This window comes from Lathyrus oleraceus, chromosome 3, assembly GCF_024323335.1.
Source record: "Lathyrus oleraceus cultivar Zhongwan6 chromosome 3, CAAS_Psat_ZW6_1.0, whole genome shotgun sequence".
Taxonomy (NCBI): Eukaryota; Viridiplantae; Streptophyta; class Magnoliopsida; order Fabales; family Fabaceae; genus Lathyrus; species Lathyrus oleraceus.
In genome coordinates, this window is record NC_066581.1 from 467,126,404 (window position 1) to 467,198,492 (window position 72,089).

The 72,089-nt window shown below is 38.0% G+C and overlaps 3 protein-coding genes across 3 annotated transcripts; 1 reads left to right on the plus strand and 2 right to left on the minus strand.

Moving 5' to 3' along the window:
- The first annotated feature begins 7,948 nt into the window (after positions 1-7,948).
- Positions 7,949-8,997, plus strand: LOC127131679 (uncharacterized). Its single transcript, XM_051060593.1, has 4 exons — positions 7,949-8,405; positions 8,610-8,744; positions 8,802-8,896; positions 8,959-8,997. The coding sequence occupies exons 1-4, from the start codon at positions 7,949-7,951 to the stop codon at positions 8,995-8,997; spliced, it is 726 nt and encodes a 241-aa protein (XP_050916550.1).
- Positions 8,998-21,470: 12,473 nt separating this feature from the next.
- On the minus strand, positions 21,471-21,938 carry LOC127131680 (uncharacterized). Its single transcript, XM_051060594.1, has 2 exons — positions 21,691-21,938; positions 21,471-21,600 (listed from the first exon to the last, which is right to left on the minus strand). Exons 1-2 carry the CDS (start codon positions 21,936-21,938, stop codon positions 21,471-21,473), a joined length of 378 nt encoding a protein of 125 aa, XP_050916551.1.
- A 1,233-nt stretch (positions 21,939-23,171) lies between these two features.
- LOC127128200 (actin-related protein 2) lies at positions 23,172-32,000 on the minus strand. Its single transcript, XM_051057432.1, has 15 exons — positions 31,748-32,000; positions 31,449-31,559; positions 29,992-30,126; positions 29,832-29,903; positions 29,668-29,746; positions 29,232-29,281; positions 27,146-27,249; positions 26,970-27,038; positions 26,825-26,888; positions 26,483-26,551; positions 26,207-26,290; positions 25,174-25,232; positions 24,319-24,385; positions 24,001-24,084; positions 23,172-23,626 (listed from the first exon to the last, which is right to left on the minus strand). Exons 1-15 carry the CDS (start codon positions 31,787-31,789, stop codon positions 23,546-23,548), a joined length of 1,170 nt encoding a protein of 389 aa, XP_050913389.1. The 5' UTR covers positions 31,790-32,000; the 3' UTR covers positions 23,172-23,545.
- Positions 32,001-72,089: the final 40,089 nt, after the last annotated feature.

The following is a 72,089-nucleotide window of genomic DNA, read 5'->3' on the forward strand; positions in this document are numbered from 1 at the left end:
TCATTGGTTAATGGAAAGGATGGGAGAGAATGTGATTGAAGATGAAAAGGGATGGGAGATAAGAGAAACACAAGTTGGTCATGGGAGGAATTTTATCAAATTAAAATCATTCATTCATTTTGGGAGATGAAATGTACATTTCATCAATCCCCTCAATCCAATTATTTTAATTCAACAAAAGTCAAATCAATCTTGACCAAGGCCCAAACACAAAGTCAAACTTCACAAGTCAATAAAAATGGCTCAACATAATTTCTACACAATTAATCAATTAAAAATGCATTTAATATAAATTTAGTTTGGTCAAAACCTAAAATCTCTTCAAAACACTAAATAAATGGCCAAGAGATTTATCCTAGGTCAAACAAGGTCAAAGGATCTTAGACAAAAAAAATCATAATTTTTGAAAAGTCAGAATTATTTTTAAATTATTAAAAATATGCACAAAAACAATTAATTCATCAAAAAATTCAAAATTAATCCAAAAAATAATTTTAATTCATAAAATGAAAGAGGAAAATATTTGAAGATTTTTGGTGAAAGTCCCATATTTTTTGGATTAAAAATGAAATTCATATGAATTAATAAAAATAAATGGATTAAATGAAAAAATCAAAAAATCAAAAGAAAATCAAAAAAACAAGGGCCACCAGATCTCCCTCATTAATTGAGGTGGCAGATTTGGTGGCCAAGCGCGCGTTTCCACCAAACACTACAGTCAATGCGTGCACACGAATGGTAATCACTTTGGACGCGTGAGATTAAAACATACGAACCAGATCAGATGGCCTTAATTGATCCAGCGCACCACCGGAGCCCTAGCTCCGGTCATCTTCTCCGGTGATAACTACCGGTCTGGTTCAGGCTCAAATCCATGGAATATGAAAAATGAATACACTAATTTGAAGGAAAAATGCTCAAGAGAACGAATCTGGCCTCAATTTTCTCCAATTCCAAGTATATAAAAAGATACAGGGATTAGAATTTTGAGGATCATGAACTGAGTTTCTTCGATTTGACCTCAAAGCAAATCAATCTTCTTACCTAGATTGATAGGACTTCAGACAACCAAAAACCACAAAGAATGGTGAATAATTGAGGGAGAATCGAAGAGATGAAGTTTCTGAAAATTCACCTTCAATGGAGCTTCAAACTTGCTCGATCTTGATTCCAATTGTGCTTGGCCTTGCTTCAGAAGCTTGTTGGAAGTGATTATGATCAAGAAAAGGTCTGGACTCTTGGAGTTTCAATCTCAAAACAGATGGAGATTTCAAAATCGATTTTCCAAAGAAAACCTTCAAGATTATCCTTTAATGGAGAGGGTTTGGATTGTAGGTTCAAAGCTTGGGCATCAGGTCCATAATTCTGAGCAATGAGGGTTGTATTTATAGCCAAGGAGATTCATTTCCACATACTTCCAAAAATGGAAAAATTTGAGTAATTCTCTTTGCATGGTTCCATGGACGTGTGATAGGCCCATCAAGTGATGTATTCAGGTCCAAAAATGAATGAGGATCATGCTGAAATCATGGCATGTGGCCATGCAATAGTGTATGAAATGTGGAAGTGAAAATCATCCAAATGGTTCTCATGCGCAAGTCCTTCATTCTTTGGCCAAATGAGGTGATCTTGGACTTTTTGGAAAGGTGAGATCAAGGGGAACAACTTTCATGTTGGACACGTTTTCATTTGAAGTCGGATCATGATGAATTTTGAGGTGGAAATTTGGGAACTCAAACATATTTGAAAATTTTCTAAGTCCCAAGTCAAATGTTCACTTCTTCCACCTTTAATTACTTTTTCTATGGACTTCAAATGAGAAACGTTCCTTCATCAAAGTTGTATATATTTCAAAACTCTTAAATTTGATCACATATTTGACCTCATTTGGATTTTGCATGAAGGAGTTATGCATTTTAGAAGTTGAGGAAAATCACTTGTTTAATGGCAGTGGCCCAAAATGACCTATAATGTTTCCTCTTGGCACATGCATTTGAAAGTTGAATTTCAACATCCTCTAAACTTCAAAGTTGAAGTAGACATCTTGAATTTCATAATTGAATTTTAATGGCTTTCATATCATAATAATTGAGCAAGTTATGTTCTTGGGAAGTTGACCTCCAAACTAGGGTTCAGACAAAATGACATATAATCTTTCACCATAAAAAATAACTTTCCAAGAAACACTAGCCCTTGGATTCATCATGAAAGTTGTTTGGAATGTCATTTTGAGTAAAGTTTCTCTTGGAATCATTTTCATATGACAAAAATTGTAGGATATAGGGTCTAGAGAACCCCAGTTTTGACTAGTTGACTTTCTCTGGTCAACCACCATGAACCAACTTGCTAGCTTGATATTATATTGACTTTTGGGACTCATGGAGGATCATATATGTGTAACATAATGAAATATGAATTATCCCATGAAATATTTGATCAATTGATGAAGAAACTTGTTGAAGAAGTCACACAAGATACCTAGATGAATTAGGGTTTCCAAGGCAGACAAACTTCAAACTCTTGATGATTTCTTGATCAAAGTGATATGTCAAGATCATGGGGATCCATATATGATGCCTAGAACCAATGAAAACCAATTCTTGATTGCACTCCTTGCATTGAGGGTCTTAAACCCTAGATATAAGTTTGATGGAGCATAGATGAGCACACACATTACCTACAAAAGAGTTAAACTATACATTGACATATTTTTGGTATTTTGGTTAGTAAATAAAAAACAAAGTATGATACATCAAATGTGCTTGGTGATCTCTCCCAATGCAAAACCCAATGAATGAGGGGTAAGGAGGATGCCAAGGTGTGATCCCAATGCCAATGCATATGATGAGATGGCATGAGGGGTCTTAAGGTCAAAATTGGGGTCTTACAACTATCACAACAAATCAAGGACCGGTGTTTACTGGTCGAAAAGTCAAGGAGTTTGCTAAGGAAATGGGGTTCAAATTATTGACGTCTACACCTTATTACGCTCAGGCTAACAGTCGGGTCGAAGCAGCGAATAAGGTAGTGGTCGGGTTAATTAAAAAGCATGTGGGGAAGAAGCCAAGGAATTGGCATAAGAAATTGGACCATATTTTATGTGCGTGTTGAACTTCCCCTAAAGAGGCTATAAACACTACGCCTTTTCGGCTAACGTATGGTCATGATGCAGCTTTTCCAGTCGAAGTCTACTTGCAGTCAACAAGGATTCAAAGGCACCATGAAATTCCATCTGAATCTTATTGGAATATGATGTTGGATGAACTAGTTGATTTAGAAGAAGAAAGATTAAATGCCTTTGAGTTATTAAAAAGGCAGAAAAAGAGAGTAGAAAAATTGTACAACAAAAAGGTTATAAAGTTAAGTTATTTTCGACTGGAGATCTAGTGTGGAAAGTGATTTTACCCATGGATCGAAAAGAGAGAACATTTCGAAAATGGTACCCTAAGTGGGAATTCCCTTTTCAAATTATTCAAGTTTTTTAGAATGGCGCATACGAAATCAAAGAGTTGGCTGAAGATTGAAGGCTCTTGAGAGTAAATGGGAAATATTTGAAGAAATATAAGTCTGCACTTCAAGAGATAAAAATAATGAAAGAATAATTCATGCATAACATTCGAAGCCAAAATGGTAAAAATTAAACAGATTGCCAAAATGGCCAAGTCATTACATAAAAATCCACAAAGGGCTTAAGAGTCATTACATTAGAATTAAACTGCGGAAGAGACAAACACTTCAAATAAATGCAACCATATCAAAAGGGGGGAGATTATTTCATCTTCTAGTACTTTGACTTTTGAAGTTGTAAGTGTCGTTCCCAGCCAGATTTGTGACAAGTCAGAGTGCCAATTTCTTCTCCCAGCTTTTGGGCTCTCTCCACGTGATGCATGCCAATTTGAACTTTCTTCGCCAGCACTTCTCCATCCAGCTTTAGGAGTTTCTCTTTGTGCTCCTTAGCTTTGACGATTTTGGTTTGCAACTCTTTAATTTGTTGCTCCCAAGCTTCAATGTTTTTGTCACAGGCTTCGACCTCCTTCTTGGTTTTCTCAGAAGCCTTCTCCAACTCATCACTTTTCACAATGGATTTAGTGGATGCTTCCCATTCTTCTGTTTGGGTTTGTGATTTGCTTTGAATTTTGTTCGAAGCTTCCCTTATTCGAGTAAGGTCAGCAATGACACAATCAATCAGCAGCCCCAAATCCATGACAAGATCTGTGACTTCTGGAGAAACATGTCCACATCGATTTGTTTTAGGAGGTCTTTGATCTCGTAGGAGGCAAAAGTACCATTCTCTAAAAGTTGGATCAGATCAATGTCGAAGGCCTTCTCTTTGAGTTTCTGGAGCACTTCGCTACCAAATTGGCTTGTAGTTTGGCCCCCAGACACTATCGAAATGATGGGACTTTTCTATGATGAACTACCCCTGTCACTGGTAATAGCCTTTAGATATTCTAGTGGTTTGCTTCGTTTAAGCATTTCTAACTCTGCAGAAGATAGCACAGTGGCAGTGGCAGACGAATGGGCTTATGGTGTCTTTGGCAGCATCAGCTTTTGGGTTGGTTTTGGGTTATTCTTCTATTTTTCGATCCTCTTGTACATTCTTTTCCTGATTACCATCATCGTTTCCTTCCTCATCCTCGTCCTCTGGGGGTTCTACGTCAAAGATAAACATGGATTGATCCTCTTCTTCTTCATCATCAGGATTCTAACACCCGGATTTAATTTCCGTATTTATTTATTAGGTGTTTATTTTAATTAATCTTATTTGGTGTGATAATTAATTAAATATGTGTTCTGGTAATTATTTAAATTATTTGAACATATGTGTTATTTGAATAATTGAATTTTATGAGTAGAAATAGCAATTGTCTAGTAATGGGCCTAATTAATTAGAATGGGTGGATAAGTGGGTTAAGCCTATTTTGAGTTAAAAAGATAGTAAGGGTTTTAGAGATTAGAGTTAGTTTTATAAAACAAGAGAAGAAGAGAGAAGAGAAGAGAAGAGAAGAGAACAAGGAGAAGAGGAAACTAGAAGAAGATGGACCTAGAGATTTCAGCTATACTAAGGTAAGGGTGGGATTTCAAGTGGTTATGGGTAAACATAATATATGTAATGTATGTGGGTTAGATATCATGAACTTAGGATTTGGGAATTTTGATTTTTGAGAAACCCTAACATGTGTTTATGTTTTAATCCATGAAACTAATGTTTATGTTATGCTATGATGTTTCTATATTGAATTCCATGAATGGGTATGTGTATAAAACATGATTTGGTGTATAATTGCATCTTTGAGTTTCCCTTGAAAATGGTTGATTTGGGATTTTGGTGAAAATTAGTGGAGCTTAGAATCTTGTTTCTATGATCCTAATAGTTGCTATATGATATATATAGGTTGTATAATTATTTATTTCATGAAAAATGATGGATTAATGTGGTTTTATGATGAAAATTCGTGCTGGACAGCACCATTTTCGCAACTGCAATTTTTCTGGTTTTTGACAACATTTTCGCAACAGCAAATTTTCTGGTTTTTGACAGCATTTTCGCAACAGCAAATTTTCTGGTTTTCACAGCCTTTTGAAAAACTTGTAAATTCAATAACTTTTGAACCGTAACTCCGTTTGAGGTGTTGTTTGGACCGTTACGAAACTAAGAATATTATCTAAACATTATATTCATTTTGATAACAGTAGATTAATATTTTATCAAAAGAATCCTACTATGGATGTATGTTGTATGTGTGGTGAATGTGAATGACATGTTTTTTATTGTTTGGCATGTATTGGATGGTTTTAGATGGACTTTGTGAAGAAACATATTACTTGAAATCATGTATGTGATGATGTGAATTGGTGAATTTGATGAATAACATGAATTGGCTTGTTTGCTTTATGTTAATATGTTGTGATGAGATGATGAATGTTATTTGATGTATTGTTTGGGATTGAAGTCATGTTAGGTGTATGTTGTGCAAATGTTGGATGTGGTATGCTTATGTATGATTAAGGTGTTGCGATCATCTTAATTGCCTGAGTCTTGTTGTTGTTGCACACTTACACTAGCATGAGTCTATGAAAGAGACAATGTTGGGTAATCTCGCGTAGATTATTTGCTTGTCCCAAACCTAATGTTGAATGGGTTTTGAAAGCTTAAGGCCGAATCGAGCTTTAGAGGTGGTTATCTAGTCTATTTGAGAGATGCTCGGCAAGCCGGAAATGATAACGGATGGGATCCAATTGCATATCGCATTGAGTCACACATTGAGTTGCATGTGTCGGTGTGAATTGTTGTTTGTGTGATTATGTGATATGATTGTGTGGATATGATTTTCGTAGATATGCGTATACGTGGATTTTAGGTGATCCATTTTATATGAATTGTTGATGTGTTGTTGATGTGATATGTATGCATATTTGTGGTATATGTGATGAAATGGTGACTTGTATACATTATGGAATCATGTGAAAGTTGTATACATATTTGATGATGATTTTTAAATGATGATGGATGATAATATGTACATGAAATCGATATATTGTGAAATATGACTTTTGTACATCGTTTAGTATTTATAAATGAATACTTGTGGATTATTGAGCCATGTCGTATGATGGTAAACATGTGATTCCTTAATAAGATGATATGATGCATGTTTGTATGAAGCGTGACGAATTCTAATAATATATGTATGTTTGTTATACATTTCATATTATTATGTTCTTCTATAATGATTTGAATTCTCACCCTTCTGTTGGAATGATGTTCTATCGCGACATCGATCTGGTGCTTCACACAAGGATTAGATTCGGAGGCTAGTTCTTGTTGTTTTTTTACTAGGTAGTCTATAGTGCTCTGGTCATGTAACACTTGGGTTGATGGGATTACTTGTATTTGTTTGGATGTTGAGAGATATTGTTGTGCTCTCTTTTATCTTGTTATTTGGATATGTTGGTTTTGATGTTGATTGGCCTTAGAGCCCAAAACGATATTTTGTGGTAGATGATTTAAGGGAATCATCACTATTTACCATTTATGAAGAGAGATGTTATTCTGCTGTGTGAGTTTGCATGTTAGTTATTTGGTTTTGATTTATAATCCGTGTTACTTGTATGTGACCATGGCATGTGTTGTTTTTGGCAGAAGTAAATGCGATGCCCTCGTGTATGCATGCTTTAATTTACTCAGATTATGCAATTGTATGTTGTATTTGAGTAGTAGTAGTTTAGGGGGTGTTACATTAGTGGTATCAGAGCACGGTCGTTCATTCGGCCAGGTTATGAATTTGTTTGATTCCGTTGTATCTGATTTCTGTGTATGACACAATCGATACGGTTTGTTTAACAATCCTTGTTGTTGTGGTTGTTTGGTTGGTGTAGCAGGAAGATGGTTGCTGGAAGGAATGATGATGTGCTTGTGGCGGCATTGACCTTGTTGGCTGGTGCCATTCCGCAAATGAATGTTGGTGATCGGGAGTGTGATGCTGATTAGTTTCGTGCTTTTGGGAAGTTCCAGAGGAATAATCCACCGACTTTTGAAGGAGCTCATGAACCTGATAAAGCTCAAGAGTGTTTGAAGGCAATTGAGAAAATATTTCGAGTTATGAACTGTTCAGATGCGCAGAAGGTGCAGTTTGGCAGTCATATGCTTGAGAAAGAAGCTGAGGATTGGTGGCGCAACACTGTTCAGAGATTTGATGAGGATGGCATTGAAGTGACTTGGGCACTTTTCCGTGATGCTTTTCTGGAGAAGTATTTTCCAGAAGATGTTCGTGGAAAGGAGGAAATTGAATTCCTTGAGTTGAAGTAAGGTAATGGTACCGTATCTGAGTATGCTGTAAAGTTTAAGGAGTTGGTCAAATTTTATCCCCATTACAATACTGCTAATGCTGAGAGATCCAAGTGTCTTAAGTTTATGAATGGCTTGAGACCTGATATCAAGAAGGCAATGGGTTACCAACAGATTACGATATTTTATGAGTTGGTTAACAAGAGTAGGATCTATGATGAGGATAGTCGTGAGAGCGTTGCTCATTACAAGTCCTTGCATGATAAGAAAGGAAAAAGGCAATCCCGAGGGAAGCCGTATGATGGTAAGAAGAAAGTTGGTGATGGAAAGAAGCCAAGTGGGGGAGAACCTCACACTCCTGTCAAGTGCTTCAGATGTGGTGTTGAGGGACATCGTGCTCCCGAGTGTCCTAAGGGCGATGTGACTTGTTTCAAGTGTGGCAAGCAAGGTCACAAATCTTTTGATTGCAGAGTTGGTTTGAATGTGACTTGCTACAATTATGGTGAGCAAGGGCACATTAGTACCAAGTGCAACAAGACGAAGAAGGAGCAAGCCAAAGGGAAAGTGTTTGCATTGTCCGGTGTTGATACTTCTGCAAAGGAGAGATTGATACGAGGTACGTATTTTATTAATAATATGCCTTTGATTGCTATTATTGATACCGGTGCGACACATTATTTTATTTCTTTGGATTGTGCTAAGAGATTGAATCTTGAATTATCTGTTATGCGTGGAAGCATGGTTATTAATACTTCGGCTATGGGTTCAATGACTACTTCATTTGTTTGTTTGAAATGTCCGTTGAATATTTGTGATAAAGATTTTGAAGTTGATTTAGTGTGTCTTCCATTGAGTCAAATTGATGTTATTTTGGGAATGGATTGGTTGAGGGCCAACCATGTCTATATCAATTGTTTTGCGAAAGCTGTTCCTTTTCTTGAGCCAGAGAAGGAAGGTGATTTATTCTTGTCTAATCAATAAGTGAATGAATCTGTGCGAGATGGTGTTGAAGTGTTTATGTTGGTGGCAAGTTTGAAGCTTAGTGAAAATGGAACAATGGGTGAATTTCCAGTTGTTCATGATTTCCCTAAAGTGTTTCCTGATGAGGTTAGTGATTTGCTGCCTGAACGTGAAGTTGAGTTCACGATTGATTTGATTCCTGGTACTAGTCTGGTATCGGTGGCTCTGTATCAGATGTCACCATCTAAGTTGAAAGAGTTGAAGAGTCAACTAGAGGACTTGCTTGATAAGAGGTTTATTCGTCCCAGTGTGTCACCGTGGGGTGCACCTGTCTTGTTAGTTAAGAAGAAAGAAGGTACTATGAGGTTGTGTATGGATTACATACAACTAAATAAGGTTACTATCAAGAATAAGTATCCGCTTCCAAGGATTGATGATTTGATGGATCAGTTTATTGGTGCTTGTGTGTTTAGCAAGATTGATTTGAGGTCTGGGTATCATCAGATCCGTGTGAAAGCTGAAGATATTCAGAAGACTGCTTTTAGAACAAGGTATGGACACTATGAGTATTCGGTGATGCCTTTCGGTGTGACGAATGCACCTGGTGTATTTATGGACTATATGAATCAGATTTTTCATAAATATCTCGATAAGTTTGTTGTTGTGTTTATCGATGATATTTTGATCTATTCGAAGAGTGAAGAGGATCATGTTGAGCATTTGAGGATTGTTTTATCTGTATTGAAAGAGAAGCAGTTGTTTGCTAAACTTTTGAAGTGCGAGTTTTGGTTGAAGGAAGTGAGTTTCCTTGGCCATGTGATCTCTAGTGGTGGTATTTTGGTTGATCCTTCTAAGATTGAGGCTATATCTCAATGGGAAGTGCCGAAATTTGTGTCTGAGATTCGTAGTTTTCTTGGTTTGGCAAGTTATTATCGAAAGTTTATTGAATGCTTTTCTAAGTTATCTTTGTCATTAACGCAGTTGACTAGGAAAGGTCAAGCTTTCATTTGGACTGCACAGTGTGAAGCTAGTTTTCAAGAGTTGAAGAGGAGATTGACTACTGCTCCTGTTTTGATTTTACCGAATCTATTAGAACCATTTGTTGTGTATTGTGATGCTTCTTTGATGGTTTTAGGAGGTGTGTTAGTGCAAAATCAACAAGTTGTAGCTTATGCTTCAAGGCAACTCAAAGTGCATGAGAGGAATTATGCGACTCATGATTTAGAATAAGATGTTGTTGTGTTTGTTTTGAAGATTTGGAGACATTATATGTTTGGGTCGAGATTTGATGTGTTTAGTGATCACAAGAGTTTGAAGTATTTGTTCAATCAGAAAGAGTTGAATATGAGGCAAAGGAGATGGTTAGAATTCTTAAAGGATTAAGATTTTGGTTTGAATTACCATCCTGGCAAAGCGAATGTTATAGCCGACACTTTGAGTAGGAAATCTTTGCATATGTCGATGTTGATGGTGCGAGAATTGGATTTGCTTGAACAATTTCGAGATATGAGTTTGGTTTATAAGAGACTTCTTTTGGAGTGAATCTTGGTATGTTGAAGCTTACTAGTGGAATTTTGGATGAGATTCGAGAAGGTCAGAAATCTGATTTGGTTTTGGTAGATCGATTGACGTTGATCAATCAAGGTAAAGGTGGTGATTTTCGGATTGATGAGAATGGTATCATGAGGTGTCATGATAAATTTTGTGTTCCCGATGTTTCGGATTTGAGAAAGAGGATTCTTGATGAAGGACATCGTAGTGGTTTGAGTATTCATCCTGGTGCTACTAAGATGTATCAAGATTTGAGGAAATTGTTTTGGTGGCCTGGTATGAAGAAAGAGATTGCGGAATTTGTGTATTCGTGTTTAATTTGTCAGAAATCGAAGATTGAGCATCAGAAGCCGTATGGTTTGTTACAACCATTATCTATTCCTGAATGGAAATGGGATAGTATTTCTATGGATTTTTTTTCTGGTTTACCTAGGACTCCGAGTAATTGTGAAGCTATTTGGGTTATTGTGGATAGGTTGACGAAATCTGCTCAATTTATTCCGATTAGAATGGATTATCCGATGGAGAGGCTTGCAAAGCTGCATATTGAGAAAATCATCAGTTTGCATGGTATTCCGTCTAGCATTATGTCAGATAGGGATACGAGGTTTACTTTGAGATTTTGGGAAGGTTTGCAACGTGCTTTGGGTACAAAGTTGTGTTTGAGTTCTGCTTATCATCCGCAGACAGATGGTCAGACTGAGAGGATGATTCAGTCGCTTGAGGATCTTTTGAGAGCTTGTGTTTTGGATCAGGGAGGTGCTTGGGATAGTTATTTTCCTTTGATTGAGTTTACCTACAACAATAGTTTTCATTCGAGTATTGGTATGGCTCCGTTTGAAGCTTTGTATGGTAGAAGATGTAGGACGCCTTTGTGTTGGTACGAATCTAGAGAGAGTGTTGTGGTTGGACCTGAGATAGTTCAACAGACTACTAATAAGATTAAAATGATCAGAGAGAAGATGAAGGTTTCTCAGAGTCGTCAGAAGAGTTACCATGACAAGAGAAGGAAAGCACTTGAGTTTGAGGCAGATGATCATGTGTTTTTAAGAGTTACTTCGGTAACGGGTGTTGGTAGAGCATTGAAGTCGCATAAGTTGACGTCGTATTTTATTGGTCTGTATCAGATTTCCGAGAAAGTAGGTGATATGGCTTATCGGATTACATTGTCGTCGTCACTTGCTAATCTCCATGATGTGTTTCACGTATCTCAATTGAGGAGATACATTGTGGATCCTTCGCATGTTGTCCAATTATATGATGTTTAGGTTATAGATAATTTGACCGTGGAGACATTACCTATGTAGATAGAAGATAGAGAGGTAAAACAACTCAGTGGTAAAGAGATCGCTTGGGTGAAAGTCGTTTGGGGAGGGTCGGGTGGTGGAAATGTGACGGGGGAGCTTGAGAGTCAAATGAGGGATTCATATCCCGAGTTGTTTGCTTGAGGTAATTATCGAGGACGGAAATATTTCAAGTGGGGGAGAGTTGTAACACCCCGATTTAATTTCCTTATTTATTTATTAGGTGTTTATTTTAATTAATCATTATTTGGTGTGATAATTATTTAAATATGTGTTTTGGTGATTATTTGAATATATGTGTTATTCGAACAATTGAATTTTATGAGCAGAAGTAGCAATTGTATAGTAATGGGCCTAATTAATTAGAATGGATGGATAAGTGGGTTAAGCCCATTATGAGTTAAAAATATAGTAAGGATTTTAGAGATTAGAGTTAGTTTTGTAAAACAAGAGAAGAAGAGAGAATATAAGAGAAGAGAAGAGAAAGAGTAGAAGAGGAAACTAGAAGAAGAAAGACCTAGAGATTTCATCTATACTAAGGTAAGGGTGGGATTTCAGGTGGTTATGGGTAAACATAATATATGTAATGTATATGGGTTAGATATCATGAACTTAGGGTTTGGGGATTTTGATTTTTGAGAAATCCTAACTTGTGTTTATGTTTTAATCCGTGAAATTGATATTTATGTTATGTTGTGATGTTTCTATATTTAATTCCATGAATGGGTATGTGTATAGAACATGATTTGGTGTATAATTGCATGTTTGAGTTTCCCTTGAAAATGGTTAATTTGGGATTTTGGTGAAAATTAGTGGAGCTTAGAATCTTGTTTCTATGATCCTAATAGTTGCTATATGATATATATAGGTTGTATAACTATTTATTTCATGAAAAATGATGGATTAATGTGGTTTTATGACGAAAATTCGTGCTGGACAGCAGCATTTTCGCAACTGCAAATTTTCTGGGTTTTGACAGCATTTTCGCAATAGCAAATTTTCTGGTTTTTGACAGCATTTTCGCAACAGCAAATTTTCTAGTTTTGACAGCATTTTGAAAAACTTGTAAATTCAATAAATTTTGAACCGTAACTTTTGTAATCCTAATATGGATGTATGTTGTATGTGTGGTGAATGTGAATGACATGTTTTCTATTGTTTGGCATGTATGGGATGGTTTTAGATGGATTTTGTGAAGAAACATAATACTTGAAATCATGTATGTGATGATGTGAATTGACGAATTTGATGAATAACATGAATTGGCTTGTTTGCCCTATGTTAATATGTTGTGATGAGATGATGAATGTTATTTGATGTATTGTTTGGGATTGAAGTCATGTTAGGTGTATGTTGTGCAAATGTTGGATGTGGTATGCTTATGTATGATTAAGGTGTTGCGATCATCCTAATTGCATGAGTCTTGTTATTGTTGTTGCACACTTACACTAGCATGAGTCTATGAAAGAGGCAATGTTGGGTAATCTCGTGTAGATTATTTGCTTGTCCCAAACCTAATATCGAATGGGTTTTGAAAGCTTAAGGCCGAATCGAGCTTTAGAGGTGGTTATCTAGTCTATTTGAGAGACGCTCGACAAGTCAGAAATGATAACAGATGGGATCCACATGCATATCGCATTAAGTCACACATTGAGTTGGACGTGTCAATGTGAATTGTTGTTTGTGTGATTATGTGATATGATTGTATGGATATGATTTTCGTAGATATGCGTATACGTGGATTTTAGGTGATCCATTTTATATGAATTTTTGATGTGTTGTTGATGTGATATGTGTGCATATTTGTGATATATGTGATGAAATTGTGACTTGTATACATTATGGAATCATGTGAAAGTTGTATACATATTTGATGATGATTTGTAAATGATGATGGATGATAATATGTACATGAAATCGATATGTTATGAAATATGACTTTTGTACATCGTTTAGTATTTATAAATGAATACTTGTGGATTCTTGAGCCATGTCGTATGATGGTAAACATGTGATTCCTTAATAAGATGATATGATGCATGTTTGTATGAAGCGTGACGAATTCTAATAATATATGTATGTTTGTTATACATTTCATATTATTATGTTCTTCTATAATGAATTGAATTCTCACCCTTCTGTTGGAATGATGTTCTATCGTGACATCGCTCAGGTACTGGAGATAGTGGTGCTTCGCACAAGGATTAGATTCGGAGGCTAGTTCTTGTTGTGTTTTTACTAGGTAGTCTATAGTGCTCTAGTCATGTAAAACTTAGGTTTATGGGATTATTTGTATTTGTTTTGATATTGAGAGCTATTGTTATGCTCTCTTTTATCTTGTTATTTAGATATGTTGGTTTTGATATTAAGTGGCCTTAGAGCCCAAAATGATATTTTATGGTAGATGATTTATGGGAATCGTCACTAGTTACCATTTATGAAGACAGATGTTATTCCGTTGTGTGAGTTTGCATGTTGGTTATTTGGTTTTGATTTATAATTCGTGTTACTTGTATGTGACCATGGCATGTGTTGTTTCTGGCAGAAGTAAATATGATGCCCTCGTATATGCATGCTTTAATTTACTCTGATTATGAAATTGTATGTTGTATTTGAGTAGTAGTAGTTTGGGGGTGTTGCAAGGATCACCCATACCTTGGCTAGTTTCGGGGAAACCATCTTCTGATTCGTCTTCACGATTTTCCCCAACATCTTGCGTTTATGCATCCTTTTCCATAGGGGTATCTCCGTCCTGCACATCCCCATGTTCGGAGCCACTAGTATGGGAATGTTGAGTGATGCATTTTGGTGGAGAATCTTCCTACGTTTCTGCAGCAAGATTGTTTACTTCGCCCATAGACCCTTTGTCGGAGTCAAGAGGAGATGTGGGATGAAATGTGGGAGCACCACTGCTTTCAGGAAGGATCGTGACGATGATTGGTTCGACTGTTGGATGTTTGGAACTTCTTGGAGCAGCATGAAAATAAGATAAAAGTTGTGAGTCGAAAGTAAAAGAAGATGTAGTTAATTATTCAAGAGTTAAGGTGAAGTATTTTACCTTAGGGCCTTCAGCCCCAGGACTAGAGTTATCACTCTCCATTTGTTCTGGAGTTTTCTTTGACTTTAACCCAAGTTCAGCCCCAGGGGCAGGAGTTTTCTTCGCCTTGTTGGTTTTTGCCTTTGGGTGGACAGGAGCACCTTGAAGCTTCAATTGTTTCTTCTTTCTTTGTTTGGTAGGTTTGGAAGTATCTGGAGATAGGTCATCATCATCAGATTCGACTGCTTCGACCTCAAATTCTTTTTGTTTAATTTTCTTGGGTGTTAGTGGTGGTTTTCGGCTAGTCTGAGGAAAAAGAGAGTTGGAATGATTAGAAATATGAAGGTAATACATAAATCGAAGGTGTCAATATATAAAATATATACCTTTGTAGTTGTTGCTTTACTGGCATCTTATTCTTTTGCTTCGATGGACTTTTTGGTGATGGCGACAGCTTTCTTGGGCGTATTTTTTACAGCTGGAAAAGAACCAAATTATTGCAAGATAAAGAAAAGTGAAGAATTAAGAGAAGAAGTGAGTCGAAAAAACTCCCATTCCACACCTTCATAGATTTCAGACTCTATGTGAACGTCTTCTATGCCAATATGAAGGTGCCCTTTGAAATTGTCCAAGTTGTGCTTAGTCGAAACCACTCGGTTAGCCTTTTTCTGAGATTCTTGTCGAAGGATTTTTACAAAGTCCCCATAGATAAACTAGTCTAGAAATGGAGAGCTAAAGGCCACACCAAATTTAGCATTTGGCAGTCTAGAGAATTTGGGGGGATATTAAAAGCGGTTTTGTACCGTTGCTCATGTGTAACATACGAAGGTAATTTTAAAAATTCCATTTTTTTGGTAAATTTTTCCTTCAAAGTGACTACTACGTCGCAGACGGTTCGACTAAGATCATCAGGTCTATAGGCAGTTTCAAAGCATTTTTGGAATGCTTGGATTTCTTTTATGTGAGTCGAAATACCTTTCTTAACCTTCTCTTGCACAAAAGTAAAAGCTTTGGTGAGATGGTGATGGAATGCAGAAACATTAAAAAATTCTTCAGAGTAGCAATCATGCCACCAAAGGTCGAATTCATGTGTACAGAGGAATTAAGGTTTGAAGGCGACTGGAGTAAGTTTTGTTTGGCCAACATATCTATCTATTTGCCTGCTGTTGGTAGCCTCAGTGTGGATTGCGTTGTAAAGGAGGAGAGAACTCTTTTTTTCATAAAGAGGTTTTAGAAGGATCTGAATGAGACCAAATTGTTGTGCGACAAGATTTGGTTGGTACGTTATAAGGGTAACTTGGCTTTTTGATTGGTTAAGACTTAAGGAGAATACCCTGGGAGTAAGAAATGCTTCCCAAATAGCGATTGATTCAGCTTATTTATATTTCGACGAGGAAGGGAATTTTCTCATGAACCAATCAGGACCGCATGTTCTTGAGGCAAAATGAGCCATAACTGGAGTGTAGTTGTAGTGCTTAGCGAACATCATCACATAGTTGGTGAAGCTTTGTTGAAGGTTTTGACCTCCATCACTTGGAGTTAACATAGCTAAGAGCGTCCCTTCGACTCTCATATTCTTCACTGCGTCAATATCCACGTCGATAGGGTTATGAATTGGAAGACATGCCTCAAAACTGGCATCCAACCATAATTGTAGCATCCAAAAGGGGCCAGAAAGTAGTAAGTTCCCTTTTATTATGATATTTTTAAGGGCGGTTACACCTTCGCCCAGAGATTCATAAAGGTTCGCCAAAATAATTTTGTTGAGGCATACGTTGCATCCAGCATGAAGTTGGTTTGCCAGTGTAAGGAATTTCTTTGCTACTTTGAGAGGCTTCGAGCAAAAAACACAACGAGACAACCATAAAGCAAGAAAGGAAATATGCTATGTGTCATAGACTTCGTCAATATCCTGATCATGATAATAGGATATGTGTGTAGTAAAGGAGGCTCTAGAGGTGTCGAAGCTGATGGTGTCTTTAGACAAAAAATCTGGATCATAAGTTTCACCAGTGGGTTTTAGCCCTGTGATGGCAGCTATGTCGAAAAGTGTATGTGTCATCATTCCATAGGGAAGGTGAAAAGTATGGTGAGTACTATACCAGAAATATAGAGATGAAATAAACATAGTTTGGCAATATCTAGGTCCTACTTTTGACAGTTGTATTAAGTCGAAAATATCCATTTCTTTCCAAACTTGGGATTTCTTCTTCTCTATCTTCTCCAACCAACCTAAATAATCAGAGGGATCCCTAAATAAAGGACAGGATCGAAAAACCCTAAAACAACTATTCATATATGTTAGATTAATGGGTTCGTCGGTCGAAGGGTTGCCTTGATTATCTGGGTGAGGGTTTTCCTCAGTATGAATTTCATCACTAATCCTGGATTTTTTAGCGCAAACTATGGGTTTATACCTATGGTAAGTTGGGAAAAATTCCTTAAGCTTATTATGATCAACATATGGATTTTATAATGGTCCTAACATTGCATGAGTTTTTCCAGAGATAGAAATAGGAATTAATACCTGTGATTGAAAATTTCTCCTCTGTTCTTCAGTAAGAGGTTCTGGAATGTATTGTTGATTACCCATTGTGTTTGGGCCTAAAATCATGTCAGCGAGAGGAAGACCTTGAGATTTCTTAGAGTCTTTTATGTTCTTGGCTGATTCCTTTGTGACTTTTGCAGATGATGTCATTGTTACGGAAAGATTGAAGGAAGAAGTAAAATGGGTTTTTTGGTTTGAGGAAGTTGAAGAGTGGAAGAAGTTGTTTTTGAGGAAGCCCAGAATATGAAAAGTTGGGAAGAAGTGTTAAGTATACCTATTTATAGGTTGTTGAAGTGGAAGCGGTCTTTGTTGAGTATTAATGGGTAAAAAGAAAGTGGGACGCGTGTCAGTTAAAATGGCCATGATGAACGGTGGCAGTTAAAGTCTAGCCACGATCTCCTAGGGACTAGGAAACGTGATGATTACCTAAAGATCCTCACGTGGGTTTTGAGGAGACGTTATGCAAAAGTTATCACCATGATTGTAACATCATAGCAGATAAGCAGCTTGTGACATCGAATTGGATTGTCAAAAAAATGTCATTTTCTTCGTTATGTCGAAAAAGACATTTTTGGGGGGAAATTTGTTAGCTGGAAATTTCGATGTCAGGATGGAGCTAATAAGTAAAGAAGAGTATACTTTTGAAGACATTTTTTACTTCGACATAAGAACATGGAATAAGGAAGCCAGTCGAAGTTTACCTTGTGTAAGAGGGAATTGTTGTGAGGCTTAGAATGCTTTTAAGTTCAGAATGGTATTTCGACAGAAGGTTGCGTTCGACACATATTTGAATTTGAATGAAAGAGGAATAATTGTATTTACTTCTTATCCAGTTTTAAAGAAAAGGACACACGGAGCGTTATCATGAATTGAAGACATGTCGAGTGCGACATGTCATTGCTTGGGCGAAAAGTCGTTGGTAGAGGTTATTTAGATTTAGTATATATAGGAGTCTTAGTGTTAGGATTTCGATGTGTTCAATTGTTATACAATTACTCAGAATTACTCAAAGTATCTAGCGTGTTGAGAAACGAGTATCATTGAGAATGTACGTTTGATAACATCATTTTATTTATATCAATCAAAGTTTATTTATATCTTTTGTCCAGAATTTATCTTTCATTACAAGTCATTTATCAAGCGCTTTTATACACTTTCTTTACATTCTGCAATTTATCCCTTTGAAAACACTTTAAACAAACAATCTTCATACATGAATATTGTCGAAGTGTTCATCATTTTTCAAATACAATTTTAAACAATAGCACATGTCCTAGGATCAATCTAGTTGATCCTGTGAGTAACCAAAGTATCCATGATTTGGAAGACCAGCGGTTGTTTACCAATTTTTACGGTAAACAATAAGTGATCAACAAAAGGTGTGTTTAATGAATTTTCTGTTTTAATTATTCATTACTTATAATGTCTATTATGTTTTATTAATATATATGTTTTAATTAAATTACAAAGACTCATGCTGGCACTCGAGGAGTTACTCCCATGGGTTGACCAAAGATTTTGTGTTAGGTATACTATGTCATTTCATACCCTTAAGCATGTTATAGATTTCATTTTAATCCATATGCATATTATGTGTTACTAAATTTATTGCATTGTTTATTTATAGACATTTGTAAAGCAACTTCAGGAAGAAGTTTCTAGGTCTCAAATTAAAGGAACTAATGTGGAAGGCTGCAACAGCCAGTTATGTAAATGTTTGGGAAAATGCTATGCTTGAAATTAAGGATATTAACGAGGAGGCTTTCAAGCACCTGATAAATATTCCATCAAGGTTCTGGAGCAAATCAAGGTTCAACACAGATCCAATATATGGCACTTTAGTGAGCAACTTGTCAAAGGCAGTCAATTTAGTATTTGTAAATGCAAGAGCAAACCTATTATTGTTATGCTTGAAGAAATAAGTTTATCTTATACTTAGGCGGGAGTCAAATAGGAAGAAGATTTCCAAATATGAAGGTGACATTTTACCCAATTTCAAAAAGAGGTTAGCAAAGGAGACTCAAAAAACAAACCATTGGACTTTTAGGTAAATGTTATCAATGGTAACTTATGTACTAGTTTAGGTGACTGAATAATTTCAATATGTTATATAGACGTGTGGGTGAACATGACTATGAGGTTAGGCATACATCATACAATGGAGAAAAATACACAATTAATCTATCAAAAAATGAATGCTCTTGTAGAAGATGGACGCTGACATGATTGTCTTGCTATCATGCTATTTCATGCATGAAGGATCAGTTGTTGAATATTTATGCTTTTGTGCCTGATTGTTATAAAAATGAGTGTTGTGAGGCTTGTTATGCATCAATACTGTATCTAGTTAAATGGCAAACTCTATGGACCAAAACAGAGTTTGTTGATCTACAGCCACCGTCCATTAAAAGGCAACCTGGTAGCCCCAAGAAAAAGAGGAACATGGAGGATGGAGAGATGGTGAAACATAATTCCCAACTGAATAGGGCAATATTTGGAATCAAATGTAGCACGTTCTATAAGGATGGTTACAGCAAGGCTACATGCAAGCTACGAATGCCGCAAACAACCCCAAATCAATCAGGACCAGCAGACTCTGCACCTTAAACTCAGGAAGCATAAGCAACCCCAAATCAATCAAGACCAACTGAGTTTACACCTTCAACTCAAGAAGCACAAGCAGCACTAGATGACTCTACAAATTCAAGTCAGACAGTACCAGAACGAGCACCCCAAACTCGACCTCTTCCTAAGAAGAAAAAAAGACTTCAAAAGAGACCAAAAATAGTCTTAAGCCAACCATAAATATGTTAATCATTTGTGTTTCAAGTTTTTATTGTAGTGGTGTCTATGAACACCTTATGTAATGTCATTTTGATGTAATGACACCATATTTAAGTTTGACACCTTATTTTGCTTATTTTGATGTAAGAATCTTGGTTTAACATTCTGGTTTAATACCAGAACTATTGTATGCATTTCTTGTTTAATGAAATTCTGATATGCAACTCTGATATATCATTCCTGAAATTTTGTTATCAAAACCAGTACATGAATATTTGATATGAAATTCTAGTATGTTTGGTAACAGATGTTGTAAAAGAGTTTCACATTTTAATTCATAATTTTAATTCATAATTTTAATTTAGTCTCTAAACTACATTCAGTGTATCAATGTAAACCCTAATCAAATGTTATCAAGTTTCATTATAGTCACATTGTCAGTGATTTATGGGTTTGTTTTTATATCAGAGTTTAAGGTCTTGTATTATACTAGAAAAAACTCAAATCACAGAATAAACTATGTGACAGAAAAACTCAAAGTATTCATAACACCAACTTAATTTATACATAGATTTCCAAATGAACAAAAATCACATGAAAAACTAAGCATATTTGAAATACAATGTCAAAATTACAAGATTCAACCATAAACTCAAAATCCCAAAACTCATTGATATTTTCAACCATCCTTTTGTATACACAACCTCATCCTTTAATTTCAAAGTTTTATTCTTCTGTCTTTCAATCTTCAAACCCTTTCATCCATAATTTTATCACCTAACCACTTCAAGAAATTACAACATTTTTCCATATGGTTTCTATAATTCCTACAACGCCAGAACTTTTTCTCAAAGTTACATTATTCATATCACTCACGGTATGAAGAATATGTTCATATTGACAAAAGAATTCCCTCCTCTTGTTTCTACTAATTACAGGTCCAAATGTCTCAAAACTTTTATTGTTTGACAAAAAATGAAGGATTAATTTTGTGGAAGATGAAGAACAAGCCCTAATGGAAGGTAAACAACGTTAATCTGAGAACAAATTAAGTGGAAACCCTACTTTATAGTATAAATATTGAGTCAGATTTAGACATTGAGCTTTGTTGTACATCCACGTCACCAAAACTTAACGTTTTTTTGACATAATGTGACGTAAATGATCAAATAAAATAATATAAGTGTTTTTAAGAGACTAACTTGTAGCATTTTTTTAGTTAAATAACTGAAGGGAAACATTAAATTAATGGATTTGGTGACTAAATATACCTAAAATTTAATTAGAAAATCAAACTGAACCAAATCGAATTATAGTAAAAAGTCATTTGAACCAAACCATTTCAATTTGCTTAAAACCGAATCAATCCAAACTTATTGGTTTGGTATACTACCATCAACCTTCTCTTGTTGAATATTCACTCATCAACTTTAGTTTGTTGTCTCAAAATAATCACTGCCATGATAATCCCTCCAACTTTTACTTGCTGCAGTGAGGCTAGAACTTAGCAAGTTCCACAAATCTGGCAGCATATTCAATAACCGACAAGTTACCTTGCTTCAGCTCCAGAAACTCAATCTCCTTCTTCCCACGAACATCCTCAGGAAAGTACTTTCTCAAAAATTCCCTGTTGAACACAACCCAAGTCACAACTTCAGTTGCAGCATCCAACGCCTAACAAGTGTTGATCCACCAGTCATCAGCTTCCTCAACTAACATATGTGTACCGAACCGCATCTTCTGAGCTTTAGAGCAATCCATCAATCTGAAAATCCTCTCAATCTCCCTGAGCCAAGTATGTGCTCCATCAGGATCGTACCTACCCTTGAAAGTAGGTGGATTGTTCCTTTGGAACTTCCTCAAATATTGGAACTCGTTGTTCCCACCAGCATTAGGTTGATTCTGCACAGCCTGAGCAACAACCTGCAAAGCATCAGCAATAGCAACATCGTTTCTTCCAGCCATTTTCTGTTTCACACCAAAAACACCAACAATGGTTAAAGAGACAACATCGACATTATTCAACTATCACACCACACCGACTCAACAATTTGGCCGGACAGACCGACCTGCTCTAATACCACTATGTAACACCATAAATTTACCCCACGTAAATTTAAAACATTTATCAGAGTAAAACAAATCAACATTCAATTTAGGATGCTACACTACAAATAATAGATTTGCTCAATCGAAAAGACATGTAACACTTTGCAGTTATAAAATTAGTAGTAATAGCCACAACATACAATAGATTTGCTCATCTTGCTTTGATACATGGACAGATAGATGATATGTTTGATGATTATGAGAGTCATCTGATACCAGACAAGGCACGAAGTATCATAGTCGTGAGTGACTGGAGCTACGTCGAAGGGTATATCAGATAGTTCTTCAGGATGTCACATTCGTACATGGTGCATGCTGCTCTAGGAGATCTGTTGAGGCCAGCTCATCAGGAGATACTAGAGGAGGAGCAGGCACAATTAGATCATATTGAGGATGTCTTGCTTATATATCGTCGCATTGTGGAGATTGCGCAGGCAGGCATTAAAAGAGGTATCTTCCCTGATGGGTCTTATGTGAGGCAGGTCCTAGATGCCATCGGGATGGAGGCACAAGGGGCATTAATGTACCGGAGACAACGTCGGAGGACAGGGGGATTGATCGTCGATGACGCAGAGGAGGCAGAGACGATGTAGTTAGACATACACAGTAGTGCATTAGTATATAGTAATAGTACTATGAATTGTATTTTATTTTGACATCATGATACTTTATCGTTGTTCTCAACTTTTTTGACATTTATTGATCTTTTATTTATATATGACATTTTTGGACCATCTGGATTTATGTACGTCATTTTTTGCATGTCGCTTGTATGGTTTAAATTTTCATCGCAATACACAAACAAAACATAACATGAAGAGTTATGTTCTGATAAGTTACAGAGATACATCTCCGTAAAATAAATAAAAATGCATCTTCGATACAATGAATTTGTAAAATGACTTCTCAACGTGATGCATGGTATACGTTTTAAATTGTTACGGAGATGTATCTTCAAAATATTTAAACGTTTAATCAAAATTTGATGCGTCCGGAGATATATCTCCAGAATCTGATGGACATTTTAGTATTTTTATGTGATGCGTAAATACCATATTGAGTGCACGGAATTAATGTAAAGCTAACAAGTGATGGGAATACATTAACTTGGCTATTAAACGTACAGATTGGTACAATTGTGTACTTAGTACAAACTCTCAAGAAAGTATTTACACTGCTTTTTATTCACCATTTATAGCAACAAAGTTACAACAATAATTGTAGCAAGCAAGATACTACATGAGTTCTTTTTGTCGTATCTATTCAAGAAACAAGACTTCTTGTTCTTTCAAAACTAGCTTTCAGTACAAGGCCAACAGCATTTAATGTAAACTGTTGAAGGCAGTTTCAAATATTATATAGCTTTGATTAGAGTATTCATCACTCAATCTCTGATGTGATTTTGCTTCACAGAATAATGTCTTATTTTTTGGGTGATCACTGCAACTCTAACTCTCTACAAGTCAAGCTTGGCCACACCTACTCAGGCAAGCAATTCCTTCTTCTAGATAATCTTCTCTGTTAATCCAAAACTCTGGCGCATCCTGCATTTTAACCACCAGAGAAAATGTTTCTTGGATGATATGCTTGATTTCAAACTAGGAAAGACCCTAATTATTTGGATCCTCTAAAGTAAAAGATGTAAGTTATAGAGTAAAAAAATCGCATGAGTTATAAACTAATATCACATAAAAAAAATACAAAAGACATGTTTGAAACTTCAAATTAAGTTAAATGACACCTGGTGTAGTTTTTCCTATAATAATCTTTAAAGTGGCTAAAAGCTTAATAACTTTTTGAACAACGGTTTTTATTTTGCACTTTCAGATTAGTCCAATCCAATAACATCCACAGCTTCTGAAGCATATATGGTTTAGATAGCAACAAGCAAGAAAAAAAATTAACTTTTAACTCAAACCTTCATTATTCCAGCAAGGACAGCGCCTCCAAGGTACACCATGTGTTTCCTACGTGGCGGGTCCTCAATTCTTAGTCGCAATTTCTGATTACCAATAACAAGAAAAATGAGAACAAGTTTATGCGAACTTTTCCTTCATTCTCTCATTGACTATAAAAACAGCTTAGACATAAATACTTAAACTGTAAGTGCATAGTTGATAACCACTTGATAAGTGGTATTCAATAAATGTAAAAATACAGGAAGAAAAACAGTATCGTAAAGAATACACACTGGATACACATGCAGAAGCAAAAAGAAAAGAAAATTGAAGTTTACCTTCAATCCATCTTTGTTGCCCTTCAAAACAACATCAAGATAACGATCAAGTATTTCTTTTTCCAATCTGAAGATGGGAGAAAGAAAAAGAAAACAGGATTACCAACTTTATTTTGGAAACACAGAAAACCCAAACCGTTTAATAGTACCAAACACAATGTGCCAACGGATGAAAAAATAAAAGCAGAAATAAAGGGACCTTCAAAATTACTTATTTACATCAAAATTTGAAATTCAAAACAATCTAGACTCTAGAAATATACTATTTAATGCATGATAGATTAGGTAAGTTTACCTAGCTTGCAATATGTTCAGTTTATAACTGTATAAAAAAGCTTATCATTTAACTGAGATGAAAGGGAATGTACCATCATTATATTAGTTTTCAAATAAACAATGTATAATAGAGTTCTAGAAAGAGAGATATCGTAAACATTTTGAATATTGAACAACAGGTGATCACAGATATGTGTAGCTTACATATGAGCCGTTATTACTCTATGAGTTTAAAGGAGTGCTACCAGTGTAAACCAGTTTTACTCTAACATACGAGATTCCATTGTTTTTCCTTGTCATCTCACTCTTGTAAATGTATTTTGAAATTAATTAATTGTATATTAAAGTGGCAAAGCAGTGAAGTGGGTTCTTATTGGATGTGAGTGCATGCCAATTAACTCGTTACTGTATACAACTAAAATATCATAAGCGTGGATTTAGCTGAAAAGAAACTAATGGATTGAGATCAGAGTTATGCAATATATGTTCAGTGAACACAGATAATGATGATATTAAAAAAATCAGCAACACAAGATTAAAGAAAATTAGTGCTGATGTAAAGGAGAAATAACCACCTACCGACTTGGTAATCCAGGATACATGGTGCTCCCTCCACTTAAAACTATGTGTTGATAAAGCTGCAAGACAAGATTAGAACATGATGTAGAATAAATTGCATGACATTTTCAAAATACAGTAGAAGTTGTATAAAAGATTCTCTAGAGCTGAAGTGGTTTAATAAGCATAAGTTTTTCGATTTAAAGACTACTATAATGATACTCCTTTGGAAAGATGGTAGGTGAAAATGTAATTTATTAATGAACCTATTACAAATATCTAAAAGCAGGTCTATGTCCTTACAAATAAAACTACTAAGTACTAATACATCGCTTCAGGATTTACTTTGTTGGTTGAGTAGGCAAAAAGTGGCAAAACTGAAGGCAGCACGAAAATAGGTTTCAGGCAAAATATAGTCCAAAGTGAAATTAAGTAGTATTTTATTATCCATCACCTCAAACTTTTACGCCGAGCAAATATTGAGTGATCTACATTCCAACCGAAAAATCCCCATGGTGTTGACATGACAGCCAAAGAGTATATGAGAGGGTAAAAAATCTGCTTGATTGAGACTTGTAATACTTCAAATGCATGGTTAGACAGCTAGCCAGGATAGACAGGGAAATTTTAAGTGCATTTTTTTTTATTTTGTAAGCAAAATTTTAAGTGCATTGATTCCATATTAAGCATATGAGCACGACAACTACAAATTAATTGGAAAAACAAGTGAATCTTAAAAATTATTCTGTTAGAAACACGTACAAAAGAAAGAGAGAACACAGACTAACTAAATAAAAAGATGACATCTTTTTTAAAGACAACTAAAAATGGGAAATGAAATCAGTTAGGAGGTGCTGAAGTGACGCATCTAATAGCTGTCATAGATGTCAGAAAGCTTAGAACTAATACTATTTCACTCTCCCATAGTTAAATTTTGAGATATGGATGATACCATTACATTACATCCTTTTAAATCATAAATGGAGATAATCAATACTTAAAAAATAACTTATTATAAAGATATTAAATATAGATTTCAAATGGAGCATCATACCATCATCCGGTTGTCAATATCCATTTCTTGAATGCAACGAAACACCATGTCAGCCATTCCATCGCCTTCAACATCTATAAGTTCCTGCAAGACGGGGGGGAAACATCAAGCAATCATAAGCCAAAAAATTATACACGCTATATATTTAGCTAGAATTGCACTGGCACATTATAAAAATACTAATGTTAACAAATCCTTTTACACTATAATCATTTTGATAGGTTTTGAAAAGCTAATTTAGAGAAAACGTGAGTGACATGAACAACAAGTACCTACCGGTGTGAAAAGAGCCTCAGGGGCCTGGAACCTTTCGGTGCCTACTTTAATGACTCTTCCATCTGGAAGCTGAATTAGATAAAGCAAATAAATATAAGTGATATCAACATAAACAGTATATGAATGACAACCACCTTTTGGCATGTATAAACCCTATACAAGTGGATAGTAATAATAAGCATTAATTATTTTTTAGGCCACCAACAATTTGGGATAATTGCAGTTTTAATCCCTAAAGTTTAAAAAGCATATTTTTGTCCTAAGTGTTTTGAAATGTGCTAACTAAATCATTTACACAGAACTAGTCATACAGATTTCAGGAAATTCAGGATGCCAACTTACAGTATAGTTCTTAACAAGGATAGTGGTTTCAAGCCCCAACTGATATTCCCTCTTGTAGTCATAGCTGCAGTAAAATATATGAGCTATGGAGAAAACATTTTAGGGACCATACAAAACTAATATTTGATTTGAGATTTGTTTCTACCCTATATAGCATAGCTTCTCTTTGATTTCCCTAACAGTCTCAAAATCAGCTGTTCTATTCACTGCATATCTTGAGGAAAGAAAATTGTGTTCCAGTTAGAATTAAAGCATAAAGGGGTCAGCTTGTCATGATACTGATATTACATTACAACTGAAATGAAAAGAAATAGCCCTCACCCCCTCCTTGAGAGCAAATCAACGAGATAGGCAGTTATATGCCGCCCAGCTACATTCATTCGTTTTGTCAAATGAGGGAATGAATAGCCGTCAACAACTGGAACCTGGATCAAAATTCAAAACTTTCATTACTAACATTTTTTGAATGAATACTTCCAAATAATTTAATTATTTGTCATAAAACTAAACTTGTTAACCACCTTTTGTTCATTAAACCATGGATCTACATAATGATTGTGTGGCAAGATTATAAGTGGTTAGTCATTATATCATATTCATAAACTATGCTTTTCAAGAAATAGAAATGGTGAATCACAACAGTTCACCATTTCATTTTGCTTCAAGCAAACGCAGTGCAGGAGTAATAATTTTCTTTTCAAAAATTGATTTAAATAATTCTCTACAAAATATTAGATTTGCATATCTCCAAACTGTGTTGAGCCATTAAGAATGTGTTCTGACATAGTGGCACATGCATACATTCATGTACAATGAAATCTTATATATTGTATATTACTCCCTCCGTTTCAAAATGACTATCGTTTTAGCAAGTAAAATTTGTTTCAAAATGAACGTCATTCTCACTTTTCAATGTAAAAATGATTGCTATTTTTCTAATTGTGTCCTTTAATTATTACCCTGTACACTACTTCCAATACATTTATAAGGTTAATTTAGTAAAAGTGTAATATTTTATGACAACATTATTACATTCCTTAATTTGTGTACAAAAACCTTAAACGACAATCATTTTGAAACGGAGGGAGTAGTAACAAATAAATAAGCAACCCATGAATATGAAGTTATGAACAATGCTAAACAATCTGATGACAATGTCCATGTCTATGCACTGAACTGAAAGAACTAACTGCAATAACATAAATAGAGTTGTGCAAGTAAAGTAAATATCCAAGAAAAAGTTATGTCTGAGAGTAAACAAACTACAATCTCAGGGCACATTATCTAAAGTTAAATTAGTTAAGGTGTGAAAAATGGTTCTCTCTCTCGTCCAATAATGTGATCCTCTTCCTCTTGTTAGTTTTTCTCCAAGCACCGTTTGGGCAAGCTTCCTCGCTTGTGGAGGCCCTTATCTTCATTTTTTGGGATTCTCTTCTCCCTTCTTCCCTTTTCTTCCTCGTCTCCTCTCCCTATTGTGTTACTCATGGGGCCACCAAATCACTGATTGCCCCTCAACAACCAATAGTCACAATTCCCTCTCTGGTTAATCGTCCCCCACCTTATACATGGCCTCGAAATCTCACCCCCATGGTTACTCCCTCACTTGCAGACACAGCCCCCAAGCACCCCCCATCGAAAGCCACCATGGCAAGTCACTTCACTATTGTCCAGTTTGAGATCTAATGTTTTTATGGTGTTTTTATGTTTATTTGTTATGGATCATTGTTGGTGTTTTGTTGTTATTTTAAGTTTGTTTCAAGTTTGTGCTTGACCATTGGCCATGTGGGGAAGAAATTAGTTTGGTTGTTAGGATTAAGATTTTGGGTTGTCAATTTCCTATTGGCTTATGATCTATGTCTATTACTGTCATGTAGTCGGCTTGCTTAGCTATTTGTGCTGATCTCATAATGTGGAAATGGAATGCATCAACTCATGTTCAATTTGATTGTACTATCCTTGTCATAGCATTTGAATGAAGTCTATTTTACCGTCAAAAAGAAAAACTGCAATCTCTTGTTTTTCTAGGCCTATACCTGGTGATTCCCCCTTTGTGATTGTGGTATGAATACTTTCTATGCATCAGATGAGCACCCAGCAGGTAATCCATCCATAACCAACTTTGCAATAGAGTTTGTCAGCCAATATAGTATTTTTGTATCAATATTTCTTAAGATTAGCATACAATATTGTTCAGAATATTTATGAAATTGTCAAATGTTTGATTTAGATACTTAACTCAACTCATCGAATCCACTATTTGTTACTTATTAGTGACCAAAAGGACATAAGTTTGTAAAGCTTGGCAAAATAGTTATATAACAATAAGAGATAGAATCTAGTAGCAGCACCCTCATAGTGATCAGCATTATAATTAACTAATTAAGTAGCATAGATGTTAGTTAATTACCACATGAGTGACACCATCACCCGAGTCTATAACTAATCCAGTCAGCAAACCTGAGACAACCAAAGAAGTGTTACGAAGGCACAAAGATTGCATATTGATAAAAGGTAGTCAACATTAAATAGCTTATGTCAAAAGATATAATTCGTGGAAATCAGTGTACGTGTGTTTGGTTTCTGCTATTTGTTACTTGATTGTTGAAGTTACAAATTCGCCTTATGTCAAAGCCTTGCAAATTAGGATACATGATGTCACCACATTTGATGTGTGAAATAAAATTATCATACATTATAGAATATCCAAGGTTTATAAATAGGTATATGTTATGATTAGAGTTAGTAGTTTCCAAGAATGAGTAACAGCAATTATGGGGTGTAAGCTCTAATTAGGATGAGATCAACAAAACAAAACATCAACCTTCACTCATCTCTATAAGCACCTTGAGCATATAATGTTAGAACAGCTTGGATTTGGATAAACACTCCAGCAAAATTGTACTTCTCAAACATTGTCTCGACCTGCCAGGTCAAATCACATAAACAATAACATGTAACACAATCAATATACAAGAAAATAGCAAAGGGAGAGCATAATTGCACAAACCATTTTTTCACGATTCTTTGAGGGATTAAGAGGCGGATCGGTCAGTAGAATCTTACAGTCTTGAGGATTAATCTGTCGGAAAAATTATGGCCCAGAGTTAGCTACGATATCAAACAGTCACAGTTGAAAGAACAATTAGAAAGAAGCGCCAGAAGGTTACTTTTAATTCATTGTAAAATGCATGATCCCACACGTGACACATGTCATCCCAATTTTGGACAATTCCATTCGTCACAGGATAAGATATATCAAGCTGATGTCGCAGGTCTGCACATCCCTCGCCAACAACAATATCCTAAACAGAGCATAACTTAAAAAGTAAATAATAAATCTCACAAGACCTAAGCAACATCTTAAAATAAAAAAATTAAAGTGCATATATTATTGTTTATGTTGACTAGATTTAAAGGCTAACTCAACCCACAAAACCGACCTGTGTGATGAAGCTATCCAAACATCGTAAACACTTCCTAAGACATGTCTCTAGTTGATGTGGGAATCTCAACACAGCCACATACATTCAGAAATGGCCATCTAAATTCTAAACTGTGGATTAATGTGAGTGGAATAACAGGGACACACTCTCTAATGCCCACAACTAAACATTTGAAAACATGAACAAATGCTCTAATATCATCTTAGAAATTGGGATAAGGATTTAACTAAACCCCACAAAATCGACATTTGACATGTGAACAAATGGGGCTTAATAACCATAATCTTGGCTTAATAACAGAGATTTTGGCCCAATAACAAGAGCATGTTTGGATTAGCTTATTTAAGCTTATCTCCTAGCATAAACCTTGTGAGAGGGTTTTCGACTGGTCTATTTTATCCTTTCTTACAAAAATAGCTAATATATAAACACATATCCATAAGCTATGTAACACGGACACCTCTAGGATTAGGCATGTCGTGGTGTCCGACACGCGTCAGTGTTTGATACTTGTATAATATCCTTACTACACGTGTTGGAAAAGTCAAATAAGTAAAGTCAAATATGTGTCTGAAAAGTCAGATGAGTGCCCCGAAAAAATTGTTTTTTTTCTTTGCTTTGACACTATTTGAATTGGTGTCCGACACCCGTATGACACTCATACCATAGGTGTCAAACAAGTTTTTCAAACCCAATTTGTTTTTTTCTTTACTTCAACATACTTTTATACATTTCTTTAACAAATCTCACACACATCTAAAAGGTTAAACACATATTGATGCAATATTAGACATTAATTTTGATTGAAATATTTTTAAATCTTTCAGTAATAAATAGATAAAATAGCTCAAATACTATATGCAGGTGGTGTCGGTGTCCTGTATTTTTGACATTATCAATGTTGGAGTGTAGTTGTTGTACCGTATCTCAATATCCCGTATCGGTGGCTTATAAGAACTTATATTGTAAGTGCTTAATTAGGTTGTCTAAACATAATCCATCTCTAGAATGGGTACTACATTGGTCATATCTCTAATCAATGTGCAACTCTCAGCAACTAGACCCCGGAAATCGCTAGTAAACTTACATAAAATCATAATACAAAGAATCACATGACATCTAGTAGATCAAACAAAGTAAAAATCATAATTCAAAAACCTCAAAAATAAGGTTTGTCATACCTTTAACTCTTGCTCGGTAAGCGATTCTTCGTATCGGAGCATTGGCCTCCCCACAACACAAGGAAAAACCGAGGTAGGAAAATTCTCACCCGCAAAACCACACTTCACATACTGAATTTAAATAGAAATACACAAAAAAAAAATTACATCAGTAGTAGAAAAAACACGAACTGTTAAATGTATAATTCGAAAACACGATTTGTGATAATTTGAGATTGGTGATTTGCAAAGATCTGGTGGATCCGTTGCAATGCGGTTTGATTTTGATATGAAAAAAGAGATTGGAGAGAGAGAAGTACTCCGGTTCCGTTGTCGCAAACGACGACGTTTTTGCTGTCCATGGTGTGGTGTGATCGATGGCGCTTTCAGTTTCAGTTTGGCTTCGGCCGGAGATGCTTACTAAAGCAGCAAGAGAGGACGGGTGGGGTGGTGGATGGGGAGGGGACTCCTTGTTAGAACGTCTAGTCAATGGGACTTGATTAAACGACTTCGCTGCTTCGTCGTTTTTTTTCAATAATACAATTATGCAAAACAAAATGAAAGAAATAGATACCAATGTTTTTTTTTTCTTTCGTCCTAAACGATGGAGAAACATTATTTTAAAATAAAAAATGCTTTTACAAATTTGGAAATGTATTTATTTTACATTAAATATATGCGTCAAAGAGTTACATCTCTTTTTTTTTTCTTAAAAATAATAGTTTCTGAGAAGCACTTTTGTATTCACTTTATACACACATCATTCATTCTTAATTAGGTGTTCGCATTTGTATTTGTTTTTAACGAACAATCACGAGTTTAAATAGTCTATGAGATTAATTCAAAAAAATCTCGGAAGCAATTTTATACAAACACGTGTATAAAAAAGTATGTATGTAAAGTGATTGTGAATGTCTGTATGCAGATAAAACAAACACAAATTTAACGACGAAAAAGCTTGAATTAAAGCAAAAGAATAATGCAATAAACGATATTAAATAAATACAATAAATGATAGAAATAGTAAAGTGTTTCAATTAAGAAAACATAAAGACAATAAGAAAAAGGGACGCAGAGTCACACGTTACTATTAAACTAAAGATAAATGTCTCCGACCGTTTATTCCTAGAAAATAGACACGTCTTCAATAACATGCAACTTAATTTTCTAATGCACTGCCACGTCTTCAGTACTTGAAAATTGCTGGAAATCATTATCATATGTTCGTAATTGCTCTTATCGATTAATAAATGTATGCTCGTCGAAGGTGATTACTAAAAGCGCTAAGACCCATGTCAAGTCTTTAGGTTTACAAATTCTTCAAAGTATTTGCAGTTCGTCGAACGCTTTGACTTCGGCAGGTGTCGAGAGATCTACTAGATCTATTCCTGAGACTCCTTTAAACTGTGTTTCAAGATCTGCTCTTGAGATTCTTTCAAACCATGGTTCAAGATGCTAGTCAAAACACTCAAATGACGTATTCATTCTTGTTGACTTGTGTCAATCAAAGCTAACATTTAGTATTTTTCCAATGCAACATTCAATTAACTCTTTCCAAATAGATATTTCATGCTAATAGATACCCCCAAAAATGTCACTTTCGATAATATGGTCAGAAGGAAGAAAGGTGGCGTTTTTGTAACTCTTCGACACTATTTGCCCAGTATGTACATATCACATCAACGAAATGTTTTATTATTTAATTTATTATTACTTATTGGTCAACTTATCACTTTTTACCAAAACGTCGCGTCACAAATGTGCGTGCAATTGATCATCATCATCCTCTATTTCCTATGAGATTAACTAAAAAAGAAATTAAGACAAACCCTTTAATTCCATTTTTTCATCTTTTGCTATGACCTTTTAGTGTCAAGTGTCGACCTGAGTGCGCCACGTGTCCAAAATTATTTGGAAGGAAAAACTGAAATGTTTTCTTCCTTTGGCTATTTAACATGTTCTTAGTCAACCCTCTTCTCTTTCACCATTTCCTTCTTCTGAAACACTAACAGAAAAAAGAAACCTTAAAGTTTTCTGCAGTTTCTATCATCTTCTTCATCACATTTCTTTCCAAAAAACCTTTAAGATCAACAATGACTCCAAAATTTCAATCACGTTCTGCTTTAGTTGTTGTTATTGAAGAACCATTATATGTCAACGATCACACCTACATTCCTGAACCTCCCATGGAGGATGGAAGAAGAAATGTCTAGTACATTAATGCTTTGATTCCATATTCCATTGTAGGTACCATCTATGCCCATGGGTCCTCTCCTTATATGTATTAAGAAATCCCAAGTGTTGAGAGATTTCTTTCTCTAACTCCCTAGTTACGAGCCATTGGTATTTATGGATGCACCCTTTGATTTTAGCTTCTTCAAAAATAGGGTATTTAGTTATTCTCCTCCGGGTATGGATGCTTCATACATCCAATGGTTATATAGGGTTCAAGCAAAAAAGAAACACTTCTGGAAGGATTTGGACATTTTTGATTGAATCCAACTATCACGAGTTGGTCCCAAATACAAATTTCACATGCTCATTGCAACCATGTGTTTCTGGGACACCTCGACCAACACCTTCCATCTTCCTTATGGGATGATAACCCCCACACTTTTTGACATTACTGCTATCGTTGGCCTCCATCCAACTAGAGAGGCTTTTGAGCCTTCAACAAAAACAAAAACAGATCTTGGGTTTTGTAGCACCTCAAATTTGCACCTACCTTTTGTACATACATTTTCATTTTTAGGTCATTAACATAACATAGTCCACTGCATAACATTGCATTGTCCATTTGCCCAAGTACAAGTTCAACTGACAAATTAGGTCAAACTGGTCAGGAGATCAGTCAGTCAAGCAAGCAAGTGCAATTTCCATTGAGACAGGGCCCTAGGGTTGGTCCAACATGTTCACATGACCTAGGGGTCCTTTTGAAGTGATTTGGTCAAGGATTGGGTGCTCAGAAGTCATCAGTCATTGTTCAGTCCATCAGAAACCCTAGAAAGTCAACTTTGGTCAATTGTGGTCAACTGTGCCTGATTTTATGGATTTCAAGGTGGGAGATGGTTTGAAAGGGTTCATTCATGTCCATACAAGTCTCATTTGACATTTCAAAGATCAAGATTGGAGAAAATAAAGTCAGACAAAAAGTTTCCTAAAATGGTAGGTGACCTGTAATTGGAAACTGCCAAAAATAGAAAGTTTTTCTCCTCAAATTTACATCATCATACAAGCTTCAAATGAAATTTTGTCCAACATGAAAGTTGAAGATCTTGCTCTCACCTTTCCAAAAAGTCCAAGAACACTCATTTCTCATTCATGGTTGGCAAGTTATGATCAAGTCATTCTCAAGTTTTTTTGAACTTCAAAGTGGCATATCTTCCAAACCATTTGGCCAAATTGGGTGGGGTTTTTTGCTACAAGTCATATTTGATGTGCTCTATCCAAATCTTTCATCACAATTCACCAAAAATCTTTCATTCAAAATGGCCTTTTTCCAAGTGCATGAATTAAAAAAGGGGTGAGTTGAAAAATGGACTTTCAAATAAAACATTTCCAACACTTTATACCATTTACAATTGTTCAGAAATCATATTTTGGATTTGCTTGAGCCCAATTTCGTGCATATACATACACCCCATGCAATTTGTTTGGTTTTTTAGCAAATTGGCAAAACACTTCCATTAAGCAAAATTCCACTTACCATTACACTAACCATGTTTAAACCTTGTTAATCAGAGTATAGATGGCATTGTTTCTGACTAAAACCCTAGACACACTTCCAAAAACTGAGATTCACACATTTTCTCTCAAGAACACTCACTCTTCATCTGAACTTTTTCTGAAAAAATTCCAAAGGAGCTCGTGCCCTGTTGTTTGTTTCATCTTTCACCAACATTGTTTAAGCTCTTGCAAGCCTTAAATCACGACTGTAAGGCCATCTTCCAGCACTGTTCCATTGAGCTTCATTCATGGCAGTTCAGATTTGGAGCGAGAATCAGAGTAGCTAAGCTTTCCATACTTGTCCATTCATCATCTAGAGCATCATTGGTCATCTGTTTACACTTTCCACGGCCAGAAAAACATCAGTTCATCACTGCTCTTCAAAATCAGGTGAAATTCGAACCTAGCCTTTGATGAAATCGTGCTATGCATCTTATAGATCTTGTTGCCATGAATGTATTGAGCTTTGAATCAAGAGAAATGGTTGAGTATTAAAGAAGATACATGGATTCAAAGTTTGGTTGTTAAACATGTTCTTGCTTATTTCTTTGTTGTTAGTTCGAATTAGGGTAAACTAAGGTTAGATTTGTGATGAGCGTGATGAGTTGGTTTGATTGCTGTGCTCGTTTCCAAATTCTGGAAATTTTGTTCATCACGATGATGAACAGGTACTGTTACATTGAAACCCTAGAAAGCCAAGCCCAGAATTTGTTTTGATCGCGTTTGTTGTTTCCTTGCATGAGTTTCCCAGTTTTTTGGCCATGTGACGAATAACAGGATGCCACGCAGTCTAGTTGGAACGCTGCGTTCCATTTAAATGAACGCATAATTACAACAATGCCATTCCCGGTTTATTTATTTCTTTAAATCATTTTCTTTTTCAATATTTATTTCATTTTGGCATGGCAACTTAGAAAAATCATAAGTTCTTCAATTTTGGTCCAATTGAGATGGGATTTTTTGCACTGATCTCCATTTTTCATCTAGTTTTTTATGAGCATTTTTATTCAAATTGTGCACATGTGGAAAAATTATTTGTGCTAGGGTTTGTTCATGTGTATCCATTTTGTGTATGCCTTGCCAAATTGTTTGTGAAATGATGATGCTTTATCCAATGCTTCTCAAATTTTTTGTGCTTAAACTAGACATGTTCATGGTGATTTTGGTGTAGAGTTTGTAATTTTCTCATTGCTGGTTGTGGAGATATGATTTTTTGAATAGGGGTGTGACAATTTGTGTCACACCATGCATGTCCAACTTCATGATTTTAATTACCTTGCCTATTGAACTCAAAATGGTCTGATTCTTTGCATGAACATACTTATGGATGTTAAGAATACATGTGAATTTTTCTGGAATTTTTTGGAAGCATTTCCTATTTGATTGATAATTTCTCCCCTGTTTGACCAAGTTGTTGACTTTTGTGACACATGATGCCATATGATTTGTGAAATTCTCATGCTTAATTGGATGGACTTGAAATTTGACATGTGCATTGTAGACATCTTAAAGTCTGTCATGGTTTTAGTCCCATTCATTTCTCATATGTTGTCACTGTTTTATGATTTATTCAAGTTGGTGCATGTTTGGTTGACTTCTTTGAGCTTGCTTGAACTTGCTTTTCCTTTCTGAATTTAATTTCCCTACTTCCTTTGATCCAAATGAGCTGAAATTTGGTATGCCTATCATGTTATGGATGATGTTTGACCATGATTTATTTGAGGAATTTTTGAAATGTTTATGATTGGATTTGAGTTGAGTCATTCTGTTGACTTCTTTGAGGTTCCATATGCCATTGCTTTGACCTAATTTGCTTGTGAAATGATGATGGTGAATGATATGAATGTGAGACCACTTGGGTTTGCTTCTTGATTGATTTGTCTTGACTTTGGACACTTGCCCTTTGCTGTTTTAAACTTTTTGTCTCCTTTTGACCCTAGGCTTGTCCTAGTGGTCTTGTTGCTCATGTTTAAGCTTGTTGTTTCAGGTTAAGCAGTAATTGCATCAAAGAGATTAGTACAAGTTGAATGAGTTTGATTGTTTATCATTAACTAACTTGTTTGTTTTGTAGGTTGCTTAGCTCACTTGTTATGAGCTTGTGCTTTGCACATCTGATTGACTGTGTTATCTGCTTGACTCTTATGCTGTTTATTTTAACCTTGTGTCTGGTATACTAATTGTGTTTGACTGATTTCAGGTACTTTAGTTGCTATTAGTTCCTTGTGAACTTTGCTTTGCTTTGCTTGATAAGCAATTTGCATTGAGGTATAATTTCCTTACTCCATGTAGTCTGGAAGACCTGGCCTGTTACTTGGCCAGGCACCTGTCTGAAGTCCTCCTTAAGAGGCAATGTTTGTGACTGTTTACTTTTGTCCTTGTACATATTCAAAGACCTCCTAAGTGAAGAGGCAATTGGCAGAACCCAAGGGATGTGCAATCCATCCCCTGCTATTCTGTGTGTCATCTGTTTTGCTCACACTACTGTGTTGATACATTACAGATACCAACCCAAGATCTTGTACAATTGTACAGTTGAGTCAGTGTCATATGTGTAGAAGGGTTCCCCCTTTCTGAACCCACACATTCTTGTCTTAAGCTCTCCCAGGCCAGGGATAAGAGCTGTGAAGTCTCATCTTCACTCACCTTTCATCAGCTTCACCCTAACTTTCAATGTTAGGGTTAAGAGCTAACACTACCCAGTTACAGTGGTTTGTTTGTTGAGGTTGATATGACCCCTCGACTAAAACCTAACCTTGATTGAGCCCATTTGATTGCATATAGTGTGTGCTACTTGTGTTTGTGTGTTTGCTTTAGCTTGCTTCTTGTGCAAGTTAGGTTTAGTTTGGCTTGCTTCCTGTGCAAGTTAGGTTTAGTTTGGCTTGCTTCCTGTGCAAGTCATGTTTAGGATAGGCTTGCTTCCTGTGCAAGTTTAGCTAGAAACCTTAACTTAGGGATGATTTTGCATGATAACATCTAGGCTCGAGTCGTAGTCTCCCTAGTTGTGTCTCCCTCTGTTATCTGGTTAGGCTAGTCCTGTGTCCCTTCGTAGGGGAACTACGTCGCCCTGATCCTCATACCAGATGAGGTACGTAGGCAGGAGATGAGCAGATCTCTCCGGGCGCCTGTGTCTTTGTTTTATGTTGTTGTGTGCTTAGAAGCTGATGTAAGTCCATCGAGTGGCATTCGGGTTCTAGTGTGGGTTTGTTGGTTCGGATGCTGATGTAAGTCCAGTGATTGGCAGTCGGGCTCCACGTTTACCTTCTTGTGTGTGTTTTGGTTTGGATGCTGATGTAAGTCCAGTGGTTGGCATTCGGGCTCCATGTTTGCCTTTGCCTGTGTTTGTTTGTGTGCGTGTCAGCCGAGCTACGAATGCTCTGATTCTTCTTCGTCCAAAGAAGATACGTATGCATAGGATGCGACATCCTAGCAAGCATGTGTCGTTTCCCCAGTCCGAACTACTTTGACTCTGATGTCTATGCCTGATAGACTAAGTAGGCCCAGGATGCGATATCCTGCCGAGTCAGTCTTGTTTGTTTTCTTGTGTCTCTTTCAGCCAGTGTGTGTGTGTTTGAGCAGTGTTTTAGCAACCATTTTCCTTCCTATTGTGCGTGGATCCCGTCGAGTACGACGGATGCGTAGGGGTGCTAATACCTTCCCTTCGCATAACCGACTCCCGATCCCATTCTCTTTGGTCGCGAGACCATGTCTTTTCCAGGTTTACTCTGAGCGTTTCCTTTCCCTCTTTGGGATAAATAACGCACGGTGGCGGTTCTGTTGTTCTTGTTTTCTCGCCGGTTTTTCGCGTAATGCGACAGCTGGCGACTCTGCTGGGGAGTAGAGAAGTTGACCTCTGCTGGTCCATCTTCCCTAAGCGAGTCTCTCCTAGCGCTCTCTAGGTTAGGGCTTTGGTTGCTTTTTGCTGTGTTATTTATTGCATTCATTTCATTTATTGTTTGCATTTATTGTGTGCATTAATGTTTGCATTCATTCCTATTCATCTGCTGGTTGTGTTGTGTCTCTCTGTTTGGGGTGGGAGTTACTCGAGGTAAAAGGCCCAATACCCAGGCTATGAGTGAAATCTAGGATGCTTAGGAATAGAGTGATTCATGGGAAGCGGGTGGTATTGCGCCACTTAGCGGAACATTGATATCACGAGCAGTTCAGACCCTGGTGGGATATTGTCATTACATACTTCGGGTATGTATATGATGGTATTCTGCGAAAGGTTATTTATGCTGCGTTTCTCTCGGCTTTACCCTGACCTAGATGACACCCGTGAGTGGGGAGGGTTTGATCATTACAGGTACAGTTGCTGATTTGTTGGTGACTTATTGGTGACTCTTGGTACTGATGGTGACTATGGATTGTGGACATTTATTTCTGGGACGCCAGAGTTCTGTCTGTGGTTTATCAGCGGGTTCCGTTTATTTCGGATCCCCGGGTTGAGTTGAGAGTACTTGTTCAGAGGATCTGTTTGTCATCCGTTCAGTGGCTGTTCCTGTGAAGATAGTGATGTAATCTCCGATTTCGTTTATGTCGGAACTCCCCCAAGTTGGATTTATGGTAACTTGGTCCCACAGATGTGACTGGTTCAGAGAAATATTGGATCTTCAGATGACTTGGTGGCACAGTAGCCTGCATTCATGCATTTGCATCATATCATTTCGCATTCATCTGCATTCAACTCATGTCTGTCCGTACTCAGGGTCCATTATTTTTAATTGAAATTCAGGTTGAGAGACATCCAGATGTCAGAAAATTGTTGATGAAATTTTATTTGTCTCGATGAAACCAAAAAAAAAAGGACAGAATATTCCTAGTACGGACAGACATCGCATGTGTGAGTCATACTAACCCATTTGCTGTTTTGTAGGTTTCAGTGTTCAACCGGGGCGCATAGCTCGTCAGTTCAGATAACTTGCTGGGGTCAGCAAATCCAAGCTGATGGATCTTCCCAACGCCGACATCCTTGAACTGAAAGAGATGATGAGGGACTTGTTCAGTGTTATGCAAGGGCTTGCCTTGGGGCAGAAAGCCATGTCTGAGAGATTGGAAAAGATTGAGAAGTGGCTGATAGTGGAGAAAGTTCAGGGGAAGGCTCTGTCCTTCGAAGTGAACAAACCTTCTGGTACTGTAGCAAAGAAACCCTCCGACAGTGGTCCATTCAAGAAGGAGTTTGAGCCAGTTGGTGTGCCCGCAAAGAAAGAACGTAGTAAAGATTGTTATCACCCTTATGCTGCCACTGTAACCACTCCTGTCAGTAATCCACCTGCTCAACAGCAACAACTGCCACCTCAACAGAAGGCACCAAAAGCTGAGAGCCAAGTAAAGAAGAAGAAGGAGGATCGTCAGTTTGAAGAGCCGCCTGTGACTTATACCCTTCTGTTCGAGAGGTTGAGGGATCTGGGATTGGTTCGGCCAAGGATTTTGATTCCTATAGAACAGCAGCGGAGGCCTGCCAACTATGATGAGAGTGCCAAGTGCGAGTTTCACTCTAGGGCACCCGGACACAACATTGAGGGTTGTAGAGCTTTCAAGCATATCGTCCAGGATATGGTGGACTCCAAGGCTATCAGCTTGGCCCAGATAATGAATGAGGATGTCAACCCCGTACCCAGGCAGGGTCCCGCAAAGGTAAAGATGGTAAAAAAGAACAAGAGAGGAATGGAAGTGGCTGAGGAGAATCAGTTAAAGGTTCCAACGTCTGTGGTCCCAAAACCTCTAATAAGGGATGGAGCTCTCTCTAGTGTTGGTAATTGTTGTGCGGCCGTCACCACAGAAGGGTGTGTATTGATGAAAGACACGACCCAGAAGATGAAGAAAGTAGAAATGGACGATGTAAGATGTAGAGCACCCAATCTGGCAGTAGAAACCGTCCAGGTGGAGAATGCCCTTGTTGCTGAGAAAGAGAAGAAGCTGTCCATTTCTTCTTATAAGCAAGCTCTGGAAGTGGTGAAGAGCAGAGAGGCCCAAGGTTGGGGAAGGATCATTGACATCGTGGTAAAAGCAGACATGTTTGGGGTCGGTTATCAACCGGATCAAGAGTCGTCTAGACCAAATAGAGGATGTCGCCCACCGTACGCCTTTGTCAGTGCAGGAATCCTGGATCCTGATCATGCTTGTTCAGTGAGTGAAAAGACTGATTGTGACCGCGAGCTCGAGGCATGGATAAAGTCGTGCATACTAGGCAACTGAAAGGTCTCCAAAAGCATCACTGTCGCTCATCCGGAAGTGTAGTATTTCTGTGTTTTAATCTTGTTTGCATGAAAGCCATATGTTTTGCCCGAAGCGTACTGGTCCATTGTAAGGGCCACCTCATGTGTTTCATTTTGCAACATTTTGCATCAATAATAAATGGATGTTTTTGGTAATTAAAAGCGGTGTTCCCTGTTTTTCACTTTTTGCGGTTTTAAAAACAAATAAATGGCAATGTTTTTTCGTTTTTCTTTTGAACTTGTCTCGTTCCGATCTCAAAAGTGATTATCATCCTGATCTCATCGATAACAATTTGGTTACACCTCTGTATGACTTCGACCATCCGATCTATCATGCCAAAGAAGAAGGCGAAGAAGATTGTGATCTGCTGGAATTAGCCAGGTTGTTGAAACAAGAGGAGAAGGTGATTCAACCGCATGAGGAGTGTTCAGAATTGTTGCTCCAAGCACCGCCGAGGTCAGAAGGGAAAATGAAAGTTGAGGCCGCTTCAGAGGCAAGTCGAGAACAGAATGGTAGCCCTGTTAGAAGAGCAGGTGGATGCCTGGTTGTATCAAGAAACACCAGGGTGGAATACCAATGTTGTGGGGCACAAGCTACCCTTAAGAGAAGACTGTCCTCCAGTGAAGCGGAAACCGGTGCTGAAAGATGAGAATGTGTATGGACTGCTGAGACGTGAGCAGAGCTAGTTCGAGAAATGAATTCCCGATACATCACAACGAGTGTTGGTTGATTATAATGCTCAGTTTACCTTCATGGATGACTTCTTGGCCAAGACCAGATTGAATTGCTTCCGGATGATATGGAGTAAACCATGTCCATCACACAAGGGGCACCTTCTTGATATAAGGTGATGTCGTTCAGTATCGAGAAGGCCGGTGCCAAGTATCACAGGTCAAGGGTGACTTTGTTTCATGATAGGATTCATCGTGAAAGCAAATGCCATGTTGATGACATGATGAAAAAGTCTCAAGCAGAAGAGGGGCATCCGGTGGACTTGATCAAGATATTTGACCGGTTGAGATAACTCATACTGTTGAGTTCGAATAAGTGCACTTGTGGAGTGCTGTCCGGTAAGCTGCCGAGGCTTATTGCGAGCAGATAAGAGGAATCGAGGTCAATCCTGCTGCAAAAAAAAATGCAAGAAACGCCTGAACCAAAAACAAACAAAAAAAAGGGGGGAAAGAAATCAAATGGTCAGGTGGAATGATGGCTGCCAAGGGGCGTGGAAAGATAAAAAATGAGTAGCAGGAACCTCTGATTCTGAGACATTCCGTGGAAGAAACAAGTGTTAATCTGGTACTTGATAGCCCTCGAGAGGTTTATGAGGTATGTATGGGTCAGCATGACGGGTCTTGTCGAAAAGAACATGCAATTTGCCTAAGCAAAAAGTTTATCGACCGTGAAACAATACACTCACTGCTCGAGAGAACTTGATGTACTTTGGCATAGGCTGCTCGCCGACTGAGACAGTGCATGCTGGTTCATACTAATTTGTGGATGTCTAAAATGGATCTGATCAAGTATGTGCTCGAAGAGAAGTCAGCATGGACCGAACGGGTTGCGAGAGGGCAAATGGCGTCGACTGAATACGATATTCAGTATACCTCCCAGAAAGCAATCAAGAGGAGGGTATTGTATGGTTATCTCGCCCAACAACCCATTGATGATTCTCAACCAAGGAAGTCTGAAGTCCCTGATGAGGACATCTCGAGGAACTCAAATCGAAAGATTGAGAGTGATCGATCCCGGAGGAGGGGCCTGACCCTGAATCCGAACGGATTTTGATGTCTGATGGGGAGAGTTTAAAGTGAATGAGCTAGTGCTTCCCCGATAATATTTGAATGCACCAACGATGGTGGCTGAGTACGAATTTGGTATCCTGAGTGTCGTACTTCGGTACGTGCATCTACTGGGGCAGCGCCTTTCTCATTCGAGTATGGGATGAAGATTGTACTACCATTTGAGACCCAGGTTTCGTCATGGAGTCCCGTTGGGCGTAGACTTGAAAAAGAGTGGGTGGATAAGGACTCAGTATGACACGTTGAGCCTGACCGAGGAGAAGAGGCTGACAGTTACTTGTCATGGGGCAGTTATACCCAGTAAATGAAGCGTGTTGTTAACCAAGAAGTGCGACCTCGTGGGTAGCATGGAAGAGATGTGGTGTTGAAAAGGATCCTTCCTCCTCAACGATCGTGGGGCAAGCGGATAAACAGTTATGAATGTCCATTCGTGGTCAAGAAGGTTTCCTATGACAGAGCCTTGTTGTTAACAACCACGGATGACAAAGACTTTCCATTCCCTGTGAATGCGGACGCAGCTAGAAAATACTTCGTGAAAAGAGACCCGCTAGACAAAAAGAATAAAGAGTCCAGGCAAAAAAAGGGCATCCCGGCGAACCAAAAAAAAGAAGAAAGGTTCGGGCAAAAGTTAGGGATAAGAAAAAGAAAAACTGTACACCCGGCAAGTCGAAAACCCCACAAGGGCGACTTGGGCAAAAAAGGGTATCCCGGTGGATCGAAAACCCGAAAGGACGGTCCAGGCAAAAGAGGGAATGAAACGAACAACTGCGTCTGGCATGATCGTCTGTGCTCATGATAACGTGGATAATCTCCGCAAGAGACCAATCGGAAGTGTCTTGTTCAGAAGACAGAAAGTGCGGAAAGTCTTGAGGACATATGAGGTGTAACTGAGTTGGAACCCGATGAGATCATGGTTTCACATTGCCATTAGGATAGGGTTTTTCCTTTGGTATGCAATCACCTCTTTCCAGGGATTTGCTTCCTGTATGTCACTCGGTTGTGAGCCACTTTTGGTGTTTCAGTCAAAGAGTGTGTGTTCAGTCAAATAAATTTTGTTTTTGTGTCATTACCGCTTTAATTACGAAAACATCCGTTTATTTTGATAAGAATATTTGCATTTTAAAACATTAGAGGTCCCTTCCGATGCATGCTTATGAGATTGAAATCTGGAAATCTTATTCGGAAGTTTGAGTGACCTAGGTGTTGAAATATTGGAACGCCTGGGGCACGCCTTTATCTAACGACTCTTGTGCAGGTACTGTTAGATATCTTCATTCACTTGCCGGTGGTAATGTGAACCCTTGTTGACAAGAAATCCCTGCAGAGCCTGATCAGGGGCAAGGGATAGATGAACGGTGAGAAGACAGTGAAGGATTACGACGACGATCCTGGAAAGATAATCAAGAAGACTCTTCAAAGTCTGATGATTGGAAAGTATACATAAACACCAGGGGTTCGATCTCCGTGGAGTACGGACGAGTTAGGAATACCAGATGATGGAGCAGAAAAGTCCAGATGAGTCTGGGAGATTCTTAAAAGTGAAAAGTCAACACCGTGGTTGGAGGATGAATACTACTGTTCGACGAGTCGACAGGTGTTCCAAAGATAGTTATTCCCCAGTGGGTCTGAAAACATTACTTCCCTAGCCGGTTCGAGAATGGTGTCCCCTCAGTAAGCCCGGAGGTTGCCACGTCCCCAGTGGGAGTGGCGGGGGCAGAATGTCTTAAGGGTGAGGACGTTTCCCCAGCAGGCATTTCTCCAAGCAAGTTTGGAAGTTGTCAGAGCCATGTTCCCTTGCAAGGATGTCTGTGGATAGTGCTGTCTTTCCCCAGCAGGTCTAAGGATTGCCTATCCCCAGCTGAGTGCTTGGCAAGTGTCCCCAGTTAAGGTCCCCACTGAGTTGGAAGAATGTGGTATCCCCAGCGGAGTTGTCAATGGAGTTTTGTTCCCCAGCGGCGGGTTTAAAGTACTGCTATCCCCTCAGCAGCACGGCCGTGAGTGCTTCTCCCCAGCAGGTTTGAGGATGTCTACTTCCAAAATGGCATGGTATTTTATTTTCCCCAACAGAGTTATTACTCTCCCCACCAGAGTTGTTCTCCCCAACAGAGATTGGTGTCGATTTTTCCTCAACAAGTTCCCCGAGTGGAGCGGGTTTCAACGAAATATTTCTCCAGCAAAGTTATCCTACCAGTGGATTGGATGGGTTTCCGTAACAGATTGACATGTGCACTCCCAGCTGGGTTTATCCTACCTGTGGATTGGGTCGTCCCCAGTGGAGTAGCAGTTATTCCCCAAGGCAGAGTTTATTCTACATGAAGTTTGGTTGAGTCTTCCCCAGCGAAGTCGCTTTATCATTCCCCAGTAAGGTTGTCTTGTTACTCCTCAGCGAGTATTATCCCCAAAGAGTTGCCTGATTTATCTTCCCCCAGCGGAGTATTGATTGCTTCCCAAGCGGAGTCACCGAGTGGATTGGTCCTGGGTAGGATATCCCCAGCAACGGTCGTGTTTCTCCAGCATGAGTGAGAAGTCGTTGCTTTCTCCGCAAAGCACTCCCGGATGAGGCTCTCCCCGCAGAGTATTCTTCAAGCAGAGTCTCCCCGCAGAGTTGGAGTTTTTGATCAGTTTGGCTCCCCAGCCAGGGTTCATTTGCATTTGGCATATAGTAATCATTGCATCTTCAGAAAAATGCGTAGCATTTCCATTTTATATGGAGCATTACGCCATAGAAAAATTCAAACATATGCATTCATGTGTTCAAAACCATCAGACCGTATCCCCGGCAGAGGCGGATTTTTGTTCAACCTGTACGACACGTTTGCTACAGTCGCTCCTGATGGCGTTCAGGATTAATCCCCACAGAGGTTTATTTCCTCATCTGTTGGTGAAAGGAAAGTTTATTTCTCCCCAGCGAGACCCCCCGCAGGTGTCAAGCCTTGCCCTGTCATCTTGTGGACGTCAGTATCCCGTCAGCACCCGCGTGTGTTGTTTCTTTGGTGTCGGTAAACACCATCTTTCGGTGATTTCCCAGTCATGCGTAAGTGTCTGGTATTCATTGGTGTCGGTAAACACCATCTTTCGGTGCTTTCCCAGTCATGCGTAAGTGTCTGGTCTTCTTTTGATGTCTGTAAACATCATCTTTCGATGTTCGTAACGTCGTCCTCCTTCCCTAGTGAAGCTTTCCTCCTCTCCGTTGGTGTCGATAAACGTCGAGTTTTTCCCAATCGTCCATTGACGTTTGGTTGTGATTAGTTTTTCCCCCGGTAGCTTCTCCTCTCCGTTGGTGTCGATAAACGTCGAGTTTTTCCCATTCGTCCGTTGACGTCTGGTTGTATTTCTCTTTTTCCCATTCATCAGTAAATGTCTGGTCGATCTTTTTTTGGTGTCTGTAAACATCATCTTTCGATGTCAGTAAACATCGAGTCTTCCCATTCATCAGTAAATGTCTAGTCGATCTTTCTTGGTGTCAGTAAACATCATCTTTCGATGTCAGTAAACGTCGAATTTTCTCCCATTCATCCGTTGATATCTGGTCGAGTCTTCCCATTCATCAGTAAATGTTTGATTTACCTCTCCGTTGGTCTCGGTAAACGTTGAGTTTTTCCTAGTTGTCCATTGGCATCTAGTTGTGATTTCTGCTCCCAGTCGTCGTGAGTCGATGTCTGGATGTGGTTGTACCTATGAAAATAAAAAACCAAAAATACCCAGTCATAAATATCAAACCCCAGTGGACGTTTCCATTGGTGGATCCCTGTGTTGTGCAAATTCTACGGTTCTTGGTATTCAATCCCTATTTACCCTGAAAGTCTGACATCCGTCGCTCTCATCCATTCGGGTTCCCAGCTGATTGAATAGGGGCAGCTGTAGTACCTCAAATTTGCACCTACCTTTTGTACATACATTTTCATTTTTAGGTCATTAACATAACATAGTCCACTGCATAACATTGCATTGTCCATTTGCCCAAGTACAAGTTCAACTGACAAATTAGGTCAAACTGGTCAGGAGATCAGTCAGTCAAGCAAGCAAGTGCAATTTCCATTGAGACAGGGCCCTAGGGTTGGTCCAACATGTTCACATGACCTAGGGGTCCTTTTGAAGTGATTTGGTCAAGGATTGGGTGCTCAGAAGTCATCAGTCATTGTTCAGTCCATCAGAAACCCTAGAAAGTCAACTTTGGTCAACTGTGGTCAACTGTGCCTGATTTTATGGATTTCAAGGTGGGAGATGGTTTGAAAGGGTTCATTCATGTCCATACAAGTCTCATTTGACATTTCAAAGATCAAGATTGGAGAAAATAAAGTCAGACAAAAAAGTTTCCTAAAATGGCAGGTGACCTGTAATTGGAAACTGCCAAAAATAGAAAGTTTTTCTCCTCAAATTTACATCATCATACAAGCTTCAAATGAAATTTTGTCCAACATGAAAGTTGAAGATCTTGCTCTCACCTTTCCAAAAAGTCCAAGAACACTCATTTCTCATTCATGGTTGGCAAGATATGATCAAGTCATTCTCAAGTTTTTTTGAACTTCAAAGTGGCATATCTTCCAAACCATTTGGCCAAATTGGGTGGGGTTTTTTGCTACAAGTCATATTTGATGTGCTCTATCCAAATATTTCATCACAATTCACCAAAAATCTTTCATTCAAAATGGCCTTTTTCCAGGTGCATGAATTAAAAAAGGGGTGAGTTGAAAAATGGACTTTCAAATAAAACATTTCCAACACTTTATACCATTTACAATTGTTCAGAAATCATATTTTGGATTTGCTTGAGCCCAATTTCGTGCATATACATACACCCCATGCAATTTGTTTGGTTTTTTAGCAAATTGGCAAAACACTTCCATTAAGCAAAATTCCACTTACCATTACACTAACCATGTTTAAAGCTTGTTAATCAGAGTATATATGGCATTGTTTCTGACTAAAACCCTAGACACACTTCCAAAAATTGAGATTCACACATTTTCTCTCAAGAACACTCACTCTTCATCTGAACTTTTTCTGAAAAAATTCCAAAGGAGCTCGTGCCATGTTGTTTGTTTCATCTTTCACCAACATTGTTTAAGCTCTTGCAAGCCTTAAATCACGACTGTAAGGCCATCTTCCAACACTGTTCCATTGAGCTTCATTCATGGCAGTTCAGATTTGGAGCGAGAATCAGAGTAGCTAAGCTTTCCATACTTGTCCATTCATCATCTAGAGCATCATTGGTCATCTGTTTACACTTTCCACGGCCAGAAAAACATCAGTTCATCACTGCTCTTCAAAATCAGGTGAAATTCGAACCTAGCCTTTGATGAAATCGTGCTATGCATCTTATAGATCTTGTTGCCATGAATGTATTGAGCTTTGAATCAAGAGAAATGGTTGAGTATTAAAGAAGATACATGGATTCAAAGTTTGGTTGTTAAACATGTTCTTGCTTATTTCTTTGTTGTTAGTTCGAATTAGGGTAAACTAAGGTTAGATTTGTGATGAGCGTGATGAGTTGGTTTGATTGCTGTGCTCGTTTCCAAATTCTGGAAATTTTGTTCATCACGATGATGAACAGGTACTGTTGCATTGAAACCCTAGAAAGCCAAGCCCAGAATTTGTTTTGATCGCGTTTGTTGTTTCCTTGCATGAGTTTCCCAGTTTTTTGGCCATGTGACGAATAACAGGATGCCACGCAGTCTAGTTGGAACGCTGCATTCCATTTAAATGAACGCATAATTACAACAATGCCATTCCCGGTTTATTTATTTCTTTAAATCATTTTCTTTTTCAATATTTATTTCATTTTGGCATGGCAACTTAGAAAAATCATAAGTTCTTCAATTTTGGTCCAATTGAGATGGGATTTTTTGCACTGATCTCCATTTTTCATCTAGTTTTTTATGAGCATTTTTATTCAAATTGTGCACATGTGGAAAAATTATTTGTGCTAGGGTTTGTTCATGTGTATCCATTTTGTGTATGCCTTGCCAAATTGTTTGTGAAATGATGATGCTTTATCCAATGCTTCTCAAATTTTTTGTGCTTAAACTAGACATGTTCATGGTGATTTTGGTGTAGAGTTTGTAATTTTCTCATTGCTGGTTGTGGAGATATGATTTTTTGAATAGGGGTGTGACAATTTGTGTCACACCATGCATGTCCAACTTCATGATTTTAATTACCTTGCCTATTGAACTCAAAATGGTCTGATTCTTTGCATGAACATACTTATGGATGTTAAGAATACATGTGAATTTTTCTGGAATTTTTTGGAAGCATTTCCTATTTGATTGATAATTTCTCCCCTGTTTGACCAAATTGTTGACTTTTGTGACACATGATGCCATATGATTTGTGAAATTCTCATGCTTAATTGGATGGACTTGAAATTTGACATGTGCATTGTAGACATCTTAAAGTCTGTCATGGTTTTAGTCCCATTCATTTCTCATATGTTGTCACTGTTTTATGATTTATTCAAGTTGGTGCAGGTTTGGTTGACTTCTTTGAGCTTGCTTGAACTTGCTTTTCCTTTCTGAATTTAATTTCCCTACTTCCTTTGATCCAAATGAGCTGAAATTTGGTATGCCTATCATGTTATGGATGATGTTTGACCATGATTTATTTGAGGAATTTTTGAAATGTTTATGATTGGATTTGAGTTGAGTCATTCTGTTGACTTCTTTGAGGTTCCATATGCCATTGCTTTGACCTAATTTGCTTGTGAAATGATGATGGTGAATGATATGAATGTGAGACCACTTGGGTTTGCTTCTTGATTGATTTGTCTTGACTTTGGACACTTGCCCTTTGCTGTTTTAAACTTTTTGTCTCCTTTTGACCCTAGGCTTGTCCTAGTGGTCTTGTTGCTCATGTTTAAGCTTGTTGTTTCAGGTTAAGCAGTAATTGCATCAAAGAGATTAGTACAAGTTGAATGAGTTTGATTGTTTATCATTAACTAACTTGTTTGTTTTGTAGGTTGCTTAGCTCACTTGTTATGAGCTTGTGCTTTGCACATCTGATTGACTGTGTTATCTGCTTGACTCTTATGCTGTTTATTTTAACCTTGTGTCTGGTATACTAATTGTGTTTGACTGATTTCAGGTACTTTAGTTGCTATTAGTTCCTTGTGAACTTTGCTTTGCTTTGCTTGATAAGCAATTTGCATTGAGGTATAATTTCCTTACTCCATGTAGTCTGGAAGACCTGGCCTGTTACTTGGCCAGGCACCTGTCTGAAGTCCTCCTTAAGAGGCAATGTTTGTGACTGTTTACTTTTGTCCTTGTACATATTCAAAGACCTCCTAAGTGAAGAGGCAATTGGCAGAACCCAAGGGATGTGCAATCCATCCCCTGCTATTCTGTGTGTCATCTGTTTTGCTCACACTACTGTGTTGATACATTACAGATACCAACCCAAGATCTTGTACAATTGTACAGTTGAGTCAGTGTCATATGTGTAGAAGGGTTCCCCCTTTCTGAACCCACACATTCTTGTCTTAAGCTCTCCCAGGCCAGGGATAAGAGCTGTGAAGTCTCATCTTCACTCACCTTTCATCAGCTTCACCCTAACTTTCAATGTTAGGGTTAAGAGCTAACACTACCCAGTTACAGTGGTTTGTTTGTTGAGGTTGATATGACCCCTCGACTAAAACCTAACCTTGATTGAGCCCATTTGATTGCATATAGTGTGTGCTACTTGTGTTTGTGTGTTTGCTTTAGCTTGCTTCTTGTGCAAGTTAGGTTTAGTTTGGCTTGCTTCCTGTGCAAGTTAGGTTTAGTTTGGCTTGCTTCCTGTGCAAGTCATGTTTAGGATAGGCTTGCTTCCTGTGCAAGTTTAGCTAGAAACCTTAACTTAGGGATGATTTTGCATGATAACATCTAGGCTCGAGTCGTAGTCTCCCTAGTTGTGTCTCCCTCTGTTATCTGGTTAGGCTAGTCCTGTGTCCCTTCGTAGGGGAACTACGTCGCCCTGATCCTCATACCAGATGAGGTACGTAGGCAGGAGATGAGCAGATCTCTCTGGGCGCCTGTGTCTTTGTTTTGTGTTGTTGTGTGCTTGGAAGCTGATGTAAGTCCATCGAGTGGCATTCGGGTTCTAGTGTGGGTTTGTTGGTTCGGATGCTGATGTAAGTCCAGTGATTGGTAGTCGGGCTCCACGTTTGCCTTCTTGTGTGTGTTTTGGTTTGGATGCTGATGTAAGTCCAGTGGTTGGCATTCGGGCTCCATGTTTGCCTTTACCTGTGTTTGTTTGTGTGCGTGTCAGCCGAGCTACGAATGCTCTGATTCTTCTTCGTCCAAAGAAGATGTGTATGCATAGGATGCGACATCCTAGCGAGCATGTGTCGTTTCCCCAGTCCGAACTACTTTGACTCTGATGTCTATGCCTGATAGACTAAGTAGGCCCAGGATGCGATATCCTGCCGAGTCAGTCTTGTTTGTTTTCTTGTGTCTCTTTCAGCCAGTGTGTGTGTGTTTGAGCAGTGTTTTAGCAACCATTTTCCTTCCTATTGTGCGTGGATCCCGTCGAGTACGACGGATGCGTAGGGGTGCTAATACCTTCCCTTCGCATAATCGACTCCCGATCCCATTCTTTTTGGTCGCGAGACCATGTCTTTTCCAGGTTTACTCTGAGCGTTTCCTTTCCCTCTTTGGGATAAATAACGCACGGTGGCGGCTCTGTTGTTCTTGTTTTCCCGCCGGTTTTTCGCGTAATGCGACAGGTTTACCTTCACCAGAATTGCTTACATCTCCTTCATCGAAGATCATCAGGCTTCGGTAGATCGCGTGGTTACCCATGAACACATTGCCTTTCTGACCAACTAGCTTTCTCGATATGTTTCCTATTCTTGATATGTTCAGGTGGATAAGAAGTTTGTCTTATTGGCCACTCAACTCCATGAAAGAAGAAAAATATGCCTCAACGTATTGATTATATGTGCCTTGTATGAATCCTTGGGGCTAGCCTCTAAAGACCAGAAGCAAATAACAAATTCTAAAAGTCTTCAAGTATGTGGCCCTATCTGGCTTTTCCAGTTGTGGCTCAATATGTAACACCCTACTTCCCGACTCAATAGTTAATGGATTAAAATAAGTATAGCATGTATATCCTCCAAAGTAGGATGCTACTCAACAACAATCAAACTCATTTTTTAACCACATAATTGAAAAACAACTCAGTTGATAAGCTGCGAAAATTATAAAGTACTTGGCATTAAAAGCCTCAACAATAATATTAGTTTGAGAAGTGGCTCATTGTAGCGGTGTATTCGTCGCTATATGATTCATCGATTAAATCATAAGCAAGGGATACATTGAAATTTCGAGTCGCCACCGCACTTTTATTTATCCAAAGGACTGGCTAAAAAGCGAACAAAAGCCTAAGAAGTTTTACACGTAGAAAACTAATAAAAAGATCAGAGATTCTGGGTAAGGGGTAAATTACGCAATGGGAAGGTGTTAGGCACCCACTACGTCCTAGGTACTCCTAGGGAGCCCTTTTCACACTTGTTGTAAAAGATTGTTATTTGTTATGACATAAACATTGTGCAAACATGATTGGGATGATGAGAAAAGAATGTACATTTTTTATTGGGTTATTGGGTTTGAACGGATGAACCCGCTGCCTACGTACCTTCCATCAAAGGTAAGGATCAAAACGCCGTAGTTCGGCTAAAAGATTTCCAAAAGTTGGTGGATTTGATTTTAAACAATAGCACTGAGGCTTTTCATTATCAATGGGAGAAAACTCGACCAAAAACAACATCCACCATGCGAGGATAGCTTCGACGTACTAGAGGGGTTAGCCCTGTTTTCAGTACGGAAGTCTTACTGTCGACTCACTAAGGATAGGCAAGATTTACATCAACCACAAAGATAATTGAAACCTATGGCCAATGCATGAAAAGATTAACAATGGACAAAGCCAAAACAAGTGAATGGGTGAAGTTAATTGATTGTGATTATGAAAATGAAGTCAAAGTATGATTAAGATTGATTCAAAGAAGTATTATGAAAGGGAGTTTGAAAAAAGAGTCAAGGACTTGGGTCCAGGTTTTTTAGTTTGAAAAGCATGGAGATGTTTGCACAATATCTATGTCAAGTTTGAAATCAAAGTGTGAAAAGGTTTAGGACATAATGAGAATGAATGGATGAAGATGGAAAGTAAAACTTCTTAGAAGGTTCACTTCTTGAAATCATATGGGAGATGATTCAAGTGTGTCCTTTGGAATGAGCAATGGATAATAACAAACAAACAAAGCAACAGAAAAGCGGATATCGGATGCCAATCACTGGGCTTATACCAATCTCCTAAAATAAAACTGGATATCAGATGCCACTCAATGGTCTTACACTAATCTCCTCAAACAAAGAAGTAAAAGGCGGATACCGGATACCAATAGATGGATTTACACCAGTCTCCTAAAACAGAAATGGATATCAGAGGCCACTCAATGGTCTTACACTAATCTCCTAAAACAAAATGAAACTTGGATACCGGATGCCAATCTGTCTGGACTTATACCAATATCCAACATATGATCATAGGAAAGCAAATGCCAACTTGCAGGGACTTACAGTTGCATCCTCACATAAACAAAGAAAAGCAAACATGGATGTCAGATGCCAATCTGTCTGGGCTTACTCTAACCTCCACAGTATGGTCCTAGGAATACAAATGCCAACTTGCAGGGACTTACAGTTGTATCCTCACATACAAACAAACAAAGCAACATGTGATCATAGGAAAGCAAATGCCAACTTACAGGGACTTACAATTGCAACCTCACATACAAGCAAATGCATCAAGCAAAGATAAGATGAGTGGCCAAGGTGATGGTCTTATACTCACTTCCATATCATAGGAGCAATGGCCAATGAATGGTCTTACAATTGTCCTCAATGGGTAAACAGCAATGATAAGTCACAAAGACAAATGAGATGATTATGCATTGATGAGCAATAAATGATGATAAATGCATAGAGCATACAATCAGACATGTGCATATGAAGTAATCAATCAATCAATGAATATCAAACAGCACACTCTATAGCCAAATAAGGGGCTCACACAAGAGGGTTTGACTATAAAAGTCCACTGTAATAGGTAAATGTCGCTCTTAACCTTGCCATTGAGAGGCTAAGGTGAAGCAGATGAATAGGAGATGAGGGGTGTGCCTCATTGCTCTTATCCCTGATTAGGGAGAGCATATCAGAAAGTGTGGGAGCTCAGAAAGATGGAGCTCTTTCCACATTATTGACTCGATAGATTTTGGGTTTTTATCTCGATGCTACAACCATGTAATGGGAGCAAGGAGAGGACACACTGAATAGTAGGGGATAGGCTACTTATCCCTTTGATCTACCAATTGCCTTACTTGAAGGACTTTTCCTGCTTGGGACAATTTTAAACACACACAGGCATTGCCTCTTAAGGAGGACTTCAGACAGTTTGCCCGGCCAAATAACAGACCGGGTCTCCAGACTACATGAAGAAAGAGGGATTACCTCAAAGCAAATTTGCTAAATAGCAAAGCAAATCAAGTTCAAAGAACTTAAGCAACTAAAGTACTTGGTTGTGAAGAAAATCGTGATGCAGTGGTTCTTTTGATGTTGCAGGCACAAACAGGTGTCCACGATGCTTGGAGATGTTGAACACTTGAAGTAGGTGAGCTCAGCAAAGCTTATAACCCTTTAAATCTCAATTCACCATTTCAGGTCCATGAGAAAAACAGAGTTCGAAAGTGGAGTTTCAGCTGGGATTTCACACTTGGAAGCTGCTCACAATGATGATGGATGATGAAGAAATGCAAGCTTGCTCGAGGGTTTTTGAAGTTCTGTGCAGAAAATTCCAATCGAGCAAAAAAATGCAAAATGAGAGAGTGAGGGTATTTTCTGATCGTGGTGGCTGCTGTGATTCTAGGGTTCAAATGAGCAGAAAATGACTTTAAATATGACTGTTTAAGGTTCCCTAATGATGTGCTAAGCTGGTTTTGTTTTAATGAAGTGATTTGCATTTTGCTAAGTTTGGAAAATATGGAAGTGGAGGTGTGAGGACTGCACGGTTTGGGCTTGGAAACAGGCTGTACATGACCAATATTCTTGCTGTTTTAAGTTTGCTGATGGAGTGGTAAACTTGTTTTGTTTAAAAGGAACAAAATGCATCATTTGCTAATTTCCAAAATATGCACATGGAGGTATAAGTTCTGCATGATTTGGGCCTTAAAACATGTCTCAAATAACACACCAAACATTTCCCAATTGGCCAAATGGTGTGAAAAGCCTTAATTCAAAAAGTCAATGGTTGGTCAAACTTGAAATGAATAAAGTCAAGGCCAAAAATGCCATTTTGATTGGCAAGGTTTTGGAGGATGAAATTTATATTTTTGGAAAGAGGAGGAAAAATGTGGTTTGTAGGAAAAAACCCCACCAAATTTGGCCTTATGGTTCATGAGATATGGCCCTTTGAAGTTCACAAATTTTTGAAATTGAATTGATCATATCTTGACAACCACACATGGGATTTGAGAGTTCTTGGACTTTTTGAAAATGGGAGAACAAGATCTTCAACTTTCATGTTGGGCAAAAATTCATTTGGAGCTTGTATCATGATGTAAGTTGAGGATTAAGAAGTTTCCATTTTTGGCAGTTAAAATTACAGGTCCACTTTCTATTTCTGGAAATTTCTGATTTTACTTGATTTTCCTCCATGATGAGGTTGGACATGATATATGAGGCTTGTATAAGCATGAATGAGCTCCTTCAAATCAATTCTACCCATCAAATCACTGATTAAATCCACAGTTGACCAAGTTTGACTTCCTGTTGACTTTTCTAGGGTTTTGCATGATTGAACCACTTCTGATGAATTCCAAACCTTAATTCCTTGAGACCTTGACTTCAAATGATGTCCCAAGTCATATGAACTCTTGATTATTGATCATGGTGCCCAAATTCTGCAAGAATGGCCACCATCCATTGCTTTGACTGACTGTTGACTGTCTTTGACCTATTTGCTGATGATTGCTTCAACTGCAAGCAACAAGGTTAGACTGACAATATTTTTGTACTTTGGAATGATAAACATATGAAAAGCAAGAATATACAAATGCAAAGTATGCTTGGTGATCAAGAAACAACCCACAAGGCAACCTACCCACTAGGAGGGAAGCTAGGGCATGCAATGATCCTTGAGGCCATGGTATGATATGATATGGGCCATGAGGGATCTTAGGGCCAAAATTGGGGTCTTACAGATGCCCCTATTTAAGGTCATTCTAGCCGGAGAAGTGAAGTTTAGAAATCTTCATCTCGACGCGGTAGAATGGGCTTAAATAACAGTAATGAGACAAATTTTGGTCCCTAAGAGACCTCATGATGCAAATGTATGCATGCAAAAGACACAAATTCTGTGGGGAATATGATTCACACAGAAGAAAAGACGATCCCTCGGAGTAATACACTCACTAGGAACAGAGACTCTAACAAGACTCTAGTTGGGGATAAACAACGCTGACACAGCGTGAACAAGACACGACTTTGATTAAGGAAATACAGAAAACAGACTGGAGAACTCGCTGGGGAGTGAAGGACTCAAACTGGGGAAAAGAATTCCAAAGGAAAATAAATCCATTGGAAAGACACAAGCTGACTCCTGGGGGAGAAGCAACAGGGAAACTTCACTGAGGAAGCACCAAAGAAAATGAGATGTTATCGGTATAAGGGTAACAAACTCAGGAAGGAACACCAAGGATACCGGGTTGTAGGTATGTACCAGGTGACCGACCAAAGACGTGAATTGGTGTGTGTTCCAAAACACTCATCATCCTGAAGAGAGCGAAAGCAAACTTGTTTATAGGATGGATATTCAATTCCACAAGGAATATGAATCTTACTCTGAGGGGAAAGCAACAAAGGATTGACCCAAGAGTGAACGAGACATATTATTCATTACCGGCAGACCGTGAATAATATACTCGAAAGGAAAATTATCCTGAACCGGTTACTGGGTTGTTTATAGGATAAGATCCGAAATCGTGAATTGGTTTGTGTTCCAAGACACTCATCATCCTGAAGAGAGTGAAAGCAAACTTGTTTAAAGGATGGACAGAAAAGCGTGAATTGGTGTGTGTTCCAAAACACTCATCACCCTGAAGAAAGCTAGAACAGCAGACTTGTTAAAAGGATGGACAAAAAACGTGAATTGGTGTGTGTTCCAAAACATTCATCACCCTGAAGAAAGCTAGAACAGCAGACTTGTTTAAGGATGGACAAAAAACGTGAATTGGTGTGTGTTCCAAAACACTCATCACCCTGAAGAAAGCTAGAACAGCAGACTTGTTTAAGGATGGACAAAAAACGTGAATTGGTGTGTGTTCCAAAACACTCATCATCCAAAACACAAACTGGTTAAAGGATGGATAAAAAGAACGTGAATTGGTGTGTGTTCCAAAACACTCATCACCCTGAAGAAAGCTAGAACAGCAGACTTGTTTAAGGATGGACAAAAAACGTGAATTGGTGTGTGTTCCAAAACACTCATCACCCTGAAGAAAGCTAGAACAGCAGACTTGTTTATAGGATGGACATTCGAATCCACAACGGGAAAACGAATCTTACTCAACTGGGGACACAAACCCAAAGAGTGCATGAGATATAATATCCATTACCGGCAGACCGTGGATAAGATACTCGCATGAGATATATTATCTATTACCGGCAGACCGTAGATAATAAACTCGCATGGTAAGAAACACCAGAGATACCGGTTACTGGGTATATAATAGGTGATCTACCGAAACGTGAATTGGATTTCACTTCCAAAACACTCATCATCCAAAACACAAACTGGTTAAAGGATGGATATTCGATTCTACAAAGAATACGAATCTTGCTCAGCTGGGGAAAATCAACAAAGGATTCCAACTAAAGAGCGCATGAGACATATTATTCATTACCGGCAGACCGTGAATAATATACTCGCATGGAAGATTATCCACAACCGGTTACTGGGTTAATAAAGGATAAATCATCCGAAAAGAAAGGCATCGGGATACCAGAATAGGTATATAATGATGACCAATCAAAAAGGAGCAACAGACATTACCGACAAAAGGGTAAATGAAAGGCGATCTGCTGAGGATGCATTGATGAAAATCAATGATCCGGGGAACACAATCACTGACAAAAGGTGAAAGGACCCGCTGGGGATAAAATTGCTAGCATACGGCAATTATCCACAAAAGACTTGCTGGGGATATAAGTGTTGATCTGAGCAACTTATCCAAGCAAAGAAAAATCAACATCAAGAACTAGATGAAGATAACCACAAGGGGGAATTGTCACCGGTTAGGATGAACAACAAAATTAACTCTGCAAAGGGAGAACAGGGTTTATAGCTACCGGTTTGTAGGTAGAAAAACCACAAAGATAGGACTTACGACTGCTGGTTTGTAGGCAGAGGGCCAAAATCTGGTGGAGACAACCACAAAAATTAGGGTTTACATCTACCGAATACGGGGTAGAAGACCAAAAACTCCGCGTGGGGATAGAACAAATCACAAATCCGCACGAGAAACCAAAATAGGGTTTATAACAAACCACAAACTGCTGAAGAGCAGGAAAATAGGGTTTACAACTACCGGTATGAGGGTAGAAAACCAAAACTCTGGCTGGGAAATAAAAGGTGTATGACCACAAATTCTGCCAAGAAAGCCAGGAAAAGTAGGACTTATAACTACCGGTATGAGGGTAGAGGCCCAAAAACATTCCGCTGGGGGACAACCCACTGGGAAGCACAAGACATTTGACAAATAGCCAATTCGGGAATGATCCGAAAAGACAGACTGAATCAAGACACGTCCTAATGAGGATACAACTCAAATAGGAAAATCCATCCCAATATATGTGTTGGGAGGAAACGGAAGAAACCGTCATCCACGAGGATATATCTCAGTGGGGAACTGCAGAAGGAAAGACAACATTTTCTGCTTATGGGGTTGACTCTATATGGAGAGATTTATAACACCCGACATCTGCTTGGGGAGATCTATAAAGAGATCTATATCACCATAGCAGGAGACACGACAAACAAAAGATATATGGCAAGAAATGCAACATGAATATCTGAATGTTTTATGAATATGCATGAATATGCGTAATTGATGTTTGATGAATGCTGACAAAACAGACAGTTCTAACACAAACAGGTTCAGGAACCAAACGTCCGGTATTATACTTCCAGGGGAAAAACCAACTGGAAAGCCAATCTGCGGAGATCTTCATGCCGAGAAGCAAAGATCTGCAGGTAATGCTGAAGAAGCAGAGGGTCGGAGATATCAGGAAACAACCCAATCAGGGTACAGAAAGTCACAACGGGCAAAGCAGCCACCAAGACGAATCTGTGGGGGAACAAGAGAAAATCCAAGATATCTGCAAGGGATCCCAGTGTCAACTGAGAAACAAAAAGGGTGCATAAGCACGAACTGCTGTAGAAGCAAATCCACACAACTCCGCTAGGGAATACCCACTGAGGGAGAATGATATCGTCCAAATAGAATCTAACTGCATAAGCCATTCTACTGGGAAAAATTGTCAGCTACTCTCTTGGGGAATAAACCATTGAGGGAGGACAGATCAAACAAGCAGATTCTGCAACAAACCAACTCCACTTGGGGAGAATATACATAGCAAATTGATCACAACAAGTAGATTCTGCAATACAAGCCACTCTACTGGGGATCACAAACAGTCAGGAAATCAATCCGTTCTCGGGATGGTAGAACCATCATCCGACCATACTGGGGATTGACGGAGTATTCAACAGGCGATACTGCCACAACGAACACTCTGCAGACTAAGCTGAGGAAAAGATGGTTGCAATACTGGGATGTCAACCCAAACAAACACTGCATAGGAAAATAAATCCTGCTCTGCTGAAGAGAAAAACTCTGATGGAGAGATATCAACAATTCCGCAGACGACTTCGCCGGGGAAAAGGTAAAGTACCGGGTATCAAACCGCTGACTTACCGAGTCTTTCAAAAAGAAAGCGATCGTGCTGAGGAAACAGACAATTCCGCTGGCAACTGCACTGGGAAGAGTGACAACAACTCTGCTCGCGAATCCGATGGAGATATTAAGAACAGCTCTACTCATGACTGCTGAGGGGAATATCAATCAACAGTTATACTCATGACTGTGCTGAGGAGACAAATAAAGTCTGGGGATATTGACCCACTGGAGAAAGTGACGGGGCGCCAAGATGACAAACCATCAACCGCCGAAACTTCACAAGAAAACACCCATGCTAGGGGAACTGCTGCTGGAGAACACGAAATCTTCAACAACACTCTGCTTGCGACTATACTGGGGAACAACCCCAACAACAACTCTGTTTGAGGAACAACCCCAACAAAGATCTGAAGAAAGAAGATATCACCAAACCAGGAATATGAACAAATGTCTTACCTGTTGGAAATCATGCCACCCTCGGGAGAGCACTGAGATATTCTTGAGTATTTTTTCAATCTTGTGAACGTTCACTTTGTTTAAAACAAAAATTTTGAAAAATTTGATTTGTTTAAAACAATGACATTTTATCAATTTAAAACATGCAAAACATTTGTTGAATTGAAACAAATAAGAGTGCAAATAATTGGATAAAAAGCTCAAATTGATTTGATGGAATGGTAGTCTGCAAATGGCAAGACTCCATAGATCTGTACAAATTTGAAATCAGTGATATATATTGGAAGAGGGCTACATTGAACATAATGATCCTTTCTCTACCAATTTGAATCTCGATGTATCCGAAGCTTCAGTTGACGACGAATCGAGAATCTTCTGACAAAATGACGACTGGTGGACAGAAAGTCTTGTCAGGATGCAGTTACTTGCCAAATCCCTAATTTTTGCCTAGATTGCCCCAGGGTGAGGTACTCAATCTAGCGGGATGCAAATATTCTCTTTTTTTCAAGTCTCTAATTTTTGCCTGAATTACCCTTGCGGGTTCTCCACCGAGACGCTCATTTTTGCCTAAGCCGCCCTTTCGGGTTTTCAACTTAGCGAGCTATTCTGTTTTTTTTCATTCTTTTTTCATTTGCATATACTTTTTTTTTAGGCAAAGTATCTCTTGACTGCATCTGAATTCACAGGACGAGTGAAATCCTCCCCATCCATTGTTGTAAGCATTAAAGCACCGCCTGAAAAGGCTCTCTTAACAACATATGGACCCTCGTAGTTTGGAGTCCACTTGCCCCTGGAATCGGGCGCGAAAGACAAAACTTTCTTGAGCACAAGGTCACCTTCTCTAAACACGCGAGGCTTGACCTTCTTATCGAATGCTTTCTTCATTCTCTGCTGATATAACTGACCATGACACATGGCAGTCAATCGCTTCTCTTCAATCAAATTCAATTGGTCGTAACGACTCTGAATCCATTCAGCATCAGTCAACTAGGGACCTGAGGGTATAATTTTCTTTTTTCTTTTGGAAAAATTTTGAAAAATTTTCCTGATTTTTGATTTTTTTTTCTTTTTCACCCTCTTTTTTCTTTTTTTTTTCTTTTTTTTTTATTTTTTTTTATTGATTACATTTGCAATGCCCCAGTTTGACTGTTTTGCTGATTTTCATGGTACAGCTGAATGAGCTCCTTTGGTGCTCAAGAAGGCGGGTAATCTCATCAGGAATCCCCTTCAACATCATCTTCCTCTACCTCAAATACAAGGAATTCAAGATTGGGAGATGGCGTTGGATCATTATGTTCAATGGGTTTAGAAATCCCTGCATAATGATTCTGGATAATGAAAAGCTTTTGAATTTAAACAAGCAAATCATTTATGCAGATGAAAAAGCTGTTTTCGTTTTTCATGGTTTTTTGTGATCACTGATTTCATAAAGAAAAGCAAAAAGTGAAAACAAAGGAAAAACAAATGTTTGACAATGCATTAATTGAATGAAAACATCATTGTATTAAATGCTGCCAACAAATGTCATCACTTCTCCTTTTGGCATGGGAGAAGGGTTTTAAACAAAGTGAACAAATCATGCTGATTTATGAATAACTGTAGGAACATCCACAGCGACCCAATTGTGGCAGACACCACCAGGACTGATGAAATTGTTCAGATCTTCTGCATCTTCTTCCAAGATAACAGCAGCTTCTTCTTCAGGTTGATCATCATGGATGAATCCTCCACTTGAATAAACCATGCTCATTAAGTGCCCCAGAACAGTAGCCAATGCCAGCCCGGGATTGGTTAACCAGGAATAAATCCATCAACAGTACTAGTCTGGCAAATTTCCTCTTCTGAGTTCACAGCTCTCTTGCTCGAGATGATCCATCACTCTAGCAGAGTTGGCTCTGGTATAGTACCGGCGAAGTGCGTCTTCAAAATAAATGAAGGTCGCAGGGTCAGACCACTGGACGGGAGACCGGAACGAAACACCTGCTTATGCAAATGATGCATGAAGTGTTTATGCATATGCTTGTTTTTTATCAAAGGAACCCGAGGGTTTTATTTGCAAACTTTGAAATATTTAGCATTTTGATCATATATGAGAATATCTCATCAGATATATCAGGTGAAAAAATTTCCCGGTTTTTTCATTTTTTGAAATTTTTTGCAAATAAACTCCTTTGAGTTCCTTGAAAATTTTCTTTTTTCTGATGATATGGATGCAGATGAATGCGTGAATGCATGAATGCAACAAACACACTCAAGGATCAAGCAAAGCACACCAGACAAAGGTCGTGGGAAAGCTCTATGTATCCCTAATATCAATCATCCATTTTGGTGGATTTAGGTTTTCACCTTATCGACACCCAAGTTCCATTGATATTAACGGTACATGAACCGGTTCGAACATCCTTAATATCAACCAGCCGCTTTGGTGGATTTTAGGTTTTACACCTGATCCGGGATCCATTGATATTAACAATGTTTGAACGACTCAACCACGAATCACGGGTTTGTTGAGAGTCACGAGCATGGAGTCTCGGTTAAGAACCACCCAAAGGGAGTGTACTAGGGTTTAAACCTGCCAGACATGTTCTATCAGAGGTTCCCATAATCATCGTTCCATCTTTCGAATATTATCGGAGGAACGAATACTCGTATTCCAAGAATATTCTCAAGAGAAACTCTTACGAGTGTAGTATCGCGTAACAATCGTATCAGAACTGACATCTGAACGACCTCCGCACTACGGTCCTAAAAATAGGCCAAGATGGGTTTGGTGAACTAAGGTCCTTGGCTTCTGCGGAACATGATTGAAAGAATAATGCCTAACCACAAATAACTTGTGTGACATTATTAATTCAACATGACCTCCACCAAGTGAATGGACTCGCAAGTCAACTGGCTAAGGAATACTCCACACCAGTCAACAAGACTATGCCATTCTCCTATCCTAGAGTGCACTCGAGTTCGGGTATAGAACTCATCTCACAGATCACCAAAGCACACAGCAATTGTATATCAAGCAATTCACACATTACAATCAATACAGTGATCCTAAATTGTACAAAAATATGTCAAATAACAAATAATAATATAGCACAACTGGCTATATGATTCATCGATTAAATCATAAGCAAGGGATACATTGAAATTTCGAGTCGCCACCGCACTTTTATTTATCCAAAGGACTGGCTAAAAAGCGAACAAAAGCCTAAGAAGTTTTACACGTAGAAAACTAATAAAAAGATCAGAGATTCTGGGTAAGGGGTAAATTACGCAATGGGAAGGTGTTAGGCACCCACTACGTCCTAGGTACTCCTAGGGAGCCCTTTTCACACTTGTTGTAAAAGATTGTTATTTGTTATGACATAAACATTGTGCAAACATGATTGGGATGATGAGAAAAGAATGTACATTTTTTATTGGGTTATTGGGTTTGAACGGATGAACCCGCTGCCTACGTACCTTCCATCAAAGGTAAGGATCAAAACGCCGTAGTTCGGCTAAAAGATTTCCAAAAGTTGGTGGATTTGATTTTAAACAATAGCACTGAGGCTTTTCATTATCAATGGGAGAAAACTCGACCAAAAACAACATCCACCATGCGAGGATAGCTTCGACGTACTAGAGGGGTTAGCCCTGTTTTCAGTACGGAAGTCTTACTGTCGACTCACTAAGGATAGGCAAGATTTACATCAACCACAAAGATAATTGAAACCTATGGCCAATGCATGAAAAGATTAACAATGGACAAAGCCAAAACAAGTGAATGGGTGAAGTTAATTGATTGTGATTATGAAAATGAAGTCAAAGTATGATTAAGATTGATTCAAAGAAGTATTATGAAAGGGAGTTTGAAAAAAGAGTCAAGGACTTGGGTCCAGGTTTTTTAGTTTGAAAAGCATGGAGATGTTTGCACAATATCTATGTCAAGTTTGAAATCAAAGTGTGAAAAGGTTTAGGACATAATGAGAATGAATGGATGAAGATGGAAAGTAAAACTTCTTAGAAGGTTCACTTCTTGAAATCATATGGGAGATGATTCAAGTGTGTCCTTTGGAATGAGCAATGGATAATAACAAACAAACAAAGCAACAGAAAAGCGGATATCGGATGCCAATCACTGGGCTTATACCAATCTCCTAAAATAAAACTGGATATCAGATGCCACTCAATGGTCTTACACTAATCTCCTCAAACAAAGAAGTAAAAGGCGGATACCGGATACCAATAGATGGATTTACACCAGTCTCCTAAAACAGAAATGGATATCAGAGGCCACTCAATGGTCTTACACTAATCTCCTAAAACAAAATGAAACTTGGATACCGGATGCCAATCTGTCTGGACTTATACCAATATCCAACATATGATCATAGGAAAGCAAATGCCAACTTGCAGGGACTTACAGTTGCATCCTCACATAAACAAAGAAAAGCAAACATGGATGTCAGATGCCAATCTGTCTGGGCTTACTCTAACCTCCACAGTATGGTCCTAGGAATACAAATGCCAACTTGCAGGGACTTACAGTTGTATCCTCACATACAAACAAACAAAGCAACATGTGATCATAGGAAAGCAAATGCCAACTTACAGGGACTTACAATTGCAACCTCACATACAAGCAAATGCATCAAGCAAAGATAAGATGAGTGGCCAAGGTGATGGTCTTATACTCACTTCCATATCATAGGAGCAATGGCCAATGAATGGTCTTACAATTGTCCTCAATGGGTAAACAGCAATGATAAGTCACAAAGACAAATGAGATGATTATGCATTGATGAGCAATAAATGATGATAAATGCATAGAGCATACAATCAGACATGTGCATATGAAGTAATCAATCAATCAATGAATATCAAACAGCACACTCTATAGCCAAACAAGGGGCTCACACAAGAGGGTTTGACTATAAAAGTCCACTGTAATAGGTAAATGTCGCTCTTAACCTTGCCATTGAGAGGCTAAGGTGAAGCAGATGAATAGGAGATGAGGGGTGTGCCTCATTGCTCTTATCCCTGATTAGGGAGAGCATATCAGAAAGTGTGGGAGCTCAGAAAGATGGAGCTCTTTCCACATTATTGACTCGATAGATTTTGGGTTTTTATCTCGATGCTACAACCATGTAATGGGAGCAAGGAGAGGACACACTGAATAGTAGGGGATAGGCTACTTATCCCTTTGATCTACCAATTGCCTTACTTGAAGGACTTTTCCTGCTTGGGACAATTTTAAACACACACAGGCATTGCCTCTTAAGGAGGACTTCAGACAGTTTGCCCGGCCAAATAACAGACCGGGTCTCCAGACTACATGAAGAAAGAGGGATTACCTCAAAGCAAATTTGCTAAATAGCAAAGCAAATCAAGTTCAAAGAACTTAAGCAACTAAAGTACTTGGTTGTGAAGAAAATCGTGATGCAGTGGTTCTTTTGATGTTGCAGGCACAAACAGGTGTCCACGATGCTTGGAGATGTTGAACACTTGAAGTAGGTGAGCTCAGCAAAGCTTATAACCCTTTAAATCTCAATTCACCATTTCAGGTCCATGAGAAAAACAGAGTTCGAAAGTGGAGTTTCAGCTGGGATTTCACACTTGGAAGCTGCTCACAATGATGATGGATGATGAAGAAATGCAAGCTTGCTCGAGGGTTTTTGAAGTTCTGTGCAGAAAATTCCAATCGAGCAAAAAAATGCAAAATGAGAGAGTGAGGGTATTTTCTGATCGTGGTGGCTGCTGTGATTCTAGGGTTCAAATGAGCAGAAAATGACTTTAAATATGACTGTTTAAGGTTCCCTAATGATGTGCTAAGCTGGTTTTGTTTTAATGAAGTGATTTGCATTTTGCTAAGTTTGGAAAATATGGAAGTGGAGGTGTGAGGACTGCACGGTTTGGGCTTGGAAACAGGCTGTACATGACCAATATTCTTGCTGTTTTAAGTTTGCTGATGGAGTGGTAAACTTGTTTTGTTTAAAAGGAACAAAATGCATCATTTGCTAATTTCCAAAATATGCACATGGAGGTATAAGTTCTGCATGATTTGGGCCTTAAAACATGTCTCAAATAACACACCAAACATTTCCCAATTGGCCAAATGGTGTGAAAAGCCTTAATTCAAAAAGTCAATGGTTGGTCAAACTTGAAATGAATAAAGTCAAGGCCAAAAATGCCATTTTGATTGGCAAGGTTTTGGAGGATGAAATTTATATTTTTGGAAAGAGGAGGAAAAATGTGGTTTGTAGGAAAAAACCCCACCAAATTTGGCCTTATGGTTCATGAGATATGGCCCTTTGAAGTTCACAAATTTTTGAAATTGAATTGATCATATCTTGACAACCACACATGGGATTTGAGAGTTCTTGGACTTTTTGAAAATGGGAGAACAAGATCTTCAACTTTCATGTTGGGCAAAAATTCATTTGGAGCTTGTATCATGATGTAAGTTGAGGATTAAGAAGTTTCCATTTTTGGCAGTTAAAATTACAGGTCCACTTTCTATTTCTGGAAATTTCTGATTTTACTTGATTTTCCTCCATGATGAGGTTGGACATGATATATGAGGCTTGTATAAGCATGAATGAGCTCCTTCAAATCAATTCTACCCATCAAATCACTGATTAAATCCACAGTTGACCAAGTTTGACTTCCTGTTGACTTTTCTAGGGTTTTGCATGATTGAACCACTTCTGATGAATTCCAAACCTTAATTCCTTGAGACCTTGACTTCAAATGATGTCCCAAGTCATATGAACTCTTGATTATTGATCATGGTGCCCAAATTCTGCAAGAATGGCCACCATCCATTGCTTTGACTGACTGTTGACTGTCTTTGACCTATTTGCTGATGATTGCTTCAACTGCAAGCAACAAGGTTAGACTGACAATATTTTTGTACTTTGGAATGATAAACATATGAAAAGCAAGAATATACAAATGCAAAGTATGCTTGGTGATCAAGAAACAACCCACAAGGCAACCTACCCACTAGGAGGGAAGCTAGGGCATGCAATGATCCTTGAGGCCATGGTATGATATGATATGGGCCATGAGGGATCTTAGGACCAAAATTGGGGTCTTACACTCATCATAAAAAATCAAAATCAAGATATGAAAGATAAAATAAATACATAATAGCTAGTTCCTCATGTGTTACATATCAGAGCAACTCCAACTATAGACTTGAACGATAAGCAACTAAAGAGGGGCAACACTGTCTTCAACCTTAAGCTCATATTCATGTACCTGATTGTCTATACTCTAGAGGAACACATACGCAACAACACCAAAAGAGGGTGAGAATATATTCAAATAATAATCGGTGGACAAAATAATCAAAGTAGACTCACATGCTACAAAATCATACGCATAGAAAACATGCACCACAATGTCATGTACTCATATTTCACCCACATCACAATCAATCACCAATTGCACAAATTATCCAAGAGTATTCATCATTACACAAATAGCTCATCAGCATAACAGTCATGTAATGCAATCCAACATCGACTTAACTCATGTTTGTCACGGTCCCCACTCTGAACCGGACTCATAACTCAACTTTATATGCATGCGGAACTGACTCAACATTTGGTTCTTCATACGAATTGGGTTCTAGTCAACTGCAAACACAGAGCCCCCACTCTGAGGTCCAAGCCCCTGCTCTGATCTTGGGACAAGTCACTAGTCCCCACTCTGAACTAGTAAACATGCCTCTTTCACAACAACGATAACATATAATGTATGGCATATATTAGTACAATGATAACAATATAACAACGAATATAGCCTTGATATGACTGTAAACAATCACACCATAATAACATGGAAAATATTAAAGTCTCACTCTGACTATAATCACTCACGCATTCACTGCTCCACGAGTAGTTCTCACTCAAAACCACTTATCTCATTAATCATCAATAAGCATGTACAATTATCACACAATTATACATATGATTCACATCATATATTCACACATTGAGCATACATTAACACATCAATCATCTCATAAGGAACTAGCATGAGATAGCTCTATGCGTTAGCTTTCAAGCGCTTCAAACAACACCCCATTTAGACTCTCGGGACCAAATTTATGGCATAAACCGTCAGGTAAATAAACATGGTTCAATTTCATAATTTTTTCAAAAATTGTTCAACATCAATCGATTGATATCAAACTCATTTACTCATTTCCTTTCCAAATGTTCGCTTAAATAATGCATACAATTGATTAATCCATTCAATTAATTGATAGACATGATTAATTTTTCACTTTTCACACGCATGCAATCGATTGACACAAGGTGTCAATCGATTGACATAGTTCAATTTTCCAAATTTCACAAGCATGTAATCGATTGACATATGGTGTCAATCGATTGACATCATACAAATTCCCAGAAAATCCAATTTTCACAGCAACGCTCGTCTTACTCATCACCTACCTCTCATACCCTAAATCAGTCCTCATTATAACATTCAAAACACACAATTGTACATTCTATCATGATTAAACATGTTAATTATGTATTGATTAACACAAATCTATCATTTTCATCATGGATTATTGAATCAAGATCATACCCTAAAACACCTAATTTCACATTGAAATCATCATGGAATTAATTTGCTCATGAACAGAAAACACCATAACATAAAAACACAATTTCACAATAATCCATGACATAAAAACATAATTGTACTCATCATCAATCAGATTAACATCAATCAAATAGAAAAAGAAAACCATATTGAAGGTTAAGGGAAACCTTTTTACCCTTTCATGAGTTAGGCAACCTTAGATGAATAATCTTATTTCCCTCTTACCTTGTAAGAACACCAAAACACAAGTAAGCAAGCTCATATGGTTTCTTCTCCCCAAGCCCTAGCTCCCCCTTCCAATGTTCTTATTCTCTATTCTCCTCTTTTTCACGTACTGACAGAAAGGTTATGAAAACCCAATTCTCTAATTTCGTAAATATATAATATTCTAATTAACTTTTCATAATTCAGTTTTTGGCTCAATTAAAACTCAGTTTCTCTCCACTCGCCACTTAATTCTCTTAATTTACAAAGTTGACCAAACTCCTCATATTCTACCAATTTTTTATTAATTTAATTACTTAATTCTCACAAAACTAATTAAATTAGCACAAATCACCATAAGTGCCGACATCGGCCAAACATGTCATAATTCACATAAAATAATCATTTAAATAATTTAATTAATTAAATTAAATCAAATAAATAATATCTAACAAAAATCAGGGTGTTACACGTCAGGTTGCCACCAGCATGACCTTCCCAATCAACTTTCACTGAAGCAATCTCCTTGCCTCCAAGTGTTTCACTTCATGATCCTCGATCCCCAATGGCTAAGTTTCAACTGTCAAGTTCTCTCTAACTTGCACATCATCCAACTGGATCACGTGAGATGGATCAGGAATGTACTTCCAAAGCTGGGACACATGAAACACATCATGAAAATTTGAAAGATACATCGGTAATGCAGCTCGATAGGCAATTTCTCCTACCCTCTAAATAATATGAAACAAAACAATGAAATGTGACGTAAGCTTCTTAGACTTCAAAGCATGTCTCAAGTTACCGGAGTAACTCTCAAGAACACATGATCTCCCTCTTGGAACTCAAGTGTTTTCCTCCTCTTGTCATGATAAATTTTATGACGACTCTAAAAAGGTTTCATCTTCTCTTGGATCATCTTGATCTTCTTAGTAGTTTCTTGAACTATCTTAGGTTCAAGCACAACACTCTCACCAGAATCATACCAACACAAAGGTGTCCCACACCTTCTACCATCCAATGCCTCGAACGATGTCATTACAATACTAGAATGGAAACTATTATTATATGTGAACTCAATCAACGCTAAGTAATTATCCTAGTTAGCTCCTTACTCCAAAACATACAATAGTCCTCTCTATCTGACCATTTATTTGCAGATGATAAGTAGAACTCAACTTCAGCTTAGTACCCATCGTTTCCTACAAGCTCTACCAGAACCTCAATATGAATCTCAGATCCCTATCCAACACAATACTATATGAAATACCATGCAAGCTAACAATTTTCTCAATATACAACTTAACAAACTTTTACAAAGGATAAGCGATCTCAATCGTTAGGGGTGTTCATGGGTGCGGGTCGACCCACGAACCCGTTGACCCAACTCAATCCAACTCATAAATTACCCGAACCCATTCATTTACGGGTATACCCAACCCAACCCATAATAACCCGTATAGTTTTGGTTCGGGTATCGATTTTAAGTTTTGCAACCCGCAGACCCATTGGCCCAACCTATTGATGTGGCTTTAGTATTTTTTTATTATTTTAAATAAAAATATAAAATTAATATCTCACTAATAATCATAATTTTTCTTTAAAAAATTATTATCCACCAATAATACTACTAGAAAATAAAGTGTATTTTTATTTTGACCCAATCATTTTTCTTTTGTATCATTTTTAACTTATGTATTTTATAAAAATAAAGTGTCTTGTTGAATTTTATACTATTATAAAATGTTATGTCGTGTTGATGAATTTTATTAGATATTATATAATATGTTTCATTGAATTTGAGTGTTATAAATGAGTATGATTGTATTGAATTGTGTTACCTTTTTTTTTAAACCGACAATAAAAATCATAAAAAATATATTTTTTATTTCAAACACAACCTGTGAATCCAACCCAACCCATTAATGAACGGGTCGGTTCAGGTCGGTTTTGACAATGAAATTACGGGTTAGACGACAGACCCAACCCATTGAAATTTAAACGGGTTGGGTAATGGGTTAGGCCAAACCCGATCCAATCCAACCCGCGTACACCCCTATCAATCGTTATAAAATGAGCCGATTGAGTCAGCCTATCAACAATAACCCAAATAGAATCACATCCCTTCGTCGTCCTTGGCAAACTCGTCACAAAATCCATAGAAATGTTGTCCCACTTCTACTCAAGAATACTCAACAGTTGCATCAGACTCGACGACTTCTGATGTTCAATCTTTAACTTCTGACAAGTCAAACATGCATAAACAAACTCAGGTACTTCCTTCTTCATTCTTGGGCAGCAAAATATTATTTCCAAGTCTTGATACATTTTAGTATCACTGGGATGAATACGCATACCACTCCTATGTCCTTCCTCAAGAATATTATTCTTAAGCTCTGGCACGGGAGGTACGCAAACTATGAATCTCATCACACCATTCTCATTGATCCTGAAATCACCTCATTTACTTTGGTTGATTAACACCAGTCGGTCAACCAATACCAAATCGACTTTATAACCTTCTCTGATTTATTGAAAGATATTGTTGTTCAGCTTTAACACATCCAACTTCACACTGATAGGAGTCTCTTTTCACACCAAAATCATGTCTCTGAATTGTTCAATCAACTCCAATTCTCGAACTATAAGCATTGACATATGCAATGACTT

Bases quoted from the DNA above. Each gene is read 5' to 3' on its own strand.
- LOC127131680 (XM_051060594.1), bottom strand. From the start codon at position 21,938: ATGGCTGGAAGAAACGATGTTGCTATTGCTGATGCTTTGCAGGTTGTT. The intron at 21,601-21,690 runs GTTAGTTGAGGA...TGTGTTCAACAG, and splicing joins ATGCGGTTCGGTACACATAT to GGAATTTTTGAGAAAGTACT.
- LOC127128200 (XM_051057432.1), bottom strand. From the start codon at position 31,789: ATGGACAGCAAAAACGTCGTCGTTTGCGACAACGGAACCGGA. The intron at 31,560-31,747 runs GTACTTCTCTCT...ATTTAAATTCAG, and splicing joins TTTGCGACAACGGAACCGGA to TATGTGAAGTGTGGTTTTGC. The intron at 30,127-31,448 runs GTATGACAAACC...TGCTCTGTTTAG, and splicing joins TTACCGAGCAAGAGTTAAAG to GATATTGTTGTTGGCGAGGG.
- LOC127131679 (XM_051060593.1), top strand. From the start codon at position 7,949: ATGGGTTACCAACAGATTACGATATTTTATGAGTTGGTTAACAAGAGT. The intron at 8,406-8,609 runs GTACGTATTTTA...TTTGTGATAAAG, and splicing joins AAAGGAGAGATTGATACGAG to ATTTTGAAGTTGATTTAGTG. The intron at 8,897-8,958 runs GTTAGTGATTTG...TCCTGGTACTAG, and splicing joins CTAAAGTGTTTCCTGATGAG to TCTGGTATCGGTGGCTCTGT.